At 41.3% G+C, this 72,089-nt stretch overlaps 3 protein-coding genes across 4 annotated transcripts; all 3 read left to right on the top strand.

Moving 5' to 3' along the window:
• The first annotated feature begins 14,170 nt into the window (after positions 1-14,170).
• On the top strand, positions 14,171-22,302 carry LOC105043831 (two-component response regulator-like APRR2). 2 transcript variants are annotated; one of them, XM_010921549.4, is made up of 12 exons: positions 14,171-14,302; positions 14,626-14,922; positions 16,693-16,772; positions 16,848-16,914; positions 17,543-17,589; positions 17,793-17,870; positions 17,967-18,578; positions 18,744-18,884; positions 19,449-19,718; positions 20,045-20,107; positions 20,217-20,294; positions 21,874-22,302. In XM_010921549.4, exons 2-12 carry the CDS (start codon positions 14,793-14,795, stop codon positions 22,033-22,035), a joined length of 1,728 nt encoding a protein of 575 aa, XP_010919851.1. In that variant the 5' UTR covers positions 14,171-14,302; positions 14,626-14,792; the 3' UTR covers positions 22,036-22,302. The 2 variants fall into 2 exon arrangements, with proteins under 2 accessions (XP_010919851.1, XP_010919850.1); XM_010921548.4 differs by having other exon boundaries at positions 14,219-14,922.
• Positions 22,303-32,397: 10,095 nt separating this feature from the next.
• Positions 32,398-44,479, top strand: LOC105043832 (putative ABC transporter C family member 15). Its single transcript, XM_010921550.4, is given in 12 exon segments — positions 32,398-32,864; positions 35,746-36,239; positions 36,242-38,109; positions 38,525-38,611; positions 38,876-39,547; positions 39,641-39,805; positions 40,093-40,387; positions 40,486-40,700; positions 41,925-42,230; positions 43,414-43,477; positions 43,596-43,835; positions 43,933-44,479. Coding segments are annotated over 11 exon segments (4,515 nt in total). The 5' UTR covers positions 32,398-32,864; positions 35,746-35,773; the 3' UTR covers positions 44,070-44,479.
• Positions 44,480-46,555: 2,076 nt separating this feature from the next.
• Positions 46,556-54,654, top strand: LOC140857139 (tobamovirus multiplication protein 2A-like). The gene is made up of 7 exons (XM_073255574.1): positions 46,556-46,652; positions 46,820-47,184; positions 48,690-48,789; positions 50,702-50,782; positions 50,860-50,964; positions 53,971-54,180; positions 54,290-54,654. Exons 2-7 carry the CDS (start codon positions 46,940-46,942, stop codon positions 54,395-54,397), a joined length of 849 nt encoding a protein of 282 aa, XP_073111675.1. The 5' UTR covers positions 46,556-46,652; positions 46,820-46,939; the 3' UTR covers positions 54,398-54,654.
• Positions 54,655-72,089: the final 17,435 nt, after the last annotated feature.

The following is a 72,089-nucleotide window of genomic DNA, read 5'->3' as shown; positions in this document are numbered from 1 at the left end:
GCCCTTCGCCCAGTGGGGAGTCGACATTCTCGGTCCGTTCCCACCAGCGTCAGGCCAAAGAAAGTTCATCGTTGTCGTCATCGACTACTTCACGAAGTGGGTCGAGGCCGAACCCTTGGCGCGGATCACTGAGCGGAAGATGGAGGACTTCATCCAAAAGTCCATCATCTTCAGGTTCGGATTGCCGCACACCATCATCACCGACAACGGATGGCAATTCGACAACCAAGACTTCAGAGACTTCTGTGCCAGGTTCCACATCCGGCATCGATTAACTTCAGTCGGGCACCCACAGTCCAATGGTGAGGTTGAGGTGACCAACCGAACCTTGCTCCATGGACTCAAGACCCGACTCAATGAAGCCAAAGGTCTCTGGGTCGACGAGCTGGGCTCCGTTCTGTGGGCTTACCGAACGACCCCCCGCGTCCCGACCGGGGAGTCGCCGTTCAGTTTGGCCTACGGGACAGAGGCTATGATCTCGCTCGAGATTGGCCTGCCATCTTCAAGGGTCGAGCAGTACCAAGAGCCAGACAACTTCGAGAGTCGGAGGGCCGACCTAGACCTCCTCCCCGAGCTACGAGATGAGGCTCAAATCGAATGGCTTCATACCGACAGAGGGTTGTCCGGTACTACAACGCCAAGGTCAGACCGAAGCTTTTCAGGCCTGGCGACCTGGTCTTGAGGAAGGCAGAAGTGTCGAAGCCCTTGGACCAAGGGAAGCTGGCTCCCAACTGGGAAGGACCCTACAAGGTTGCAGACACCTTCGGGCCGAGGGCCTATCGGCTGGAGACCCTTGCGGGGAAGCCCATTCCCCGGACTTGGAACGCCGACAACTTGAAACTGTATTACCAGTGAATTTTATAATTCAAAAGTCGGAATACAAGTTCAGCTTGAAAGTTTGGAGTTTTAACTCTTCAACTAATGATCGGTGCTCAGCCCCGACGTATCGACGTGGACCTAGCATCCACCTAAAACCGACGACCTCATCGTCGGTAACGTATTGGACCCTTACCAGGACTGATGCATCTACAATGACGGGAGTTAACACTCCTTCGACGATGCGTCGGACCCTCACAAGGGCCGACGGACTCTTATGAACGGGAGTTCCACTCCTTCGACTTTCGGCAACACATCCGCCCCTGACAAAGGCCGATGCATCTGTTGCGACGGGGGTTCATACTCCTTCTACGGTCGAATTTTCGGGCCGAACCATCGGCCGACAAGCTGATCGGGCCCCGACCGAAGAAAGGCTAAAAGCCCACGCGACTGTCGTCGCGACTTCCGACCAGACTACGGCCGGTCGAGGGATATTCGGCTTGCCACCGTCTATCACACGACGCGACCTTAGTCGCATCTACGACTTGCCGACCAACCTACGACCGGCTGAACGACATTCGGCTTGCTACCGTATGTCGGAAGACACAGAACCCGGTGCAAGAGTATGGGGACCCGACTTGCTATCGTTCCCCCGACACTGCGGCGGACGACGACCGACTAAGCGCATCTACGGAAGCCCGACTACCGAACCTTTACCAGGTTCGGTCGGCTCTCGACTCAACAGGTGCACCCGACTGACGACTTCGACTATCGGAAGCCGACCTAAAGTCAGGACACATTCTACTTTCAGGGCTGCGCAAGTTATCGAAGTTCTACCGACTTACGAGAGTCGGCAACTTACTTAAGTTAGCGACTAAAGTTCGACATCGCAGCAATGATCGGCATTACAAACAAGAAGAAAAAGAAAAAGTTTCATTCATTGATGAAAAGAAATTACAAAGTCGGGTCGAAGCCCGGTTACATGTATTTTCGAAAAACAAAAAAGGCGAAGATAGTCGGCAGGGCCGATCATCCGTCCTAGTCGATCTCTTCGACCGACGGAGGATCGGGGATGATCGGCGTCTCGGCCATGAGCGGCGCTGGGTCGGCGGCCGGAGGATGGGCTTCAGTCGGCAAGGAAACTTCGGTCGGCACCTGCTCCGGGATGGCTTCCTCCGCCACGACGACGCCTCCCGACGGCTGGTCGGCCACCTCCTCGGTCCCTTCTCCTTTGGCCCCTTCCTCCTCGGCTAGCGACGGGATGACGCGGCTGACGTCCAACTCCGGGTACAAGGCATGGACGATGTCCCGACCGTCCTCGAACCCGACCCGGTATGAGGCGAAGCCCGATTCGAGCATCTCCTCCCGATATTGGTCGGAGGACCGAAAGTCCTCCACCGCCCGATCGGCCGACTCCCTCGCCGACCTTGCCTCATCCTCAGCACGGGCGAGCTCCTGCCTCGCCGACTCCGCCTCGACCCTCGCCATTTCGGCGTCGATCTGGGCGATGGACAGCTCCTCTTCGGCTTCCGCGAGCTTCTTCAGGCTGCCCTGAAGTTGCTCGCGTTCCCCTTGGAGTTCGGCAATGGCACCATCTCGTTCACGTCGAAGGCGACGCACGGCCCGACCTTTGTGCTTGGCCTCCTTCTTGGCCGACCGGAGTTCGGACCCAAGCCGGGAGACCTCGTCGACTAACTTAGCCTCCCGGTCGGCCGACTGCTGCAGTTGGTCGGCCAACATTGCCCTCTCAGCCTCGGCCGCTGCCGACTTCTCCTTGAAGGCTGCCCGAACGTTGCCGAACCTCCGGTACCCGACCTCCAGTTCGGACATTATGAAGATCAACTGCCGATGGAAAAAAGCTTCGTCAGAATCGCATAACACGAAAAATTTCTAAGGTAAAGGAAAAAGTGATGCAAAGCTTACCTCAACCATCGTCGGGTAGAACTGCGACAGCATCTCGGCCACCTGCCGAGACCGCAGCGACTCTACGTCGGCTGGGAGGAGGATCCCTTGGCACAACCTCCTCGCAAGGTTGTGGTCGGCCAACGCCGACGCACCCTCGGGGTAGTATGCGTTGGGAGGCATCGAGCGGCTCCCCACCTATCCTCCTCCGCGGGCTCCATCGGGGCTTTCCCCCGATCAGCCGCCCCGACCGACGGGACTGGCAGCGACGGGACACTGGAGTTTGACCCGGCGCCCCCCGTTGCTCCAACGGACGCCGCCGGACGATGTTCGGTTTCCCGAACACCATCCGGCTCCACCCGCACCGGCGAAGCCGCCGATATTCCTTCGGCCGCCTCCTCAGTCGGCCTCTCCTCAGCTTGGACCGTCGGAGCCGCGAGGGCAATGACCAGCTCCGACTGGTCGGTTGCCGACGCCTCGACGGTCGGCGGGGCTGGGGCTGGTTTCTTTGCAGGGAGTGAAGGGCCGGCCCCCGACGCTGGCCTCTTCCTCGTGGCAAACCGCCGAATCTCGACGTCCGTCGGCCTCATCCTCGGTGGTGTCCCTGCAATACCGACAAGAACGTTAAAGGCTGGACCAAAAGCCGACCAAAAGATGAACAAAAAGAAAGGCCGGAGGATCGGGCGATACCTATTCGGGGGACCAGACTCAAGCCGGCATCATAGAGAGCTTGTTCGGTAACAAGCTCCCTCTGCCTCGGTACCGACATATCCTTCAGTCGGTGGAAGTCCTCCCAGTCGTCCGCTTTCACCCGACTGTTGTCATTGGCCTCGGTTCGGGGTACACCCCAACGAGAAGGAAAGCCCCAAGGAGAAAAGGAGGAAACAAAGAAAAATTGGTTCTTCCACCCATGAATGGACGATGGAAGACCGGTGATGAAAGCAAGACCCTTCCGGGGGTTGAAGAGCCACCACCCTCGGGCTTTAGGGTGGGGTCGGAGCACAAAAAATGCCCGGAAGAGTGAGACGCGGGGGTTGGTCGGCAAGAGCTGACACAACAGCACGAAAGAAATGATTAAACGAACAGAGTTCGGCGCCAGTTGCGCCGGACGGAGTCCGTAGTAATCAAGTAGATTCCGGACGAACTCCGGAATTGGAAGTCGAAGACCCGCGCGAAGGTCTTCAACGTACAGCGCCAGATCGCCAGGCGGAGGGTTGTTGACCCGACCGCCGGCCCCTGGAGCAGAGAGCCGAAACTGCTCCGGGATGCGATAGTGCTCCCGAAGCCGATCGACGTTCGGCCCCGAAAGCGAGGAGGCCTCATCTTCCGGAGCCGATCGGGAGTCGTCGGTCGGGTTCCCCGACCGAGCTCCCTGGGTCGGATTCCTGGTCATTATGCCGGAACCGAAAGAAAAGAAAGAGAAGAAAGGGAAGAAGAAGGAGAAGAGGGGACCACGAACCAGATGGACCCTCCGCAAGCGAAGAAGAGCTCTGCCTGCGACGACTGAGAAATCGCCCGGACAGAGTTTCCCCAGCGAAATGTTGCAAGTGTGGGTCAGGGGTCCGGTAGGTCCTATATATATAGGGCCGACCGACGGCCGAGATGCTTCCGCGCCGACCAAAGACCTGTAGATGCGCGACGCGTGGCGCCCGCCGGTTGACGGACGAGTCGACGCGCCCCATCCCGGGACGGCCGCACCGCCCACATTAAATGCCGGAGGGGGCGCCGGCCAACCACCTTGACACGCGGCACACGGGGAGCGGCTCCGCATTCACGCGCCCGCGCCGATTCGCATTCCCGATGGGACGTCCGACAGCGGCCCACTCTCCCGCGATCGGCGCCGAATATCCGGTCGTCTGACGCCGTATCGTCCGGCGTCCGATCTTCTGACACCGACGTAACGTCTGACGACGACAAGATATGGCGTCTGACACCTGACGCCGACGTGACTTCTGACACCGACTAGACGTCCGGATCGCTTGGCATTCATGAGGCGTCTGACACCGGATCATCCGGCGGTACGGTCGGATCTACACATGCGACAAATCCACTCCCAGTCGTCCGGGTTTGCTGCCCGAATGAAAGCATCGGCCAGCTCACCACCCGACTTAGGAGCGGAGGGGGGCAACTGTTGGGGGATACCCACCGACCGACCGACTGGCGGTCCGACCGATCGACCGATGGCCCGACCGACCGACTGGCGGACCGACCGACGCACGGCCCGACCGACCGACTGGCGGACCGACCGACGGCCCGACCGACTGACGGATCGACCGACTCCGACTGGGCGAGAATCCGACCGATCGTCGGTCGGGGCGACCAACTGACGGATGCCATCACCGGCCATTCAACAACCCATCGCCGACTGGGGATATGTCGGGCGTATCCATCCCGACCGACTGAACCCAGTGGACTGATGACCGACTCACATGATGCTCGCCGACCAATGGAGGGGCCCGACACCACTCAGCTAGCTACCGACTTTGGGTCGGTCGGCTCCTCCAACCACCGTACAGCCGCCAGACGTTGTCAGTTCTGACACGGACATGCGGCACGGCTACCTAGGGGCATTATCCCGCACAGGGCATAGTCAACCCTGGTGATTGGACAGCCACACGGCAACATGACGTTTTCACGGCGACTCTGACAGTCCACAGTGAGTTGACAGTTCCTCACTTGTCCGTGCCATTAATGACGGCGCCATACTGTGCTCCACTATATATGCCGGGGGAGGCAACAGTGCAAGGGATCGATCCGCCCGTCTCTTCCACATACGCAGGCTCGCTCCTCTTTCCCTCTCCCTCTCTCAGAGCTTTCTGTCTATATTTCACTGTTGCCCAGTCACCTCTCTGACTTGATCGTCGGAGGGTCCCCGCCGGAGCCACCTCCGGTCAGTGCGGACTTCCTTTTGCAGGTGCACGCTTCCCGGCGATCGGACGACGAGGCGATTGGCCGCAACAAAATCTATAATTAAGTAAGGGAGATTTTTTTGCAACTTGAGTTCCAGGGAATCTTTCTTGGGCATTTGGTAATTAAGCCTACTAGCTCAACCTGCGGTTTTGTTGACTCGGTGACCAAGTTATTGTTGTACGCAAGCACCCACAGTCATTGACAAATTTTATGGAGAGGATCAGTGGGCTGCATCTATGCATGTTGCCAACAAATTAACTCTCTAGATTGGTCGCTCAAAGAATTCATGCTTATATTGCCCACTTCATCTTAGAGATGTCTGAAAATTCTCTAGATTCGTCGGACAGGGAATTGAATACATGAAAGCCACTTCAGGAGGATGAAACAAGTCTTGGAGTGGTTGAAAGGAGATCTTTCGTAAGTCTGTCCAACCCAATCCTATGACAGGACGATTAGATGTTATTCCTTTTATTTTCCAGGAGACGTGGGATAAGATTGACAGTCGTACCAATTCCGACATCTTGAGAGGGAATACCAAAGCCACGTTGTGAGGCTTGGACATTGTTTTTGACTAATCGCTAGCTCACGTCACAAGATAGGGATGTTACATTTGTTGGCTGAATGCTCCTCAGACACTAACAATCTACGGAATGAATAGGTCAGTTATGTATTGCAAAGGCAACATCTATTAGGTCTGTGCAATGAGATTTATGTCAAAGTATGAAATACAGTGGCCCGTTTCCACCGTTTTGCTCCAAAAAAAATAAAAAAAAATAAAAATCAGGCTATCTTTTGTATAAATTTATGTAAGATTATACCAAAATTTTAATTTAAACTTTTTTTGCATACTTTTTCAACTTAGAAGGGAGAAATTTTTCTTCTAAGTAACTCAATGCTTACTAAGTTTTCTAGTTTAACTATCTACATTTCCGTCCATGTTATCTATAAGTAGTGATCACAATTTCTACGTGCTTCCTTCTTTTTCAATCAATATTTTACAAAGAAGCAATAGGATATGATGCTATATTTATTAGTTTGCCCACCAAGCTAATTGGAACGATTTAATCGCACCATACCTTTTTAGTTGGCCAGTTATTATTTACATCCAAAAATTAATTAATCTTTAATCAATTTTAATAAAATGATTGATAATATTACATTGACAAGATTTAATTAATCGATTATGTCCTAACACTTGAAGGTAGAGCTGAGTAAATAATCGAAAGCCGAAGAAATCCATCCAATCCGACCCAATAAATATCGATTTCAGTCAGTTGAAAGATATAAATCGGATGGAATCGGATTGGAGTTTGTGAAAAATCGATTATTTACGGTCAGATTCAGTTCCTACACTTTTAATTTGTATGAAACTAAATCCAACCGATGTAGTATTTCATTAACTTACTTTCATTTTGGGATGGCGTCGTTTAGACTTCAATACTTCATTTTAAAAAATACCGTATCACTAGTTTGGATTCATAAGAATATTAATGTTGAATCGTTGATGGGCACACCAATTTGAGATAATTTTAAAATAAAAGTTTTTAGATGAGTATTTTTTTTTTCATTTTATTTTGTACAGATTCAAAAATAAACTCAAAATTTGTAATTTATAAAGTTTAAGTTTTTTTTGTATTAAATTGATAAAAAAAGATAAATAAGCTTAAATGGGCTAACATTGGACTTAAAATCAATATTGGATCAATATTGGGTCTAAACCGATACAAACCATCCGAACCCACTACAAATAGTTCATTTCGATTTCAATCGATTTATACATAATAAATGGTCGATAGCGTGTTAAATTTTCTTCAATCTAAATGATGATTGGATTTGATCGGATGAAATTTTTCTCTCAACCCGATTGAATCCGACCCGTGCTTAGCCCTACTTGAAGGGATCATGGTTGGTTACTTATCATTTAAATAAGAGATTATACATGGGCAAATTTTTTGCTGGAGTTAACCATGTGGAAGGAATTATTTGGACAAGAAAAGTAATTTTCATAGAAGAAATGCTGGCAACCATCCAAGAGAAGTTAATAGTGTCTAAAATTATCGCTTGAAATAACTACAAATCAGCATCATAAGAGAGTGTTGGAGAATACCCACCGACCGACCGACCGACGGTCGGAGGGACCGACCGACCGATGACCGACAGCCGGAGCGACCGACCAACGGGCGCCCTCACCGGCCAATTAACGGCCCATAACCGACTGAGGATGTGTCGGTCGGGCATACTTTTTCCGACCGACTGAACCTGGAAGTCTGATGGCCGACTCACGTAAGACTCGCTGACCAACAGAGGGGCCCAAATCTCCACTCGACGCCACTCAGCTGGCCACCGACCTAGGGTCGGTCGACTCCTCCGATCGCCGTACAGCCGCCAAAGCTTGTCAGTTCTGACAGCAACATGCGGCACTACCACCTAGGGGCATTGTCCTGCCTAGGGCATTGTCAACCCTAGTGATTTGACAGCTCCATGGCGATATGACACTTTTACGGCGACTCTGACAGTCTACAGTGAGTTGACAATTTCTCAATTGTCTGCGCCATTAATGACGGCGCCATACCACGCTCCACTGTATATATCGGGGAAGGCAATAGTGCAGGGCACCTCCACTTCTCAACTTCGAAACCACAGGCTCGCTCCTCTCCCTCTCTCTCTCTCTCTCGATTGAGCTCTCTGTCTTCATTTCACTGTTGCCCAGTCACTTCTCTGACTTGACCGTCGGAGGGTCCCCGCCGGAGCCGCCTCCGATCAGTGTGGACTTTCTTTTTTGCAGGCACTCGTTCCCCGGTGATCAGACGACCAGGCGATTAGCCGCAACAGAGAGGAAAGATGTTTCATTCAGGGATCTGTCTCACTTTCTATAACAATAATCGTATTAGATTTGGCCATGTAACTCTATTGTCGTAGATACGTATACTGGTTTGAGTTTAAAGCTTTAGAGCAGAAGGTTTACCAACTGTAGAACATGGTACCCTAATCATTTGTCTACTCTAAATCATTTGTCTACTTTAAATCATTTATTTTAATATCTCAATTAGGTTGCATTCCTTCCTTTACAGTGGATGGCTTGCACCGCATATTTCCTTTTTATCAATATCAATCATTATCTTGATAAATATGACGATTATTATCATGATAATTATATTTCTAATCTAGATGATGACTATTTTTATTTCTTATTTGAGTGATAATTGCAGGTAATCAACGACAACTGCGGCAAAATATTGGATAATTTGCTAAAGTTAATTAGCAAAAGAACTATACCAACACATCTTTAATACTTGGCAGTAAATTTATTTTCAAGTTTGTATGGTGGCTATAAATCCTCATTATTGAAGCATGAAAAATAACCCACCACTCTTTTTATCGATCAGAGCATGCTCCATATCGACCAAGCCAAATTATTTTTCCAGTAAAATCAGTTACTGCTGAAAAAATAGTAATAATAAAAAAGAAGAAGGAAGACTTTACAACTTGTTAACCAAAAAAAAAAAAGAAGGAGGAGCAACAAATCAGATTTGAATCAAACCACTCTGTGTAACTGTGCCCATGGCCTAATACCCTCTTTTTTTTTTTTGGTAGAGACCCATGGCCTGATACTTTGCAATAGCTATAACATCAACTTGGCCTTGGCTGCTTCTAGCTGGCAAAAGCAGCTGGTTTCCATCCCACATGCCACCGAAGTACTTCCTAAAATCTTGCCACATCCTTGATTGATGATGCTGTTACAATTAATCTCAAAAAACTTAAAAAGTGGTGGTGGTGGTGGCGACGGCGGTGGTCAATGGTGAGAGCCAGGCAATGATATCATTTTCCGATCTTGACTGATATCTTGCCGGCATTGTTGTTATATCTACCAGATGGATTGCATTAATGTCCATCCTGGGCAAAAGAGTAGATAGCGAAATGGCACCAAAGGGCATCCAAAGACCCGGAACTACGTATTTATGGCCACCAGATAGGCTTGAAGAAAGTTCGAGGGTTGGTTATAGGGCTGAAACAGACCCAAAAGTGGGGGCATTTAAAACATTGAGCTGCCTACAGTGGTAGCCGGATAGCGTCACCGTCGCCATCCCAACTTCCCAAGTGCGGAGGTATCTAATCTCAAGTCTCTGGATCAGAGATCTCCGCGGTGCCCAATTTGGATTCAGGACCAACCTTTTTGCTGTCTTCTTTTGGTGTTTAGCATGATTTATAATATGTGGTTGGTGGGAATAAGATGGGCAGAGTGATGCACTCACTGACTAGTCTGGGAATCTGGACTCTTGGGTTGGTGATGTATGGGATCGAGATCCACCGGATACGTCAAAGAAATGGGTATGTAGTGAAATTGTGCAAATCCAACCAAATTAGACCTCATCCAATTGAAAATATTAAATCTTGTTGAGGTATTTATTAAGTTCATTTCTGACTTATATCAGCACTCTTTGGATTTCTATGATATATCTCCTTGCATTTCCCCATATTTTACAAAAAAAAATTATTGGAAACTAATGAAAAGACATACATGATCTTACCGATATATATATATATAACTTTTATAGTGCTCGTATCTCCTTTTTTTTTTTTTTCAATAAAATATTTTTATGGAGAATAATGAAAAAAATACGGCTATCATATTGATATTTTTATTGTCACCGGGATATGATATGAAATTTTTGACAATAAAAATTATATATGAAAATTGATGTATTGATCCGATGCTGATTCAGCACAATTAAATATGATGATTTTGAGTTCTCTAATTTGTGATTGAATAGAAGGTGTTCAATTCTCAATCATAACCTATACATATGTCGCATGCTGGATCGTGATTGAATAGGCCCAAAACATGTCTTGGTTTGTTCTAATCTACTCTATCACGAGCCATTACATGATATATGATTAAGCTGGCGACTCATAAAGGATCAAAAAAAAAAAAAAAAAATCTCATTCAATTTTTTTTAAATGGTGCCATCGGTTTTTCTAAATTCCATCGTGTCATGACACATGGCAATTGCTCGCGGATCTGGCAGATGCTCCATAACAGTTCTTTCATTCATAATTATGACTAAGATTTATTTATTATTATATTAGATTATCTTTCATAAGTTTTTTCTATTGGTTGGGCGGGCCGGAGGCGGGGAGTGGAGGAGAAAGTGATATCCTTGAAGCTTGAAGGAGACTCTATCCATTTTTCCTTTTCTTTTTCCTGAAAAATGAAACTGCAATAATGGGGGGGGGGGGTGGGGGGGACGGGTCAAAGAAAAAGACAAGTCGGAAATCCTGGTCCCTAACACGGAGCTAAAACTAGTTGAAGCGGTTAAACCATCACTTGCGAGGGGGGGTAACTTGACCTGCGTCCCACGGCAAATGAGCTAAATAGACTGAGGTGATCGCTCGTGAGTCAAGTCCCCTTAACCCACCCCCCTTCTCGTGACTTGAACCCGAGTGGCACGTGAGCTTCGTGGGCCCCATCTTTCAGCCTTATCGACGTGGCATTCCGCACACCCAGTATTGGGATAGGTGCTATCCTTGCCCTGAATTGCTTGCAAGAGCCGCAGGGCAGGTACTTTGCCTCGCCTCACTAATGATGCAGTATTGTCGCCCAACGTGTCGAACACAGATTGGCTTACTAGCTGGATTTTCTCTTCTTTCTCTTTTTTTTTTTAGCCGGATTTTTTGGGGATTTGATTCCATATGAGAGAATAGGAATGTGGAAGAAAAGTTCAAACGATGACTGGTAAAAGTTTCAGGTAAGATAAGTGTCATTCAAGTGAAGGATAATGATGTGATAACAATCTCTATGACAAAACAAACCAATCAGTACCATCCTCTTTTTTTTTTGGTAAAGAGTACCATCCTCTTTGAATAGGGAACGTCAAGTGTGGAGGGAAGGTTTTCTATCTGTTGGAATTTGACAGCAACAATTAATTTCTTGTCACAGAATTGCCTATGCATTTCATCAAAAAAATAATAAAAAAAAAAAATTACTTATGCTTGAGTATCACTAGAATTTAATTGTTACATAAAAAATTTATTTGGATGATAAAATATATTATATTATTAATACAAAATATCTAAAATATAGTGCATATATTTATAAAAAAATTGATAGCTTCTGTATCTTTTTATTAGGAGAAAAATAATCAGGATATATGCAGAACCCAATATCTTATTTTTAACTCGTATGCTTTTCTTTTGAGCGAAACAACTACGAGCCATCTTAATTTTATTAATAGATGATACGAGATTTTTATCCACTTTGTTCAATTAACTTGTATATATTTTTTAAAATTTTATATAATTATATAATAATCAAACTAGTCTTATTTTTTTGTAGTCATCAATTGTTGCATTCAAGCTTATCAGTATCTTGACTGCTGGGATATATTAGAGACAGATATGCTACATGTGCCCTGCTGACTAAAATTATGTTTTGGAGAAAAAAATTTTGCGATGTAATATTTTTCATACAACTTTGATCAATAACAATGTGTTGTGATGTATGTTATATTTTTATAATTTTTTTTATATTTATTATATACACGTTCTACTTTTACATGCATCTATGTACAAACAACTTTTTGGATGTATGCAGGTGTGATAAGTGACACGAACTAATTTTCATCTTGATTTAAATTTTATCTACATTAAAACAGTTATTAATGTGTCCAACATATTCAATCATGATCATTTAATGTTGATTTTATATTTTTAATGTTATTATAATATTATTATGATATTTTTATCATCACATAAAAAATAAAAATTAGAATAAAAATATTTCTCCGACAAAATTTATAAAATAAGTTAGTTATAAAAATAATTGGATTTTTCAAAATTCAATATTTACCTTGAATATATATTTAATTATATAAAAATATTATAAGCTTTTTCAGATTTTACAACCATATTTTTTTTTAACAAGCAAACATGTCATAACAAGATTTAAATCTAAAAATTTTGAAATTTCAAATTTCAAAAAAAAAAAACAAAATTATAATTCGAAATAATCATAAGCTTGCAACCGATCATCTTCTGCATATCCACAGTTCTACATATATAATCAGCAAGATGGGTTATCCACTATTATTCCCACGGCAGAATGATGGGTACAATGCAAAGTTTAGCTGCCAAGGTAATTATTAATCAGCAAGTTGGAGCTAATATTAATTGTACGTATTTTTCATTTCTTGTGTTAGAAGTCTGACATACGGAACCAGGGTTTCCCCGAGAGAGCACTGCCGCTTTCGGGGTGGTCCTCTTTTAACAAAGAGACCAGTGCTTTTCAGCAGCAGGAGTGAGTACAGCTGCTATAGTGGTCCTGCAAACCTGGTGGCTGGTGTTAACCCCATCTTAATTCACAACAGTGCATAAGGACGGCTTGGAGTACCTGAGGGCCAATCCAGCGGGACCTTTTATCCCATTAGAAGAAGCCAAGGAAATAGCCCATTCTAATACCATGTGTCTGGGTGGATTTGTCATGATCCAGTGTTTAGGAAATGTTGAGAGAGTGATTCTATTTTTATGGTTTGAGTAGGGTCATGAGGGACTACATAATTCATAGCACGACAGGGTAAATATCCAAAGTAAATATATTGAACTCCATCAGCATTTCCTTTTTTTTTAAAAAAAAACACAAAGGGAAAGGATTATGAGGTTCTCCGTACAGTACATTTATGCAAAATTTTCAAGTTTCAAAGAAGTTTTGTACGGTAGAAAATTTGTCAAGTGCGTGATTAATTGTAGTTGAGTTTTTTTTTTCTTTCCTGGTCATCAATAAATTCTCTACATGTAGCTTGTCATGTGCATCACCTCATATGAAATTTAACCTTCGATGAGATATCCTGTCTTTCTTAATCTGTTTAGCGTAAAAATTTCTAGGGTTTGCTTTGAGTTGAGTTGGAAGAGATTATACGACAATGATCTGCTCTGAGCTTTGTTCATAGAACATAATATCCATAAGCAAATGTGAATATTTCTGGATAATATTTATCTATCTCGTTAGGAGAAGGTGTAATTAAGTTGATGGCAACTTCTTGTGAAACAAAGAATCATGCTCGAAATAGTTGGGAGTCGTTTTAGGCTACAGTGAAGGGTTTCAATCTTCTTTGGTGCTGCATTGGTCACACAAAATATTTTCCTTGCGTGTAAGATGGTGGAAGTTTGAAGGATACGGTGGCAATGCCACCTTCTCAATAGGAATTAGGAATTTGAAACCTCTCATTAGCTCATGCATGAGAAGAAGTTAAACCTTTTGGTAGTAAGATTATTAGGAAGAAAGCTGGGCACTACCTACTACTTTGGTCACACATGAGCCAAAGAAATCAGTTGACATTTTATATGGGGTCACTCTTTGGAGTTTAATTTTGGGCTCCTAAAGCATCTACATTATCAATAATTTGAGAAGCCAAGATGAGATTTTTTGAGTTCTGATGCATGACTCCTTCACATACAGCAAGCATATTCTGTGGTCCGAAGCAACCGACAGCAATGCAGTCATAGACCAACAGCCTGCAACCGCACTATAACACTTCATATAACTCTCTCTCTCTCTCTCTCTCTCTCTCTGTCTCTCTCTCTCTCCCTCCCCACCCACCAATAGGCAAGCAGAAAGCAAGAGAGGAAAAGTCTGCAGGAGAGAGCATTTTACTCTTTCCATTGATCCCTTCACCAAAAGGTAGAATGAAGCCTGCTCTCCTTTCTCTCCCCCTATTCTAGCTTGGCCTTTTGGTATATCCGCAGATCCTAGTGGTACCATATATCTCTTCATGCACAGGAGATCTCTTGATGGCTTTTGCATCCTCCACTCTTCCTGTGTACTTTGCTGTACTCCACCATGCATAGAATTCTCTGTCCTTGTTGCTGTTTTAGTCTGTCTTCAGAGAAGTTTCTAGTGCCTTTTCCAGTTGATGCGCTCCTTGTGATCTTCTCGGTTCTCTGAGCTCACAGCTTTGATGTGATTGCTTTGGCGTTTTGCTTGTTTCTTGGTATTTTTGGCAGATCTGGACTTGGTTTTGTTTCCGAGGATTCTGTTTAGATTGTAAATAGCATAAAGAAGGTTCATTTGGGAGTCTGTTTCGATGCTTGGATGGATTTGTGAGGAGGATGGTGGGATGTGTTAGTTCTCGGCAATCTGCTAAGCCCTGAGGAATGATGCGAAACCAGCTATGATTTGCTCTGCTGATGATTTGGTTGCGTGGAAAGATTTTCCTAAAGGCCTCAGGGTTCTTCTTCTCGATGAACACGGGCCCTCGGCGCATGAAACAAAACTGAAACTAGAAGCAATGGACTATATTGGTATGCTTATATGCATGGTTTATTTCTTAAAAAATATGTGTAGTCTGTTTCTCTGCTTTTTCTTCTTTATCTGATCTCATGTGTAGTATTTATGTTGCTCTGTCTTCCACAGTAATTTTTTATTTTGGTGGTTGCAACTTGTAATGTGACATATTTATTAATTTTTCTAAGGCCGATCAGTTTGTTGCATTGAATATGATGGGAGTTATTGTTTCTTAGTTTGCTTCTGATAAAGGAAAGTGATCTTATCATTCTGATCAAGGAAAAAAAAAAAGAAAAGAAAAGAAACAAAGAAACAAAGAAATATTTGCTTATTCATCTCTCGGTGTGAAAACATCTCAATATATGCATGGTAAAGTAAATTTTGAAGTTTGTTTAAATTATTCATAAATTGTTTTCTGGCACATGGAAAGCCTGCAGGGTGATCTATAAACGTAGACTTCGGCCATATTGTCTGAAAATTCTTCTCTTGGATTTTTTTTTTTCCTATTAACACATGTAAATAATCGGAACATGAACCGTCAAGGTTAAATGGAGCATAGATCAAGAAATTTTGATCATGGATGATGGTTGTATTAAGAATCATCAGTTACTTCTGTACAAAGAACAATCCGATGACTAGTTTATATAAATTGATAACCTCTAGGTTAAAATCTGTTTTTGAGATACCAATACTTCTTATACCATGATTAATAATCCTTGTGGGAATTTCAAGTAGAATATTGGATATAGAAATATACAACTTTCATTTAAAAAAATAACTAAAAAAGAAATAAAGAAATGTACAAGTTTCACGAACGATATCTTTTGCAGGTTCTTGTAGTGGTAGGCTCTCCTTTATGTTAATATGAGCAGCACACGACTGTATCTTTTGTTAACTCCATCTAATGTTTATCACAGTATAACATAATTTTTATATGATCTATTACTCAAAAAATTTTACATCATATTAATCCTGATGAGTTGTGCAACAAGGCACTTCATTCAGGAGGAAATTGTTTGTGTTGAATTATTTTATCAAAAACAGGGACCACTAGATTTTTTTTGGTGCAAGTTAGGTCAAAATAACGGCTATTGTATTAGAAATTTTCTTTAATGTGCAAATTTCCCTCCAGACAGGCTTTTTCTCCCTTTCTCTCCAGAAAAAAGGAGGGGGGAAAAAGCTGACATTCTAAGTTTCTGTAGAACGTATTGCGAAAAGTATTTTTGAATAATGTTTTGAATAAAATCTAAAATCTCTAATATGAATTATTGTTTTTTTGAACAACATGTCTAGTACTGCTTAGTGTTGGTTGTCTACTTATATTTAAGATTAACTTTTTTGCTTTTGTTTTTCTTTTTTTCGAGTAATACTGTAATATAACATGGAAAACCATCCAGTTCCAACTTATATTTGGGATTATCTTTTTGGCTTTTTAGGAATCTTTCTTTTGCATTTAAGTCATTTGCTGTGGAACAGCACCTCGGATGTTAAAATTTGATTCATTTTCTTCGATTCCAATTTTTTTTATTGTCTTCCTTCATTCTTTTCTGTTAACACGAGATGTAAATTATGAGCACTGCATTATTAGTATAAATATTTCTTTCCCCTTTCTAGTTTCAAAGCAAAACATCCCCACCTTCCCTTATATAATGAAGAATTAGGGAAGTCAAAGAAATGTGCAATATAATCATAAGAAACGTGTTCTTTTTTTGGTTTATCTATTCATTTTTTTATACTGTCTACAATCCATGCATGTTGAGTTCCTGAAAATTTTTGCGGATTTCCAGTTTCTTTATATTTCAATGAACAAGATGCATTAGAAGCAATCTCTAAGAAGGATGAGAGCTTTCATGTTGCTATTGTAGAGGTAATGACTTCAAAGAATTAAACCATGTTAAATTATTATTCGCTATATTCTCGAAAATTTTTCAATATTTTACAGGTTGCAACTGGCAATTGTGAGGGAAGCTTCAGATTTCTTGAAACGGCTAGGGACCTTCCAACAATTGGTAAGATTAAACTGCAGATAATTCTTAGCTGCTTATCAAATTACTCTTTGCCAGCTCTCGCGGCCCTCCCCCCCCCCCCCCCACTGGTTGGATCTTTGCCCGTATGTTTGAGTAAATTACTTGAGAATAATGTTGGAGTTAAGTTTTGGAGGGGTTGTTTTGTAGGATTTAACAAGGTTCTTATCGAGTTTTTTTTTTTTTTCAGTGGGAAAAAACTGAATCCAATTTATTGACTTATGTATTAATCAATATACATTATCTAGACATCTTTATCATATCAGATAATCTTTAATTATTTTTTTCATTACATATCTGGAGCTCTGCTACTTTTTGGTTTGCTCAGCTTTTGTTTTAATCATTTGTTTGGGTCTGATCAGATGGTTGTCCAGGTAAGTTGCCCGGACAGACAGTTGTCCAACCGTAACTTCCACGACCGATTTAAGTTAGATCTTTAACACTTCTGTATGAGGCATGTCATTTTAATATTCACAATCTCACATTCATAGTCTTGGCTTGCAATTGCAATTTTTGCACCAAGTTATCCTACTTCAGTACATGGCACATAGATAAAGAAGGCAAAATGATGTTTAAGTGCAAATGCTTTAACAAATGAATTTTTTGGTTGCAGTTATTTCAAATGTCCGTTGCATGAGCACCATGATGAAGTGTATAGCAGTAAGCGCTTTGACTTGATGGATGATACAATTATGTTCATAGGGTCATGTGATTTTGTTATCCTATGTCTGTCCACATCTTTCATACATCAATATACATAATTGTGGATGCTTATTATTCTCCCTTTGTTATGCCTGCATGGTTAGACAGGACTTATGAGTATTTTTACATGTTTAATTTATCTATTTCTGTCAATTTCTCAGCTTGGTGCTGCGGAGTTCCTCGAAAAACCACTGTCTGAAGACAAACTCAGAAACATATGGCAGCATGTGGTTCACAAGGTGCCTTTGCATCCAATATAAGACTTAGACATAAACAAGACTATTACAATGAATTGGAAATTTTAAAAAGTTGCTGAGTTCGTGAGCCCTGAACAGGCCTTCAATGCAGGGGGAGATGTACTCTCCAAATCATTGAAGCCGATCAAAGAGACCGTTGTTTCGATGCTTCAACTTCAGACAGAAACAGCAGAACTCAAAATTGAAGCCCAATCTGAAGCAGAAAACACAGAGAAGGAACATGAAAATAGCCATGAGAATACTGTTGCAAATGACAGGTTCCCAGGTCCTTCAACTCCACAGCAGGAACATGGAGGAAGATTGCAAAGTGAGGGAGACTGCCAAGAGAAAACTAACAGCTCAATAGAGAGAGGGTGTACAGAGAATATCAAAGACTCATTAGAAGTGAGAAATTGTAGCAGTTTGGAATCGAAATCTGTTGAACATACCTGCACCGATTCAATTGCTGCAGCCGAAACTGAGGAGATTCTGCCTTCTAGACCTGAAGAGGCTGCAGCTGAGGAGGAGGTGAACTCGGCTGATGGTTCTAAAACTGCTGAATGCAGCGGTGTTAAAGAAGGCTCCCTAGCCTCTTCACGTTTGCATAATGGAGACAATGTAGAATCTACTGCAGATGATCCAAAGAAGAAGTTAGTTGCTAACAGTGATTCACATTCTAATGGTAGCAGAAGCAATAAAAAGAAAATGAAGGTGAGCCGTGATTTGGTACAATGATCGTAGTTCTTTTTAACCAACCATGCCTTTCTTCGACACCAATTAGCTCACATAGGAAGTTTTTTAATTTTTTTCTCCCCCGGATGGAATACTTTTTGGGTTTCAGACATGATTGTGGTGCTGGTTTTGTTGGCATTTCAGGTGGACTGGACTCCAGATCTCCATAGACGATTTGTTCAGGCTGTAGAGCAACTGGGGGTAGACCAAGCCATTCCTTCCAAGATTCTAGAGCTGATGAAAGTAGAAGGCTTGACGAGGCATAATGTAGCTAGCCATTTGCAGGTTAATTAGATAACACCATTTTGTTCTATGTTCCTTCCATTAGGCCAAATAGGATGGACTCCTAACGAACCAATGGAATAATTTTCTAATATGAGATATATTTCATGAGATGATTAATGTTACCCATGAATTTACCAAACTTGGTCTCTGTGTAATGCTAGTGCAATTGAGGGACTTTAGCACAAGATCAATCATCTCAATAATTCTTCAGGCACTTGCAGCAGTAGCTTATGCATCCTTGGCCATTATGATGTATGAGGAACAAAAGGACTTCATCTAGAACTCCAAAAACATCTGGAAACACTAACGAAAAGGACATATAGTTATGACACAAGAATAAGAGCATCACCAGAATAATTAGTTAATTTCTGAATGCACACACAAGTCAAATGTATTTCAGTGATTATGCTCTTCTTTTTTCTTTTCTTTTCTTTGCAAACAGAGACTTTTTAAATCATCATTGCTTGTGTTTATATTTGTTAACATAACATAAGTGGGGCTCCCTACTCTTCCCCTTTGTACTCTCTGCAAAACTAATGGAAGCTACTGCTTTTTATTTTGCAGAAATATCGGAAGCACAGGAGACACATTTTGCCAAAAGAAGATGACAGAAGATGGCAACAATATAGAGATCTCTCACCAATGGGTTACATGCGCAAACCACTTGTGGCCTACCATCCATATCATCCCCATTGTGGAGTTCCCCTTGGTCACGTCTACCCTGCTTGGGCTCATCCAAGTTACCCTACCCCTGCTGTCCAAATGTGGGGCCATCCTGGATTCCCAACGTGGCATCAACCTCCAGAAGGTTGGCCTTGGAAGACCCACCCTGCGGTAATAACTTTTACTACAAAAATTTCCCCAGTTACAAAAAAAAAAAAAAAAAAATGGAAGAAGAAGAAGGAGAAGATATGTCCATTTATTGGCGGATGCAATTAAAACATATTAGTGACGCAAGGGAATACTATGTCAGTAACTTTCTTTGTACAGATTGCCAATGGCTATTCCACTTTGCTAATTTGTAGGCACAAGACGTGTTATATATGTAAAAAACTTTTTTTTTTTTTTTTTCTGTTGGTATAATACTTAATGTCATTTATCACATTCCTTAATAATTGTATATGGCATTGTATTTGACATTGCATGATACCATGATGCAGATTAATGCTGATGCATGGGGCTGCCCTGTTTTGCCACCTTATAGCCATTATACCGTCCCTACGGTGAGTGCATGTTATGCCTAACTTTGCATGCATGAATGCATCTCCTTCAGCAGGTATCTAAAAAAAAAGAATCTTTTTTTTCCAAAAAAAAAAAAAATCTGAATTGCAGAGGTCTCTGATGAGTAACGGTATGAATGCAAATGGAGATGGAAATAGGCAGTTTAAAGATCCGTATGACTTGCAGCAGGTATGGTTTTTTTACCATCTCAAAATCTTGAATCCGTCGTATTTCTTATTCTAATATGTAGATCAATTTCATGCAGTTTAACAATAACTACATAGATCCCCTAGGAAATTGGAAAAGATCTCATTAAAGAATAGTTATATGATTAATTATTATTAGGAAGTAGAAAAAATAAAAAGAAGCAGATATCCCATAAATAGCAGCATTATGGGCTGAATAGCTTGCTGAAATGCAAGTATCTAGCTAAATTGCCTTAGCATCTGATGGGAGGACAGGGCTGTTTCACCATAGTTGGATTTGTGAGGCTGGGAACTCTAGCATCACTTGTTTGATTGATCAATTTCTGGTCTAACATTAGACACAACTACCAAATTGTATACATCTGTTGTTCATTCTTGTCCAGTTCTGATATTGTTATCAAACGATATCGCACATTGGCTAGCATTAGCTATGCAAGAAATAACATGTTATCTTAACAAAAAAAAAAGGAAATAACATGTTAAGATAAATAATTTTAAATTTGATGAACTCAGTAGAAGAAGCTGTTGGGATCCATTATTTCTTTGCAAATTAAGGAAATAATTCAGCATTCAGCTAACTCTTTTAACTTTACTGATGTCGAGCTACCATGCTGCTCGATCTACCCTGATATGGTATGCATCCAAAAAGAGCAATAGAGAAGTGCCATGATGGTTGACTCACTTTCAATTGGGAGATGTCCGAGTTATTTGTGAGTTTGCTATACTTGTTGAGTCTGCTTCATTAGTCTCCATTTCAATCAACAAAAAGGGGTCCATTGCACTAGTGGATACTCTATGGATCACTGTAGCCTGTCTTCCTCAGCTGGGGCAACACATAGCTCAAGCACTCTTCCATGGTTAGTCTAATGCATTATCCAGTACCAAGGAAAATAGCTCAACTCTTCCCACCACCAGTCCACCGGTGGGCTGGTATACGGAGCCCGCTTGTTACTCGTGGGATCGACCTCACCCCCAACTGCCATCAAAGGCTGGTAGTGCAAGTAGGGACTGGAGCGGTGCTTGTACCTTGTCGTAATTATTCTATCTTACTATTTAAGTCTTCTCTTCACTAAGCTCCTGGTGGGCCCCAACCTTTCTTCATATTTAAAAAATAATAATAATAAAAGTTTAGCTTTTCTTTTGTTGAGGCAATAAATGTGGCCCAAACACGTAAGAGTCGTAAATGGCATCATGGTACTGTCAGCACTTTTGGGATCAAAGATTTTCCTCGTGACCAATTTAATGAGGTCCTCTTTATGTCTTTTTCATGTCAATTGGAGTACCCAATTCACATGGTTGGGTCCCATCAAAAAAAAAAAAAAAAAATCACATAATTGGGTTAAGGACCACAGAAATGTGACCTTGTGCAGAGTTGGAAGGATACGATAACTTCTACTTGCTTAGCTTCAGCTTTTCCTTGGATGGATCGAAAGTATGTATGCATACATGCATATGTGTATGTATGCATGTTACTCTCTGATCAGTTCCCATTGAAAAGCATGCATGGTTCAAAAATGTTAGGTAACGTAAAAGAAGGGGTAAAAGAATAGTTTGTGACGCAGGCGGAGGAGATGATCGACGCGGTGGTGAAGGAGGCGATGAGCAAGCCGTGGCTTCCCCTCCCTCTCGGCCTCAAACCACCCTCCACCGACAGCGTCCTCGCCGAGCTCCATCGCCGAGGCCTCCGCATCGTCCCGCCGGCTATCCACCCTCCTCTCCGGTGATTGGTGTGCCCACGCCAGCTTCTTTGTGCGGTTCAGACTCGTGCGACGTGGCTCGTGCTTCGATCTCACTGGACTTCGTGGCTGTAAATGAAAGTTGGTGAGGGACCGCCAGCAGGCCCTTTCAGTGGTGTACCACTTCGGGCTTGGCTTTTGTCCCTTCTTCTTTTATGTTTTTCTGTGATTAAAGTACTTATCCGAGAATAATGCAGTTCGGTCGGCTGCTTGTCGGAAATTTGGACCAAGTCAATGCAATTGATTTCCAAGGCCTTTCATCCTTCCACAATAAAAGGAGGAGGGAGGAGGGCAGTGCATCGTACCTTGATCCTCTCTCCCGATGCATTATTTGCATGGAGAGTAATTTTTTATGCATCACGTTTGGCGAAGCAAAAATATATTATATTTTATTAAATTATTTTATATAATATAATTATTAAAAATAAATTTTTAAAATAATTCATTTTTTTTCTCAAATTTTTTTTAGCCAATTATCTTTTTTTTATTCAATGTTATAATATTACAGAAAATATTATGATATTTATTATTTTTTTATGAGATGTAACAGGATATCATAATATTATTATTACATCTTATTAATTTTTATGATATTTTGATAATTATTTATAAAATATAATATAATATTATAATATTATTATGATATTCTGTTAATTTTTACATCTTGACAATTATTTATAGGATGCAATGAAAGTTATAGGAGCAAAATAAAATAAAAGATGAAAAAAATATTTTGATACAAAAATTAAATTGCATTTAATATCTACCTCCTTTGATGAAGTAGTGCATTTTTTCTCCATCGAAACTGGTGATAAAGAATTTCTCTTTGCCAGGAGAGCTCATTTCATATGTTATCATTTTCTTTTTGAGATTTAAATCAGCCCATTTCAAAGCTATTAATGGTATTTATGAATATGGATCTAGTGATCTTGCTAGTTGTATTAGTCTAATCTATAATTCTAATAAAATTTTTGATCTAATCATTCAAACAAATCCTAAAAATGATTTTTATTGATAATAATAAAAAATATTTAAAAAAAAAATCTGATGAGCAAGTTGACCATCAACCGATACAATACCTTATTCTGAATGTCCCTCTACCTTGGTTATCATAAAAATTGGTATCTAAGTGAAGGCAATAATATAAAAATCTTGATCCATATTCAACTTGGCCAGCATATTGAGTCAAGATCTCCTACACATGCCACTAATGTTATTTTGGATCATCTAATTGACCCTAATCATTCAATCTTCGATGATTTATCTGGCCTATCAAATCTAATATTTAATATTTATAATTTTTTTGATTAATTTTAAAATATTTTAAAATTTTAAATAAAAAATTATTCAAAAAATTCTTATCTAAAATCATGACTCAATAAAACATAAACTATTCAACATCCGGCTGTCAAAGCTTTGACCCCACACTTAATCCTAACTAAGAAACTCTCCATCCAAATTTGATCCAAATAGGTTTAAATCAAATCTCTCTCTCTCTCCCTCCCTCGTTTGGATCGCATCAATTTTTGCCACCCTTACAAGAAAGTGGTAGCCAACTGCATAGTAAAATTAACCAAACAGAGATAAGGAGAAGACAAATAGGCCTACTGAGAAGGTAACTCATAATTATGATACAAGCACAGAACAACATAAGATACAAAAGGCAACGAACCTATGCATGTGGCAGGACAGTTGTACGTAGTTTAGGGAAACCCATGAAAAAGCCATGCAAATAGGACATCGCCGGGCGGCACAGAAGACCATAAAATGATCTTCCCAAATCCCAGGTGATCTTTTGTTTGTTTCATTATAAAAGCATACACTGATGGTTTTTGTTATGGTGTTCTAATGCAATTACATTTTTAGGAGCGATTTTGTCGCAAGCCAAAACTCCCTAAAAAAGCGACGGTATCGTGACTTCTGCTACCAGGAAAAATCCCAAATGGCACGCGTCCAAGATGATTCGGATAATAGATTCCACAACACTAATGATCCTCCTCTCTCTCTCTCTCTCTCTCTCTCTCACTCTCTAAACGCCTCGTATTTTCTCATGTTAGCCCTGCAAAGGAAGTCTAGTGGAGAAGAGGTGCGAGCATCCAAGTAGCTCCTTACTTTTGCTTAGAGAAGACCAAACCAGTTCTTGGTCTGATGGTCTGAAACCATTATAGTTAGAGGTTATTTGGTGGGCCTTCATATCCTGACCCTAAGTTGATTTAGGATCTGTTTGGATGACCGTATGTATTATGACGGGATTAATAATTCAGTAGACGAGAAAGGAAGATATTGAGAGAAACCACATCACCATCAGGTTCAGGTTGTATCTTTCGTGGATTACTCTCTCTATCTCTTTTTTCTGACATTAATTATTGGATTGCATCTTGCATAGATTTCAAAACATTCTAATCTTTTTTTTCTTTTCCGTCCAGTTGTTTGCACAGAATTGAAGCAGATATTGCACAATGGATTAGGGTTGTATCTTTCTCACGAAAGAAGAATTCAGCTCGCATGAATCTATCATTGGATTGCACAATGATCTCTTGAAGATCTATACAAATAGATGAATAAAATAGTTCGGAGGTGTTTAAAATCTGTACAAAAATATTTAGGGCTCAGTCCAAAATTCGATATCATGTAACAACATGCAAGTGCATTGATTGTTCTAGATTGCTTGATACTATTCATTAAATCATACCGATCTATATTTTACACTAATCTTTAGTTGTAGTATAAATAAAAAATAATTATGAATCATCAGATGAGAGCCGCTTCTCCTTTAAGTGGTTGAGGCTAGGATGGCCCTTGCAAATTATAAATTGATGATCCAGTAAATAGTGTTGTCGCTTATTGACAGCATGAAGGACTGCTATCATCTTCTTTTCATAGATAGAGAGCCCAAAATATTTTTCAGATAAAGCCTTGCTAGTGGAAGCAAAAGGATGACTGTCTTGCATAAGAACTGCACCCTAAATAATATTCAAATTTGGATCAAAAAAAAATTCTTGATTTGAGCGTACCCATCCACAGCCCGAGGGTTGTAGAAATATCTAGTTGCTAAATATTTTTGTGAGGTATGTAAAGAAATTAAATTAAATTCCAACAAAGAATTTTCAAGATTTTAACAGAAACAGAACAAAACGGTCAAAGATCGTGCTCTCAATATAATTGAAATCTATTGGACAAGCCATACCATCAGAATAATAAGGAAAATAATACATCTTACAGACACATCTGAGAACAAGAATCCGACAGTTACGTCAAGGGAAACCTTTCTTTCGCGGGAAAGATATTACCGGAACCCAACCATATCACGATGATTAGAGGCTCTCCTATGGCCCAGAGTCCCTAAAATGTGGGCTTTATCGGTAAACAGCCATCTTTGTTCCCTTCTAACATCAAAATTCTGATGTGGGCTTCATCCAATGGATAGTATGTGCTGCCGTCTTTAGGTCTCATTCTAACCCATTTATTTGGAGTATGAAAATTGTCTAGTCAACATTATTAACTATATCGAGCATCTGCAATTTGATCCAGGTCTAAAGTTCAAAATGTAGCTGCAAACTGCTTTGGGCTTCACAGGGAAATAAATAAAATTATCCTGACTAAAGATGGAATTCACTTTTCAAAGTATAAGTTTTAATTGTTTTGGACTGCCGTCAAGTTGGTTTTGGTTAGGTAGGCTGCGTTGAGCTAAAAATCTGTGGTTTGCCAAATTTCTGAATTATTGAATCACAATACCCAAACCCGACGTAAAATCCATATAAGCAGTGGCATTAAAGTAGTTATGACTTTGTGTCTTGCTGGAACACAACATGCATTGAATCAAGATCGATCAATTCAGGTCAACTTAGGTTACAATGTACTCTATAAAAGAACATAGTAAGTTATTTTGAGCAGTTTAGAATTTGACTTCTAAAATGTGCTATATATAAAATTTGCTTTATACGTTGTAGAAAGTGCAGACCATTTCTTGGATTATGTTCAATTGGAAAAATAATAGTCGGATTCAAATTTAGTTACCCCGTGAGAAAGGTGCATTAGAATTGGTTCACACTCATTGCCTACACCTTCAAATTGAGCTTGTCTTGGCTGCATGTCGACAAAGTGCCTTGATATAGTATATTTGACAAATATGCATGTGCATGATAAATTGCTGATAGATATGATTATATTTGTTATTATCCCATGGAATATTGTATTCTTTTACCAAAAAAGGAATCCACATAATTAAAGTTTTCACTCTTATATGAAGTCAATTCTCGACATAATGGAATGTTTTTGAGAATGATGGTGAGGATAGGAACGGAAGGCGAAGAAAACAGTTCAATGAAAAAAGTTAAAAAAAAAATGAAGAGAGAGAAAAAAAATAATAAAAATAAGAAATAAAGAATGACAAACAGATGTGATGAACAGAGTGAGAAATTTCTATGTTATTTGTATGTACAAGGAACTCATACAATATCACCTCTCACCTTGCATTACACTTTAAAATCTTGTTTATCATGACCAATATGCCTGGTTATTTCTATTTAATAGCCTTATTTTGATTTTTTTTTTTTTTTTTGCCCCTTGAATTTTATTGTCACCCGAGCAGAGCATAAGGAAGATCAAGACAAAAAGGAGAAATCATCATGTTTTATTTAACTTAATTGTATGTTTCTTTTAAATAACATGTATATCCGATAAGTATTCAATAAATTAAATAGCCTCTCATGGATAAGGAACTAATTTTTTTTAAAAAAAAAAAAATACATAGAGAACTAAATTACAAAAAAATTTAAGCCATGGCATGTAGCTAAAATGATAAGTCAAACTTATGACTTCATCCACATCATAAAAGGGATTGCATTGAAGCCAAACTTCCTCTTGACGTAAGAAAATCTGTGTACGTGGGAAGTGGCCACCATGGGATGATTGAGTTTGCCGGATTTTGCGACTTCGACAAGAATAAAACTGTGGCAGATGCGAATCCACGTGGAAGCCTTTGAAAATTCGTGTTCAATGCCAAAGAGACAAAGGTTGCTATTAATTTCACAAACAGACTATTATTTCATGACTATAAATGATTCTGAAAAATCTAACATTTCAATTTATATTTATGCATAAAATTTGCGGTTAGATAATTACTCTCCGATGCCAACGTGGGTGCATATTTTTAACAGCTGATTGTTTTGACTTCGGAGAAATCTGACATGCCGAGCTTGGTGATGCAATGAGGTAAAAAGTACAGAACATTGGTCTGCCGTACGTTCTCGATTGGTGATCAACCACCAAACTAAATGGCCCTACAATCTTACTGTTGATTACTTAAGTACTGCATTGCATTAATTAGGATGCATCAGCCAGCATTTTTTTTTTTGTGTGTGTTTTTTTTGGTTTCTAATACGTCATTTTATGAATAACATTCATGATAGGCCCTGTCATGACATCACTCGGGTTGTCATGCTGATGAAGAAACATGCAACTGGTGAAGGGTCCCACACTGATTCCATCCATGGGTATGGCCAGCAGCACCTTCCAGCGTAGTTGCCAAACGTGACTCCCAAAGGTCTCGAGTCAAGTCAATTTTGTCCTTCTCATCCTACCTGGCTACATAACCCGTTGTCCTTCATTCCACTTTTGTTTACGATAATGTAGTGATATTAAATTCTTTCTTATTATTTCATTCTATGCAATTTTAAATCCATCTCTACCTGTTTTTTTTTTTTAATAGGTATATCAAATCATTTTTTTTTTGTATCAATATATCTCTCAGCTTATCTAATACAAGTACAAATATCTAGATAATTATCCTCAACTTATTGATGTTATCTTTATAATTTTATAAAATAATTTTATTTTTTATTTATTTTTTTTTATTACCATACATCTATTTCAATATTTTTATTTCAATGACAATCATTTTGTGCATTTATTATTTTCTAGCTATCCAATATTTTATACTATAAGTATAGCTGCTCATATAACTGCTAAAACACAATACTATAAAGCTCACATACGTTAAATTCATCTTTTTAATAAAAAATGCTTGGTTGGCTGGTGCAACTACTATTTTTTTTTTTAATAATTATGTAGGCTAATCCTTATAATTTTCTACCCTTCTTATTTTATCCAAGGAATCGACTCCAATCAATTTGAACCTTTGTCCTTTGTTTGACTAGCAGAGATGATATCATTTGAGCAAGTAATTGGTGGTTTTTCAACATCAAGCATCTTTCCTCTAGATACTTTTGGCCTTCTAAATCCCAATGAAGATAGAAATTGATCCTAGATCATTTGATATAATCATCGAATGCTTTCTAGGTTGATTAATTAGCACCTTCAATAATTTATGTAAAAGCTTGGACCACCACCATGAAGTTTGTTTCTAGCCAGCACCTACTTTTGGGCTTAAAGATAGGGAGCCTATAGCATTATTCTCTTTGTATATGGAGTAGGAGTTCCATCAAATTTGGTATAGAATATTTCTTCATCTAGGGCTAGCTGTGACATCAATTGAGGAATGCTTACAATACTATCATCTCTTTCCAAGAGCATAGAGTGGCCCAACCAATTCCAATCTTGTTGCCTGTTGTCCCCCACTACCATCAAGCATGCAACCCAAATCATGATCCCTTCCACCTTTTACTTTATATGGCGGGTCTCCATCCATGCCATGCTGTAGCATATGATAAGCAATTTGCTTGCTCTTTGGCAGGTGGTGTTCTGGATCCATGCGTCAGTGAGAATCTTGAGATGCATCGTTTGGGTAGCTACTTTAATTTATTGGTCATTTAATTTAAGGCAATTTTCTTTTCTCAATATGGGGAGGAAAGCCTCATCCAGTAAGAGAAAGGGATGAACATTTTTATTCGCAAGTCCATGATTTTTACTTGGGACATTTTCAGTGGGATCAAAATCCCGATGGATAAAATCATTCAAGACCCAAACCTCATGAAAATTTTGGAAAGTTTGATGCAACATGTCATTAAATTAAAGCTTTGGCAAGTATGCACATAAAACTTATTTATAACTAGCTCAAAGCCTTCCAATCCTTGGAGCATTTGCAATTGACAAGAACTAAAAGGCTAGACCATCTATTCTAACTTTTTGGATCTAACTTTATTTTTGTTAATACGTCTTAGGGAAGAGTGATGTTTTTGTCTTTCACTTGGCTACTAGAGGAATAGAGCAATACTATGGTGACTCAAAAACGTCACTCTAGCAAGTCCCTCAGCTGTCTTGGACCATTCACTTTGCTTCATCATGTGGCACAATTTACTAAGGTTTGAAGGATTAAAGGGATATATGTTATGTACTAAACGAATCTTTTCTCAGATAGGCACATGCTAAAAAAACATACTTGATGGTTGCTTCCAGTCAATTAAACTATAAATCTCATTAAACTACTTTCAAAAACAGGTCCCATTAAACATCATGCAACAGCTGGCTGTGAAAAAAGAAAACCATCTACTTTGAGAACCATCGAAATGATGGCCATGTGATGACTAGATGGATAAGTAGGTAATCAGCCATAAATATGACAAGCTGCCATTAATCATGGAAAAAATGCGGAACTGTCTAAAGGATTTCGACAAGCCAAACGTGATACCACAGCGCATATGCATCCAACTAGAGCATGAAAAGCATATACCACCAATATCGAATCCATCATGCAGTCAATCAAAGCAAAAAAAGTAGCCTTCAAATAAAATAACAACAAAGAAAGAAACAAAGACTGAAAGGAACAGGCATAGCAATTATACAAACAGATTTGGCATTCAGTCACTTGGTACCCATGACTCATCCAACTAGTAAGCACTTTCTGTCCTCATGTATATTTTTTCTAGTGATTGTTTGACACGAGGACTGGCTTTTAGAGAAAGCAGAGCAGCAAAAAATGATCTAAGGACTTGATTTTCAGTTCAATTTCTACAAGTTGACTGTAGAAAATTCAGCAAAGCAGTCTAAGATCATCACTACGATATTACTGTTACTACCATCAAACACGAACAAAAATATGGAAGATTACAAGCTATATATTAACTCCTGCTTCATTGTCTAATTTTGCCTTTCAGTTTGAGACCATCCAACAAAACAACCTCTAACAACCAAATAAAAGAACTAGACCGAAGAGATAAGGGGCACTTTACAGAGTAACAAAAGAATAAGTTCTCCTCATATTGTGCAGGTTTTTCCTTGACACATTTTTGCCTCTCCACCCAATCCAATCACCTTTTTTTTTTTTTTTTTTTTTTTTAGCAATTTGTAATCTCTTACACCAGATCAATCCATGGCTGCAAATCCTGATGGCTGCTCATAGGGACTGCAAATATTGTGGTCACCACATAGCCTTTCGTGAGCTCCAAGGTGGCACCCCAAGCTCGGAATGATCAACCTGTTACGCACTTCAGAAAGCGACCATCTCCCTTTTTTCTTTCTTGGCAAGTAAAGCGACCATCTCTTTGGCCAAACTTTGACTCCATGTGCGTGGAGGAAAGTACGGGAATATGGCTTCTGGTTTCACCTCACCTGCCTCCGTGTTTCTCAGCTCCTTCCAAGAATCAAAATTTGGTGGTAATAATAATAATAATTAAACAAATGTATTAGTGTTTGTTTGCACGACTCACTAGTTTGCAGTGCTGCGTAGCCTGCGTATGGAACACACCGACAGGAAAATTTTTAATGAAGAACAGACCATCTCCCTTTAGATCTTAGATTGAAATCTAAAATCTAATTAATATTATCTCTATCGCCTACTCCATCAACAAATACAGTGACAGGCATAATGTCGGATCTTGGTCGGCAAGTTAACCCTCGGTCCATGAAAACTCGATATGGATGAACCATGCGAACAAGATGGCTATGGTTGATATGATAGGGTTTGTATCATTTGCTCGAAAAAAGAATTCAACTTCCTTCACATGAATCCACTACTGGATCACTTTGAGATCCACACTGATGGTGCTTTGAGGGCTGTGCATTGGGTGATCCAATGGTGGATTCGGGCAAAGGAAGATAAGTCCTTCTTCCGCACCAAAGATACAACCCTTAACCTTGATTAAAATGGGTCGTGTAATCCAACTTCCAAGTCAGGTTTCATCAGGTTCAATCCTTCATCTCCTCCTTTTTCTTTTAGGTCCATGGTTCTTGCTACAGTATTGAAAAGGTTTTTGACCTATTTCGGTCCGATTTATCGTTGATACCTTTTTTGATGGTTTTGATTTATCCATCGGCAATCGGTTGCAGCTGGTAGCGGGCGATCGAACAAATATGTGGAACATCAGGGGCGTTTGGGAATAAAGTTAGCGACTCCTTCTGTGGTTACGCCGACCGTCAAGGGCGTTTCGAAATATGTTGCCGCCGATCCAGGGATGGTCGCGGTGGAGGAGGGGAGGAGGCGATTGAGGGTGGTGCACGATGAGTGGAGCGAGGCCGATGGAACTTGTGATGATTGATGGCGAGAAGAAGGGGAAGGAAGGAGCCTCGGTCTTGGACAAAGGGAGAAGAGCTCAGCTCCACTCCACTGCCCCATCGCTTACCTTCTCCTTCCTCCTCGTCTAGTTCCTCTTCACCGTCCACTGTAGTGAGCTCAGCGCCGACTTCGGCCCATTCCTCTCCGCACCTCCGCCGCCGCCCCCGCCCTCTCCATCCGTCGCACTCGAACATTAGCGGCGGCCCCATCCCCGCTGAAACCCAAAACCCTCCATCATCTCCACCAAGAAACACTGAATTACCTCAAGAATCCAGATTTGCACCAAAATAAGTCCAAATCCGTATTTAGTGTATAGCACACGGTGGAAGAGTCTTTGGGGAGAAGACTGGGGCAAGACAGGAGAAGACGAAAAAATAATAAAAATAAATAATTTTCTTTCCAAATAAAATAATAAAAAAAGAGAAGTTGATGACTAACTTGAAAAATAATACAATAAGGAAACCCGTTCATAACCTGCGGGACCATAAGCTAAAATACTTTAATTTGTTGGACGACCAAGATATCTTTTAACATTTTATAACATAATGTACCATAATGTACATACCTTAATAAAAAGGGTGGTTTAGCCTCCCGGTTCATCAAAAAACAATTTATAACATAATATAAGAGTGTATCATAGCAAAATCCTTCAGTTCACAATCATACTACAACAAAAGATCTACGCCTTCAGCTCAAATCTGATCCCTTTCAAAGTTTAGATCAGATCAGCATGAGTTAGTTTTGGTCTACTTTTGATTTTCTAGCCCTGTTCGGAACTTAAAATAGAAGGCCAAGAAAGCTCTCTCTTTCTCTCTCTGTTTTTTTTTTTTTGGGGTTAGAGGGGGGGGGTGTTGGGGCGGGGTGCAGAATGCCCTCTTTCTCTATTTTGGACACCACACGGCATGCAAGCACCTCTCGGAGGCGGGCGAAAGTCGGCCCCCTTTGTCTCTATTCGTAAACGCCAATACCACTACCAGACAAAATCCACCCATTAAATTATTATATCGGCTGCTCGGAACCTAAAGCCTTCATGGCTCGCCTGGTGTCCCAAAGCACCAAAGCCATGAAACGGCCATGCACTAATATATTGCCTCGCCTCTGATTTCTCTCTCCCTCCCTCTCTCTCTCGCTCTGACTCTCTCTCTCTTTCTCTGCGTCCTCTTGTTCTATAAGGTGGGAGAGTTTTATCATCGATCGGGATGAAAGGATTCATAGGTTTCTGCATCTGATCATCCATCGTTGCACCCACGCCACCATTTCAGTGGCGGATATAAAGAGCTCATTTCTCAGGCTTGTCGAAAAGACCCTACACAGTGGTTCGAGGAAACCGAAGAGAATGTTTTTGAAGATATGTTGAATATATCAAGTAAGATCTTGTTCAAATGATTTGTTGTGGTTTGCATAGGCATCAGATGATCTTTCTTCTGGATCCATGTATTATAAAAGAGAAATAACATAAACACGAAGGGAAGGGGAAAATATGAATTTATACAAATCGCTTAACCCTGCCAGGTGTTTGTTTCGAAGACTTTATAGTATGATGTTTATAATATTACGAAATATTTTATCATTCAATATTGTGTTTAAGAGTGGAAATAGTTCTTTCCTAGTTGGTTTTCTTATGTCCTTTGTTGGAGGAAAAAATCGGGATTCATGTGATATTAAGAACCAATTTTGGAAAATGTTCTCAAACAAGGATGGAGATATACGGTGCTATACACTATAATGAATATATAGAAATGATTTTCAAGTTTATCTTGTGTAGATTTGAAGAAGAAACTGCATATAAATTGCAACTGCGCATTGTTGATCGTGTATTGTTCTGTATAAGTTTTCATTCCAGGTTTTCCAACAGTGGTTCAAAGTGTTGATAAGGGAAGCATCATGTTGCAAGGGTTGTAGCTATGTAGGAACTTTACCTTTAAACTTTAGTTAAGTATGTAAAAGTTCTTTTACAGAGGCTGGAAAGGAAAATTACATGCAGGGGGCATTTTTTGCTCTTATTTTGTTTAAAAGTCCTACAAAACTAATGAATATTGTGATCTATGTGAAAAAATGTGAATGTTCCGATCTCTATAAAGCTTAAGCTTGAACTGGGCATAGATATGGTAAGTTCAACGGTGCGATTGTTAAATGCCTTGGGATTTAATTTTTCTTAATTAGTCTACCGATGAAGTAGGAAGAAAAGCAGAAACGGTGATCTAATAAGATAAGATGACATAATTTACCGGTTGAGGAAAAAAATGTATATTATTAACAAATAAGTGATGTAGATACCTGTGTTATAGTGGATGCCGTCAAAGCTCCGAATCTCTGCATCTCAATTGTATGACCGTTGGAAAAGCAGAACTTGATACTGCCTGGTTGAAATGTTCACTGGGCTTCAGAAAATAAATATCACATCTACCAGTAGGTCACTTGTGGCTGAACTATACTATTTTTGCTATGTGTTCTAACCAGCATTTTATTTGGACATGTTCTTTCAAGGTAAACGAGAAAAAAATCTCCAGCACTAAAAGTGATCTATTTGTCGTGCTATTTTTGAATTTTCTTGTTAGGTTCTTTTCTTTGTTGTCTTTGTGGGATGTATTATTTCTTTAAAAAAACTATTTAGGATGTAAAAATTAATGATGATATCATGTTGAAGTTTGGTGCTAAGAAATCTTGATCTGAACACTCCATTCTCTGTCTCAAACTAGATTAATTTTCATTCTGAAGCATCTTGTGAAGCCAGGTTGGCATAAAAGAATTATTTATGGATGATTCACTTTATTAGAATAACTAAAACAGTTATTTCTGTGAGAGTCAGAAAAAAGGAGACTAGAAAGTTGGGAAAACTTGATTGAAGTAGTGAGAAGAGTTTTATCAGCCTTCCACAATCAATGGAGGAAGTAACATTTCAAAGGCATGATTCAAGGTTTCAGACAGGAGATAGATGGTCAAAGCTTGCTACTTATCATAAATGATCAATCTATAAAAATCTGTCTGAGATTTCTCATGGAGCCAGAGAACAATCAAAATTATGCTGTTGGTGTTGCGCTAAGATCATTTCCATGGAGTCCAAATTGTTTGAATGTTGAGGAGCATAAGAGATTAGAATTTCTATCTTTCAGAAGGTTTAGAAAATATTTGACAAGAAGAATAAATAACATGATAAGTTGCACTTTACAGCACCCATATCATCCTACTGTTACTTTGTTAAAAGATCTATGAAGCTTTACTAGATTCTGCATGACTTAAGATGCAGAAAAGATTGAAATGCTAGTCCATGCCAACTGTGACATGCCATGCCAGGTTAGTCCTGGCACTGGGGACGCATATGTTCTGCAATACCCTGCATATCACAGTTCATAGCATGTTGATATGTCTCAATGGTGAGCCACCTCCCTCCATCCCCCCACCCACCTCTTCTATTTGGCACGGCATGCTGTGCGAAGTCCTAGCCATGGGCTAGCATGCCCCCCCAGCATCAGTACTTAAATTGTTGGATGAAAGGTAAGTGCCACTATCATGTTTGGAGAAAACTAGAGATGAAGAATTTTGCTCATTGAAGTTAATGCAAGGAACTACCTAAAATAGACCCTACTGAACTGTTGAGGTAATTTTTTGGTTGTTTTAGAGGACTCAAAGGATTTACAGGTGGTCACAATGGATCCAAGATAAACCAATGACCGTAGGAACTGAACTCTTAATCTTCCATCAGAATGGGTACAGACTTACCATCATGCATTTCCCCATTGAAGATGTTGAATCATGACTTCCTCAATAAACTCAATAAAAAGACCATGCTAGGTGTAAAGCAGGCCAAGACCTTTTTAATTGTTTGTAATCAAGAAAGAATACTACTTTGCAGATACACAAACGCCTAATTCTTAGATGCCAGTGGTGGGAACAACTTCTACAGAATATATATCATGGATTGGTTATCTGTAGGTGTATATGGATCATTGAAATCCAAGGGAAATAAAAAGGAAGATGATTTTATCAGTAAAAGATAATGAAGAAAAATATTATGATTGGCATAATGCTGTCTTTCTTCATAATTTACTACAATCAAAATATCCTGTTGGGATTCACTCCCACTCGAACTGTTATCTGCAACTTACACCAACAGAAGTATTTGAACAACTTGTGAAGCATTTTCATATCCTATGCTATCAGAATGGTTGCTCGCTACTCGTAGGCTGCAATTACTGTTGATCTTGATTTCTGAGTTATATACATGGTATAATGTAATGTTCTTGCAGATTTTCATTTGCTTCGGCATTGGAAAGGATGGCCACAGATAAGCTCATCTTGTTTTGGAAGGGTCTATTCATGTTTCTCCATCTCTTCTTTATCAGCAGCTTCTCCTTCCAGCTTCTACTAAATAAAATCTACAAATCATACAGAAGGAAATACAGGACCAACGAGGAAGGGATACAAAATTGCGCTGCTGCAAAACATACACTTGATGACATAAACTTGGGTATCTCATACCAAGCCAGCAAAGTGTGTTGCTCTTTAATATTAGCCAGCCACTTGGTGTCATTTTTTTCATTGCTGCTAAAAGGAAATGAGAGGTATTGCAAGTTCATATTCTCAGTTTCAGCAGAAATAACACAGTTGATATCATGGATAGTTTTGTTGGTGACCATTTATAGTTTCCGGCAGACAAGATCAGTAAAACTTCCATTGATTATAAGAGCATGGTTGACATGCAGCTTCATCCTGTCAGCAATCTGCATAGCTTTTGATATACACTCATCGTTTTACACAATGCATTTCTAGGGTTGGAAGAATGTATAGATCTATTAAATCTTCTTTTCTGCGCATATCTGTTTGCCATTTCAGTCAGAGGAGCAACAGGGATCACTTTTGACTATAGTAACATCAGAGAACCACTACTGCACACACCAACAGAAAAGCATGGGGAGACTAAGAGGCAATCACCATATGGGAACGCAAGCCTTCCACAACTTGTCACTTTCTCTTGGCTTAACCCCCTTTTTGCTACAGGAGTCAAGAAGCCTCTGGATCAGGATGAAATACCTGATGTCGATATAAAAGACTCTGCTGAGTTCCTTTCACACTCATTTGACAGCTACTTGACTAGTGTAAAAGAAAAGCATGGCTTGCAGTCTTCATCTGTTTACAGAGCAATACTCCTGTTTATCAGGAAAAAAGCTGCAATCAATGCAAGCTTTGCAGTTGTTGCTGCAAGTGCCTCTTACGTAGGACCTTCATTGATTAATTCCCTTGTTAGTTTCCTAGGTGGAAAGAGGGAGAATGGATTGAAAAGTGGATACATACTCGCACTTGCATTCCTAAGTGCCAAAATTGTGGAGACAGTGGCTCAGAGGCAGTGGATTTTTGGAGCTCGACAGCTTGGAATGCGCGTAAGAGCAGCATTAATATCTCACATATACCAAAAGGGCCTTCGTTTATCATGCCAGGCTCGGCAGAACCATACCAGTGGAGAAATAATCAACTATATGAGTGTCGATATTCAAAGAATTACAGATCTTATGTGGTATGCAAACATAATATGGATGCTACCCATACAGGTTTCTCTTGCAATCTATGTTCTTCACAACAGTCTGGGCCTTGGAGCTTTTGCTGGATTAGCAGCAACAGTCATGCTAATGGCATGCAACATTCCTCTCACTAGAACACAGAAACGTTTCCAGTCCAAGATTATGGAAGCAAAAGATGATCGAATGAAAGCGACCTCAGAAGTTCTCCGAAACATGAAGATTTTGAAACTTCAAGCTTGGGATGTCCAGTACCTTCACAAATTAGAAGCTTTGCGAAACATTGAGTATAAGTGGTTGTGGAAGTCTCTAAGACTGCTAGCAATGACAGCATTTATATTCTGGGGAGCACCCGCATTTATATCGGGAGTAACATTTGGATCATGTATACTCATGGGAATACCTCTAACAGCAGGGAGAGTTTTATCTGCATTGGCAACTTTTAGGATGCTCCAAGAACCCATATTCAGTCTTCCAGATTTGCTTTCAGTACTTGCACAGGGAAAAGTTTCGGCTGACAGGATAGCCTCATACCTCCAAGAAGATGAAATAAAATCTGATGCAGTTGAGCTGATACCTAGAAATGAAGCAGAATTTGACATTGAAATTGATCATGGGATGTTCAGTTGGGACCTAGAATCCAAATTTCTAACGCTTGAAGAAATAGAATTGAAGGTGAGCAGGGGCATGAAAGTGGCCATTTGTGGGACCGTTGGCTCAGGAAAGTCTAGCTTACTCTCATGCATATTAGGAGAAATACCAAAACTGGGAGGGACAGTAAGAATAAGTGGCACTAAAGCATATGTTCCTCAGTCCCCATGGATACTTTCTGGCAACATTAGAGAAAACATTCTCTTTGGCAAACCATTTGACAGTGAGAAATATGAAAAGACAATTCAGGCTTGTGCACTAAAGAAGGATTTTGAGCTCTTTGCCTGTGGGGACCTGACAGAGATTGGAGAGAGAGGAATTAATATGAGCGGAGGACAGAAGCAACGGATCCAGATTGCAAGAGCAGTATACCAGGATGCTGATATATACCTTCTTGATGACCCTTTCAGTGCTGTGGATGCTCATACAGGCACACAACTTTTTAAGGTCTGCTTTTATTCCACCTGCCTGCATGATTGCCATATCAATCACCATACTGAGTGTGCCGTATTGTACTAGTACCCAACCAGTATGCAATCTCTCTCTCGCCGTTTCATACAATACCGCATACGGACAATGTAATAGAATGATAATGGTGTATAGTCTAGTACCGAGACGGCAAATTTTGGCCCACCCTTTATGAAAAGTACTCTTAATATGGCAAAAAAAAATATTACAGTAATTCTAAAAAAATACATGTAGTATGTGTTACATCTTAATTTCATAGTCTTCATCTCAAATTTCCCCATAAGTGAATATTTTCTCTGAGAAAGCTTCAATTTTCAAGTTCTTGGAGATCGGTAATTTTCTCCAAGCACCAGATGAGATGATTTTTTTTTTCTTCTTTTTCTTTTTCATGCAGGATTGCCTAATGGGGGTTCTTAGAGACAAGACCATACTTTATGTTACGCACCAAGTCGAGTTTCTTCCAGCAGCAGACCTTATCCTGGTAAACAAAAAGCAGAAAATCTTCCAGTTCCATGATCCATATTCTAAAATAATAAAATGGCTTTTGTTGTTCCATTTTCTTCTAGATGGAAATCATTTGTGTATTGTCTATTAGAATTAATTCGTGGATAGAAGGTTGCATTGTCACTCTACAAATTTTATGATGGTCATGCACCGCTACCATGATACCACTCCACAAAGAACATGTAACCTTGACCACTAGAAAGCACTTGATAATAACAATTAATATGATGTGTCATAACAGCTGATGCAGCATGGAAGAATTGCACAAGCTGGAAGATTTCATGAGCTTCTACAACAAAATATAGGATTTCAGGTGTTGGTTGGAGCTCACAGCCAAGCTCTTGAATCAATACTTAATGCCGAAAATTCAAGCAGATTGTTGCTGACAGATGAAAGTGAAACTCCGAAAACATCAAGCAGCAATGAGTCTGATGGAGAAAATACAGCAAATACTCAGTTCCAAAATATTGAGAGGCAAGAGTCTGAACAGGATCTCTGCCAAGATATTGCTGACAGAGGGAAGCTAATGCAAGATGAGGAAAGGGAAAGAGGAAGCATTGGCAAAGAGGTTTATTGGTCATACCTGACTGCAGTGCGAGGAGGTGCATTAGTCCCAATAATAGTCACAGCACAATCACTATTCCAAATACTGCAAGTAGCGAGCAACTACTGGATGGCTTGGGCTTCTCCTCCAACAACAGCTACGGATCCAGTTGTGGGAATTAGTCTTCTGTTCTTGGTATATATACTTCTTTCAATCGGAAGTGCATTGTGTGTGTTGGTCCGAGCAATGCTTGTAGCAATAACCGGCCTTTTGACATCACAAAAGTTCTTTGAAAACATGCTAAATTGCATCCTTCGTGCTCCAATGTCTTTCTTTGATTCCACTCCAACAGGGAGGATCCTAAACAGGGTTAGTACTTGGTTGAATGTTTCATCCATGATCACATGCCCTGTACATATAGCCTTTCCTAGACTAATTATAAGACTTTTGACTTTGAAACAGGCTTCTACCGACCAAAGTGTGCTAGACTTGGAAATATCAGGAAAATTAGGCTGGTGTGCATTCTCGATTATACAAATTCTAGGGACCATTGCAGTGATGTCGCAGGTTGCATGGCCAGTTTTTGCCATATTCATTCCAGTGACAGCAATTTGCATCTGGTATCAAGTAAGATCTCTCTTGCAAACTAAGTTGTGCATATTTAGTATACTTTGATAAGATCATAAAATAAGTAAGATAATTTGGCTTTCTAGAAGAAAATGTTCTCTGAACAAGTTTTTCAGACCATACCAAAGATTTTGATTTTGCAAGTAAGAAAGTACGAGATCCACAATCGCAATATTTATACCGAAAGGATTCATGTGTAGGAATAGAATTTCTAGCAATTCTAAAGATGAATGGTTTAATTTGTCTAAAAAAGATGGACATTGAGTTCTTGACAATGGTTGCTGCAGCAATACTATATACCAACTGCAAGAGAGTTGGCTCGTTTGTCAGGAATTCAAAGAGCTCCAATCCTTCATCATTTTGCAGAGTCACTTGCCGGAGCTGCAGCTATTAGAGCATTTCGACAAGAAATTCGTTTCAGCAATGCAAACCTTAGTCTTGTTGACAACCACTCAAGGCCATGGTTCCATAATGTTTCTGCAATGGAATGGCTTTCCTTCAGACTGAACCTACTGTCAAATTTTGTGTTTGCATTCTCATTGATTTTGCTCGTGAGCCTTCCTGAAGGATTTATTAATCCAAGTGAGAATTTGATTATCAATTTCTAAGATCATAAAATAAATTTTCGTAATTTTTTCTTAATGATGCATGCCATCTTACTATTTGTTGTATTTTTACAGGCATTGCAGGATTGGCAGTGACCTATGGCTTAAATCTCAATTCACAACTAGCAACTATCATCTGGAATGCATGCAATGCAGAAAATAAAATGATCTCAGTTGAAAGAATACTGCAGTACTCAAGGATCCGCAGTGAAGCTCCTTTATTGATTGAAGAGTGTCGACCACCAATCAGTTGGCCAGAAATTGGAACTATAAACTTTAGGAACTTGGAGGTATGCCCAAACTTTAGTCCTAGAGATATATGCAAATATGCATTTGTTTGCATGTGTACCCACATGTTTCTACATATGTACAGACAGCAATACCGAACCTTAGAGCAGGTGATATGCGACTATAAAGGACAGATCCACAAAAGGAATGATCAAAATTTTACACTGGATTGTCATCCTAAGATCAAGCCTTCCCATGAGCTATACCAACTATCCTAGCATGGCCACTAGACAATTAGTATAAGTTATGCTATAAAGGATAATAAGAAAGAGATAAGGAGCATTATGGAATGAAAGAATAAACAATATAAAACAAAACGGTTCCTTTATAACATTAAAAAAAATATTTTACGATTATCTCAATATTATACCCTCTCTACATTATTAGCAGTATAATCCGCAAACCTAACTAATCTTTTCCTCAGATGCTCATGTTTCTCTCTCTCTCTCTCTCTCTCGCTCGCTCGCTTGTTCGCTCCCACCTTTATGAGATGCGCCATCCATTTAGTTGAAAAAGAAAGAATTCAAGCCTGAGCAGTTGGCAGTGATTTGAGAAGAAACTTTCTGACAACAGGGACTAGGAAGCCAAGCATGCATGTGTCAAATAAGTCTATTGTCGAATAAGTCTCTTAAAATCCTTTCATACTAAATTTATCCACATGTTCTCATAAGTCAGAACTACTTCTCCCTTGGACCCCATCTACCTGGCTCCATTCTCCTTCCCTCCTCAGGTCTGTACAACATGGCTAAATCCTCATGATCTGTATATCAAAGCTTTATTTGGTACTGGAATAATTTTTGAGGTTCCCGTGATCTATCTGTTACTAACCTCACCTGTCGTTTGCAGGTGCACCTTAGTGTCCTTGTCAGTGCTAAACATGTTCAATTTTCTGGGCCGGATTGTTCTTGCCAGAATTCTTTATTTAACAAACCCAACTCTACTTTTCAAGTTCACCAACCATTAGCCAGTACAATATGAGGCACCTCCATCATACCTGCACATATTCTTTTTATCAATGATTGCCCACTGTTTAGCAGACAAACCAATGCCACTACGAGTAACTGGGGCAATTCTGGCCCTTTCAGTGCTTTCCATCTATATCAGCAAAGTTCATTAATTTGAAACATCAAAAAGCCTGCATTTTTGTGCTTGGATTGCATTACTGTGAGGCTCAAAAGTTGTTTGTCTTGCCACATCATACTTTTCCTTTTCTTTTGTTTCTACAGGTTAGGTATGCTGAACACCTGCCATCAGTTTTGAAGAACATAACTTGCGCAATTCCAGGAAGAAAAAAAGTCGGTGTCGTAGGACGAACTGGGAGTGGAAAATCAACTCTAATACAAGCTCTTTTCCGCATCGTCGAACCAAGAGAAGGAACCATTGAAATTGATGATGTGGACATCTGCAAGATAGGCCTTCATGACTTGCGATCCAGACTTAGCATTATTCCACAAGATCCAACGATGTTCGAGGGAACAATAAGAGGAAATCTTGATCCACTGAATGAATTCCCAGATAACAGGATATGGGAGGCAAGTCAATAAGCTGAGCTCAATTATTTTCATGACAGGCTCATGCCTTGCAATGCAAGAATTCCTACTTATATAACTGTTAATATGGTCTAGAAACTGACGGTTCAGGATTTACTCATTTATCTAGCAACAATAGACATGCTTGTGATTGATGAGAAATACAAAGAACTAGATGCAAAAGCAGAGAAGCAAAAGATCATTTGAATTGTTCGCATCACAAGCAAAATGCTGATAGAAAAATAGACCCAAGCAAAATGTTGGAAAATAGTCCTTTTTTTAAAAAAAAAAGAATTTTTTCCTGAAGGTCTTTTTCTCAACCTACTACTTGCTAGTTCTCTTTGAAGCCCAAATGTGAATGGTGGAATGCCGATATTAGTTTGATAACTGGTCATGAAAAGCATTTTATCATACTATAGGATGGAAACAAATTTGATATTCGTTCTAGCTTGGGTTGCCCTTGCTTTATGCAGCACATTACAATCTGATATGGCAATGGCTTATAGATTGTCTTCTGGAAGAACAATGAGGCCTGCAACACAATATTGTTTGGCTCAGATTGTCAAGTAACAAACACAATCCAAGAAAAGGAGTTGGATGTAACATGAATGAGAATGCTGAGATGGATGTTTGGTAAAATTAGAAATGATAGAGTGAGATATTTGAGTACACTAGAAAATGTAGGATCTGCACAAAATAAGGACAGAGGGATGAAGAAATAACTTATATGGTATGGGCATATAGAACAGAGATTTGAGAAGGCTCTATAAGGAGGGGCACTTAAATTTTTGTTGACGGATTTTGGGAGAAGAAAGGAAGATCTTAGGTAACATGAACATAAATTAGGAGAAAATATATGGAAAAGCTTGAGTTAATGGTAGAGGTAGTCCTAAATTGGAATTCTCAGCAGAGAAAAAAGGATTCATATAACAGACTGCAAATAGTTGGGTCAAGGCTTGTTGATTGAAATCATGATATTAACTTCTTTGTTCTAGTTCAAATTGATTAAGGCTCCTTAGTTGTAAGCTGTTTGGTGTCCCATAAAAAGTTTTTGTTTTTTTTTTGTATGTAACTAAGATAAAATCCAGATGTTCATTAAAGTGCCCTTTGAAAGGACTACAAGCTCACTCACTCTCTTAGCAGCTCTTCAATTGGATGATCTAACAACCTTGTCTTTATGATTCAGGTACTAGACAAGTGTCAACTTGGTGATCTGATACACCAGACTGAAAAGAAGCTGGATTCAACAGGTAAGGCATGTTTACAAGATAATAGAAACACAAAAAACATGGATTTAGTCAACAACTTAAACAATAGGATGATTTAAGAACTAGTCTTGGCAACTGACATATAGCTAGCTTCTCGCAGTTGTTGAAAATGGAGAGAATTGGAGCGTTGGTCAGAGACAGCTATTTTGTCTTGGAAGAGCTCTGCTGAAGAGGAGCAGCATCCTTGTGCTTGATGAAGCAACAGCCTCTGTTGACTCTGCTACTGATGGAATCATACAAGTAACAATTCGTCAAGAATTCAACAACTGCACGGTTCTCACCATAGCTCACAGAATTCATACAGTCATAGATAGTGATCTCATTCTGGTCCTCAGTGAAGGTAAAATGCCGTCATACTTAAGTCGGATAAATGAACTAAGATTTCTTGACATGCGCTGCATAATTAAACTTGTAAAATTGCTTCTTTTGTGGAGCAGGAAGAATTCTTGAATATGACACCCCAGCCAAATTACTGGAAAGAGAGGATTCATCATTCTCTAAGCTCATAAAGGAGTACTCTTTGAGATCACAGAGTGTGAACCATGTAACAAACAGTGCAAGTAACATTTTTTAAAGCTATCAACATTTAAACTCTGTTTTCCATACCAATGGTGGCACATGAAGGTGATCCAAGTTCCTGAAGCAAAAGCATCTGGTATAAACTTAATGCCAGGTTTATATGAGTTCCAATAACAAGATGTCGATTCAACTCTTCAGAAGGGTTTCTAACTTGCAACCCTTATCCTGGTAAGCAATGCCGGGTCCACCTCTGGAATCTACATCATAGAAAAAGCAGCAGTAATTATTGTTTCTCCAAGAAGCTGCTATTGGACAAAATTCAATTTGGAAGCATTTCTTGCCATTGGAACTGTATTTATTAGCACTAATTGCTCCCAGAATCATGGCATCAAAGTTGCTTGGTCTTGCCAGACCACATGACAATGATGTAGTTATCTCATCAAATAAATAAGATTATTTTTGATAGATCAAGCATTTTTCTCTATTTATAATATTTGTTCTTCCCAGATTTTAAGCCAAAAGAAGAAAATTCAGCATTCTATGAATGTATTTTATGAAACAACAAGTGCAAACCTCTTTCAATAATCTTGATTGAGGTCACATGAGATTATTGAGGCCACATGATATGAATATAGTTGTGATGCATGAAACAGGGTTATGATGATGAGCAACCCTTGTACTCCAAAAAAAAAAAAAGAAAAAGGGGTGAACTTTACTCCCTGAAAAATTGAAGTTATGATGATAACCAAATTGACAGAGAGATTTTTCTTCAAATCGGGTTTACTTCACAATTTCCTTGCTTTAAAATAAGTCGCATTGATAACCATTTATTCAATATTGAATCAAAAAATGGATGCAAGCTTTTCAGGATATGTGAGAGAACAAATGTAATGGAAAGGAAAAGAAAACAAAATGGCTCACGAGTAACGTCTTTACCGTCTTTATTCACATCAATGTTTCTTAACAAAGATTATTTTCTTTAGTATAAGTTTTAAAGCAAAACTTGGAAAGTTGATTTTAAAATTATGTTATTAAGAAAACAGTAAAAATACCAGATAATGATGGTTGGAACAGTATGCAACCCATCACATCAGCCTTCGTTTTCTTCCCATTTTTAAGAAATATATAACTTAACGGAAGGGGCCAAAGCCGGTTGTTGCACCGTACCAGCTGTCATTTTAAACCATGCTTCGTGATCCTTGAGCAATACTCTGGTGCTAAAATAGTAGCGGCTAAGGGAGCATTAATAAATAGGATGTGACATTAATGTCATCCTATAACCTAAAATATGTTTTTTAATAAAAGTTTGTGGAACTAATCCAGAAGATATCCTACCGAATCGCGGAGCTCAAATTCTTATTTTGATGATTCATACTGTACGTATATTTATGCAATTATTTTCAGAAAAAAATTGAAATCAAAGATTTTGTGCACGCTTATCGGAATTCCCAGCAGATCAGACGAGCAATTTGAATTCGGCGGCGTCCGGATGCCAAGTACTGTCACCAACACACTCTTCATCTGCTGGCCCGCGTCTTAGTTTTGACGGTTAGCTTCGGGCGGCAAGCCCGTGACTGCATCCACCAACGTTGCCTGCGTCGAGGGACCACACTTTTTTCCAGCGAAGCAACGGATCCCACTCCCTCTCGTGGGCATCCGGAATATTACCGAAACTATCCTTTTTATCTTGATCAAAGTCCGGCAATGGTTGAACAATCTTCGGTCCGGCAGCTATTATTGCTTTACAGATATCCATCCAGCGTATCAAACGATTCGTGAAAGACTGAACGTTTTCGTGCGGCAGAAACTGACGTATCTGCTTGCTAGACACTTTGTTTTTTTAAGATTTATACTGATATAATAAAAGATATGAGATGCTAATTATATTAGTTTGAAATTTTCTACCTTTCTCAAATAAACGATCCATTTAAAAATTATTCATTTTTAAAGTGATAATTAATTATAAATAATTTTATTGTGGTTTATGAATGAATTTTATCAAGCATCCACTAAGCAAAAACAACATAGAAATATATAATAAATGTTTTCTAATTATTTTTTATTTAATTATCAATTATTGATAAAGTATAGTTTAAGTTTTCTTTAAAAAAAAATTAAATCTTCACTTTGAGCATATATGCTATCTAGGATAGATATTGAGATCGAAATTTGCTGTTTATGGCTAGCAGGTGAACCCAATTTCAGGGCCTAAACTGCACCTCTACCGCTACTATTTCTCGGTTACGAGGCTAAATCCTGATTTGCATCACGGTGGCCACGTGTGAGGCGATAGCCGGAGGAAAACGCTGTGTCTTCCTCCGGAGGAGCGGCACAGCAGAGACATCAGGGGCGTTTTCGTAGATAAAGGTCGGAATGTGGTAAGATTCCAGGCCGAGGGGATGGGGACAGCACTCGGAATGAGGTGGCATCCACCGCCTCCTGTTGTTCCCCAGGCTACCGTCCCCTCCTGATCCCGCCACGTGGTGGGACGACATTCGTTCGGCCGGTGCGGCGCATGCAGATTAAAAAAAAAAAAAAAGGCAAGAGGGTAAAAAGAATAAAAAAAAAGAAAGTTGAAAAGAGAAAAAAAGAAAGCCCATTGGTCTTTCCTCGACGAATTCGCCATCGCCCTTTGAAGGTAACCGTGAAAACCTCGGAATTTCTTCATGTGATTCTTCATTAGTTCTCATTAAATCCGTCGTTTGTTTGTGGGATTCGCCAGTTTCACCGTTTTTATCTGAAAATTCTGATATAAATTCTTTTCTCCATTCATAGCACTAATGGCTTCGATTTCTTGGGAATCAGTTTTGTGGAATTAGGGTTTCTGTTGATGAGATCGCGGTTTAAAGAGTGATATCTGATTTGAATTGGGTAATTGGAAGAGTACGAGGAGGAGGGGCTTTGATCGGAGGCTTTCGGGGGATCATGGCGTGTCGAGGGTTTTGGGAATGCCTACTGAAGCTTCTCAATTTCTTGCTGATGCTCACCGGATTGGCGATGGTGGGGTATGGTGCGTACTTGCTGGTGGAGTGGATGAAGATTTCTTCCAGTGAAGATGATGGTCCGATATCGCCTGTTGGTGATAATTACGAATTATTGAAGCTTGGCCGACCCATGCTTGCAGTTGCTACTCTGTCCGACAGTATTCTTGATAAACTCCCCAAAGCTTGGTATGGTTCTTTTGACTTCTATTGACGCTGGGGTTGTTAAATTGGATGCAGTTTTAATTTTATGTTGGTTGGTGTGATAAATTCTGCTCTAAGCTTTGTGCCGTCAAAACAAAAATATGTACTGATACGACGTAAGAGAAACTGGACTTTCTCTATATGATCTTTTTAATTTGGATGAAGTGAGGAGAGTTTATCACAATAGTAGTACTTGATCAGATCGTGAATGCATGATCGATGGGGATACAAACATTAGATTTATTATTTAGTAGACAAGTTCATTGTTCCCTTATTTATTTACCCATCAGCATTAAATAGGCCTTTTATGTGATATGCTTCTATGTGCTAAACTAAAATAACTTGTATGTAGTTTATATTTGTATAATTAAATGGATCATATCTCACGGGGGCTTATAGTTTTTAAAACTGAAATCTATTTATAATTAACATGGAATATATTCTCATGTAATATCTTTGAATATAAAGTATAAATAAATGTTGAACTAGATTTTCATGAAGGCATCTCCAAATGTATGAGAAAAGCCTTGCTTATGTTTATAACTGGAGCAAACTTTGGGGAAGTTTTTCTACTTTGCTTTTGGTAGTTTATTTCAAAGAAAACCACTGTTTCTTATATCATCGCTGATTATGAATTTATATTTGTAGGAAAAAAATCTTGAATATATATAATGCAACCCTTATCTTTGTGGGCTTAACCCTCAGATTTTTATTGCACATTTTCCCCAGTTCAATGTGTTGTACAGGCATTGTCTTATATGCTAACCATCATTCAAACTAGTGTACATTCCTTTGTAAGCATTCCAGAAGTTAGCAAAGAGTAAAAGTTCATCCATGATGGTTTAACGTGTTTATCATGAAATAAATTTTGAGCTCTAAAATATCCTTCAAAGATTACTGTGTGCATGCCCCATCCTTTAAACAAGAGGTTATCTAATATTGGCTATATCATACCTGAGGGCTTATTATGGAAGCACATTCGAAAAATATGTTATCATGGATGATTCAGTCCTCTCATCATCATCAGCTAGATAGCTATCATTCAGTGACCCATTTGAGGAAGGAAAATATCTGGCACTACCTATTAAACAAATGGGTTATCCTTTGCTTTGATATCCTTATCTGCAAGCCCCTTAGTGGACCTTATCTTAAAGGTCCTTAGTGGATCTGAGACTTAGATTCCTTAAACAGAGTGCCAAAATGGTGCTATGTTCTCTTCTAGTGGAGATTCCAGATTCTTTGTTCCAATACTCTGGGAGGCTAGAAGTTGAATCAGAGAAAGGATAATTCTACCATAGTTTTTGTTATGTTTGTTGGGTAGTTTTGGAGGGTTTGGCAACATTTGAATGTGTATATCATTTCTAACTACGATACCAGGAATATAACCTGTAGAAAATACAGCTTCAAGGGAATTTTTATTTATACATTCTGTCACTGCCAGTTGTTAACAAGATTCTTTTAGTTTTACTAACAATATGATGCTTTTGCAGGTTCATTTACTTGTTCATCGGTATTGGAGTTATTCTCTTCATCATATCTTGCTTTGGTTGTATTGGAGTAGTAATGAGGAATGGATGCTGCATATCTTGCGTATCCTTAGTTCTTGTTGATTGTATCTTTTATTTTCTAGTGGTTTTTTATCATTATAATCATTTCCTTGTTTCTCTTGTGGGCCCTCCATTCCTTCCATTCATAAGTTTCTTATATTACTTGATGTCAATGATTGGTGTGCCAGTACCACGGCCTATACTGATTGGCCGGTGGCACAATTCAATATGCCCTCGTGTTGTTCCATGCCGGGCCTATTCCAACACAAATAAAGAGGGTGGGGGAGAGGGAGAATAGGAGAGAGGAAAAGAGAGAGAGAGGGGGGGCGAGGGAGGAAGGGAGGGAGTGAGGGGAGAAGGTCGGTAGAGTGCGGCCTAACATAGCAAAGAGGGCAGGGTAGAGAAAGAGGAGGGAGGAAGAGAGAGAGAGGGCGAGAGATGGAGGTTGGTGGATGGCGGGGAGGGGGGGCAGTGCCCCTCTCCAGCTCTTTGTGGCCCTCTATCGGCCTCCGTTGGCTGTTCGCCACCTCCCTCTCTTTCCCTCCTTCTATTCCTCTCGCTTTTTCTCTTTCCTTCTCCCTCTCCTCCATCAATTTCTCATTTTGATTGCCAGAACCGTCTCGGTCCATTGTTGGTATAACTTAGTATGCCTCGAACCAGATGGTTCCGCATTCCTTGCTTGAAGTGCTTTTGTTTTGTTTCTTATTTTTGTATTTTTTTGGGGGTGGGTGGGTTGTGGTATTTGCAAGACTCTTCTTGTTCAAAGTGCAAGTTATTTGTAGAACAAAATGATGACCTCATGTATTTGCTTTTCTTCTTGTTAAAGAAAATCTTGGTGCCTAGTAATTTATAAGTCTACCTGTTCTCATGATTAAAAACGTCACTAGTGTTTTGCAATCTTTTTAAGAAGTTACATGAAAGGACAAAATGCACTTTAGTTCAGAATCTTTTGTAATCAGCAGCATACTGGAAAACCTAATCTTACAAATCAGTTGAGCAGGTACAGTATGGGGATATTGGGCTGAAGTTACTTTAGACCGCAGGCCTGGAGATGGACATGGTTGCGTAAATCTGGATGAGTTAGTTTAGGATGGACTATTTGAAAGTTGCATTTACTTCAAACTGGATGTAGTATAGTTTTATGAACTTTTCATGATCAACCACTAAAATTTGTCAACCTGTCTGTTCCTGTCAAGCACGCTTCATGTCTTTAGCCATCCAAGTGTTCAATCTACATAGATCAGTGCTTACACAATCTACATTGACAAGTGTTATGGCACCATTTTTCAGTTTTAATCTTTGGTTTATTATTTATTCCTTTAAGCGTAGTTCCCCATATCGGACCTTGTTATTTTCTTCTGGATTGATATAGATCTCTCTGCCTTCCTCTTTTTAGGATTATGAGTCATGGCAGGCCCTCTTGTACCTAAATTTTCCTTGGTTAAAGGGTCAACATCATTTTTAGAGATTTAGATGTAGTGTCATGTGTTATTTATTTATTTATTTGTTTGTTTGTTTATACAGATTTGTATTGTGTCCTGGCCATATGGAACAAAGACAAGAGCCCCCCAACACCACCTATAAAGGTGGTGGACCAAACAAAGCATGGAAAAATTTCAGATTCAACATAATAAGAAAGGAGAAATGGCATTTTAGTATGATATAGGGTATGGTCCTTGACAATGAAAAAGGTGAAGATTGGTTCATCAAGCTAACATCATGTAGCTAGGACAAGGTTTGTGATTGGGTGATCCTGATCTGAATTAATGCCAACTCATTCACACCTCCATCCACTATTATGCTCTATGCTTTATGTAATTTTGTTTCCTCACATTTTTTTAAGTGGAATATTTGATGTTGTTTACACATTCCATATATTTGTTTTACTTCAACCATAACATATGCTGCACCCTGATTTGGTCACGCTGATTATAGTGATTCTTTAACCCAAATAGTATTCTTTCTTGGTGATCTTGTTGATCCTTGTTGAGCTGGGAGCTGCAGCTTTCATATTCTTTGATCATAGATGGAAAGATGTGAGTATTTCCATTTCAAAATAGTTTGCTTTGTAACTTTTCTTGTTACATGATACTGACGGTAACTTCCCGTACAGGTAATTCCAGCTGATAAAACAGGGGATTTTGACATGATATACGATTTTTTAAAGAAGAACTGGAAGATAGCAAAATGGGTTGCTCTTGGAGCTGTTATTCTGGAGGTAAGCGTGGAATGATTCAATTTTCTAATTTATATTTCCTTAACATTTTAATTTTAAAAGTGGAAAAAGAACACAAGAAAACTGAAATGACATATGTTGTAGGTTATGTCTCAATTTCTTGTCTTAGATCGCATTTCATCATCCATTTGTATATATTCTATTAATATGCATCCCCCCCCTCCCCCGCCAACCAAAAAAAAAAAAAGATGATTATGGACTTTTTGCAACTTTCAACTTTGTCGAATGGAAGTGTCCTGGTTGCAATTGCATTAAAGTAGAGATGAATGTCCATTGTTGCTCCCAAACCTATATCTTATGTTTTTTAATTTATTATAGAGACAGCCTAAAACGACCATACTTAACCTATGCTTATTTGTGGACAAATCTTAGGCAATAGTTAATTCCAAAGCAATTGAAGTAAACTCAAATAGGTGACCATGTGCTGCAGTTTTTATTGGAGTTCGTGTTCTGATGCATATTCATATGTGCTGGGTTATTTGGCTGAAATAGGGTAAAAAAAAAAAGAGATCATAATCAGCAAAAGAGCCTTACGATCCAAGTTTTCTATTCTGCCAATTTTTATAAAAAAAATAATTTCTATTTTAAATGTGACCTACCTCTTCTATATAGGTTCACTGTGAATTTGGGTTTTAAACACTTCCTACTACAAAAACATTAAAAATCAATGTCTGATCCATTTAGGTAACAGTTTGGCCACTTCATGATATGCAGGAAGTGTAATTCAGGTTGGAGATTTTGCAAAAATGGTCAAGTTTTGTTTTTCTCTCTGGATTCAGGCCACTTATATCTTTTATAGGAGTGATCCAGTTTCGAAAGTTTCAGAACTAGTTGTCCTGAATGAAGCAAATATGCTCCGATATATGTTTGAGTGGAGTTCAACGCACATATTTTTTTAAATATAAATGCACATATTTTTAATATTGGTACATATCTATTGACTGCTGGATGGATTTCATCTTTGAGGGCAGAGGCTGGGGTACTGGAAAATTTCTGAGCTGGGCCATTGATGAAAAAAATGAAAAAAACAAAGTATCCAAATCTACAAAAGTTAAAACAGGCCGTTTCTGCAGTACTCCCGTTTAGGTGTATTTTGGATCTCCACTAGTCTACTTTATAGTGAATCCAAATCAAGCTAATTATGGGGTTTATGCTAATGTATTATTGTCATCAGTGAGTAGTATTCTTAGTGGAGGGTTAAACTAAATGATGTAACATGAGGTTTTTATTAGTCATGAATGTATGGGATACTAAAAGTTTAATTTAGCTATATAGTTAATGTACTTGAAAGGATGTAAAATTTTCAATCTTTTGACATCACACATGTTTATAGAGAGGCAAACAATGCTGTCAATTGGATGGTGATATATGTGGCTAATTACACGGGATCTACACTATGGACGACTTTGTTCCTACTGAATTTTCCAATATTTCATTTGCCGATTCCCATGAATGCTTTTATTCTAGATTGGTTTAATAAATCCGGTTTACCCAAAAAAAGAATGTAAAATTTTGAATCCGAGTCAAGTTATTTTATGTTAGCCAAGATTGAAAGTTTTCCTAGTTGCCCGTCTTTCTTTCAGCTAAAAGTGTTTTGGAAGTTAAAAAAAAACATTCTTTCCCTTATTCAAATTGTTATAATGATAATGGCCTTTTGGAAGGTGGCAAGACCGTTATTTATCGTATTCTCTCCCTTGAGGAACTATTTTCTTTCAGGTTACCATGACGATGAAATCTTGGCTGTGGACAGCTTTGCTGTTGTTGCATCTTGGTATGATAGTGATCAATCCTGTAATTTATCACTTGAGTACTGACTATAGCTTGAGTAATTCGGGGATTAACTTGGCTCAGCTGTCTTCTGTCTCCCAATCAAGCAAGTGAAGTGAAACCATCTGTCCTTCAAAGAATGGATTAACTAAATCTGGAAGTGTCATTTGGGTTTAAGATCATCTTAGATTTCTATCTTAATTTTACTATCCCTTGCTTGCATTGTGATTTGCATGGATATGATGCTTCTGACAACATCATAATGCAATTTTCCTTTAACTTATCTGTTCCTATTTTGGACAGAATGAATCTGTAATTTTTGATATTTTTGAGTCTGCAGCTGTTCCAGCTAACAATTCTTTTTTGTTGTCTTAAACAGTTTAATCCTTAATCATCAATGAGGCCAAATTCATGCATTTTTTCTCATTATAGCCTGGTTATATGATACCTGTGCAGGAGAAGCTTCTGGAAGTTCAATGACTAAGAAAAAGCTAAAATGCTTGCAAAATCTGTTTAAATTTGGCATACTTCAACTCTTTGAAGTCATTGATTGCCAGTTCTAGGGAATCATAAAATGACATCACTTGTTCAACAGCTGATGGAAAATCTGGAGAGAATTGTTACCATGAATTTTATTTTCACTCTGTAATGGTATGACCGTCTTGGTTCCAGTTGATGATATTGCTAACTATCAATGTCTTCTAGGTGATTACACTTCTTTAAGAGTGGATTACTGGATTTAATCTGGTCAGAACTTGAACAATTCTAGGTGATTACACATCTTTATGCTTTGGTTCGTGTTTGGTCTGGTACCAGGCAATTTTAACAGTTCTCCATATGACCTATGTGGGTTTGGTTGGGTTTTTCATGTTTGGTCCAATTTTGCTGGATCCTTACCAAATCCATTTGGATGCTCCATTCTTGTTCTGCAGTCATACCCAATCTGTGGTTAAGATTTTACTATGATGGTTTCAAATCAGTTGCTCCATGTGTCCACTTTGAGTCCAATGCATCTTATTTTTTATGTTAAATTTTATCTCTTGATTTCTTCTTTGCTCCGATCTAATTTGCTGCAGCATGGTGGTTTCTGTAATTTAATTATTCATACACTTCATTGAATGTTCAATCCAAATCTCCCACCATGAACCTTGCCCCAAGAGTCAAGCTCATGGGAAGGGAAATAAATTACATTAGCAAAATGACACAAGTATTAATTTGCAGGCATTGTTGTTCTTGTTAGCTCTTATGGTGAGAGCAGCAAACACACCTGCTGACTACGACAGTGATGATGAGTATATCACCCCAGCATCTGGCATCCGGCAACCATTGATGCATCGACAAGGAGTTCCAGCAACTGGGGTGCCTGTACATGGTACACTGGATCAACGTCCAAGCAGGAATGATGCGTGGAGCCAGAGGATGAGAGAAAAGGTAATTTCTGTACACAGTACTTTCTTTTTCTTTAAATTATTGTTCGTAGTTGCTGGGCCTCTGCATCTTTAGTTGCGACTTATTTCTTGCTGCCTTTGCCTGTGGACAGTATGGTCTTGATACCTCCGAGTTCACCTACAACCCATTAGACCCGAGCAGGCATCAACAAGCCTCAGCACCTCCTCCAGATGAAAGGGGCCGTTGTACCATACTGTGAAACTTACTGTGGCTAGCGGAATTCCATGGTCATATTTTGCTAGTCATTGGTTGCAAAAGTGTGAAGCTTTTGAGAGTAGTCTGCTTCAGTCGGCTGTGCAGAATAGACCAATTGTGTAAAATTGGCATAAAACCTGGCATGTCAGACAAACCCTTCTTCGCTTCATTGTGTGGCAACTTGGATCGGATTTTGATAATAATCGTTGATCCTGATGAGTGACCGTCCCATAACCTTATAATCTGTGCTATTTTTCGTCATATCTTTGTTTATATATAATTCAAAAACTAGCAGTTACCTTTTATTGATAAAAACAACCCAAAATTACTGATTCATAGTAATGGAGGGTAGCATCTAATTTGAGCAACTACTAAAATTACATTGATTTATACTTTGATGGACTGTGAACTGGAATTGGATAGTGCATCTACAGTGTCTACTGTGAAGGTTTGCAGATTTTATTATTATTTTTCTTTGCTAAAGAGTTCAATAAGGCTGGATCTTGTTTCCTAGTTAGCTTTTGCATCGGAAGTATCTTTATATTTGTTTAGGTCATGGTCTTCATGATGCTCTAGGGGATGACGTTGAATTGTCTAGCATCAATTAGGGCTGTTTACTCAGTTTTAATCAATCTATACCGATTCGATCTGAAAATTAAATAATAAAAAAAATAAAAATTGAAAATCAATCTAAATAAAAAAAGGAACCTTACGAAAATCGAATCCAAAATTTTGATTCGATTTTTTGATTTTTTTTTATAGTTTTTTGATTTTTAATTATTTATTTTTGATATAATATATTTAAATAATTATTATCGATTTATTGTTAGTTTGTTATATTAGGATTATAATTTTTTATATTAAAAATCGATAATTGATAAGTAATGATATGTTGATATTTGATAAATAATATGTTGATAATAAATAAAATATAATATATCAAAAATTTATTATTTATGATGCAAATAAACATTCAAGCATCATAGCAAATTATAATAATAGGTTAAATCTAAATATTCAATCATTCATCCATATAATCAACAAATTTTTAACATTGTAAACAACATAAATTTAAATTATGATTTAAATTTTTGATTTGATTTTTAAATTTTTCGATCTTTAATCAAATTGAAAATTAAAATTTTTGAAAATAAAAATTAAAAATCAAATCGAATTATATCAGATTCGATTTTTCGGTTTGATTTGGATTGATTTTTGATAGATCGAATTATGAACAGCCTTAGCCCTTAGCATCAACCGTTGCGTATTTCCTATTCTTGTGGTTGTATTACTACACCTTGCCCTCAACCTTAAGTTTTCCCTGTTCCTCCCTTTCTCCCCTGGCTATCGTATGCTGATGAAATTGGTGTGACGTATCAGAGGTCTTGATCCGAGCATGCGTACCCGCCCCAAAAAACCTGTGGAGATCTTGATCCACTTCAACACGCGCCCACAAAGACGCACAAAAGCGAACGGAAAACATCTCAGAATCTACATAAAGCTGGCTATTTCTGCTCGTAAGTTTTGCGAAATGGAGGGGAAAAAGGAAAAAGTTCTAAACTGTAGCCTGTCTGTAATCAATAATCACCTAGATTGTCTGGATATTCCGAAATTCGAAGCTTGTGAAGCTCTGCTAATTGATTAGCTAATTCAACTGCAGTGCAGTTGCCTTGCACGCAGAGACAATCACACATTCCCCATTTGACGTTAGATGGTAGATCTCTTCAAATGCTTCTGCTGCTACTTTCGGTGGTGGAAAGGTGCCATTAGCCCACCCTATGATGCCAAGAGCATCTGCTACAATCATCAATTTGGTCTGGTAGATCTCTTCAAATGCTTCCGCTGCCACCTTTGGTGGTGGGAAGGTGTCATTAGCCCAACCTGTGATGCCAAGAGCATCTGTGTGTGTGTGTGTGTATGTTAAGACCTTCTGCCTGCTCTTACCAAAAAAAAAAAACACCTTCTGCCTGCATGTTGTAGAATTTGTGAAGATAGATTTTTCCGATCATCAAATTGAATTACTGCCGCATTTTTCTTAAAAGGAACACATCGCGGTGTTATGCAAGATCCTTCATACCTTCAAGCTAGGGGGAACTTTTGTATTGACAAATTCTTAGAAGGCCACAAAAAACCCAATGTCCACCCTCTCTCCATTGATGGTCACCCCGGACCTTGTACCACCCTCCCATCTGTAAATAATTATATTTATCAATAAATCAGGGGGAAGGGCCTTATTTCCTCCGTTTTCACTCGAAAAAATAGAAAAAAAAAAGAATTACTGCAGCATATTGTCAATGTGTGGTTTTGTACAGTGGCAGCTGCATCACAAGGACCGTAAATCAGTTCACTGGCTGGAATATTTTTGAAAGACTACTGGTATTCATCAGTTTCTCCCTAAAGGCTCATTTGATTTGCAGAAAAAAAAAAAAAAAAAAATTCATATATTTGATTGATCATGAAAAAATAACTTATTGTAAGATAGTTTATGATTGATTGGACATCCATTTTTTTGTAAAAAAGAATTATGTAAAGTACTTATTATACTCTCAGTAGATATAAGACTGCATCTTTTTGCTTTTAAATTTTATATAAATATAAATATTATATTTATATTAATATAAATATATTTAATATATTATAATATAATATTAAATTATAATAATTTATTATATTAATATACTACTATATATATTAAATTATATATTAATATAATATTAATATTTTTAATATAACAAATTTATTAATATAGATATAATATAGTATCAAATATAATATTATATTCATATAAATATGAAGATAATATTAATATTATATTATATCATTAATCAGTATTTCATTCTAATCATCCCTCGTAGGTTTTCTACTTCTCATGAAATATAAAAAATATTTTCTTATGAAATTTTTTTTTTTATTTTTTTTTAATTTTAATTAAATAAGAGATCTTCTCTTTATTTTTGAAGAATTGTCTCTTTTCCGTCCACTGTTTGTAAATCAAATAAATCCTAAATTTATTTTAACAACCCAAAAAAATAAAAATAAAAATAAAAAAGCTAACAACAATTCTTACTCCAGGACACCGTGCATTTGAAGTAACTATCTGTAATTCTTCTCGATTTTTATGCTGGCCTGAGGCCGCTGGATTAAAACATCCACCAAGTTATTTACCTATAGAAAGCTCCCGCCAACTTGAGCTTGTAAGTCGGGGACTTGTAACTAAACCTTTGCTGGAGTAGCGATTGTTAACAAATTTATAGGTATGTTCTACCCCCCCAAACAAAAAAAAAAAAAAAAAAAAGGCATGGTCCGTATGAACTAACCTTGAAATTTAGAAAGTTATAAAAGCCTGTTTCCGAACTTCCCTTATAATCCGGTGCGATAGCCTAGGATGGAAAACAGAGGGCAAGGAGAGGAAGAGCTCGTGGCCACGTGGCCCGCTCCCAGCGAGATTACACACAGAAAAAAAAAAAAAAGTAGTCCTTCCTTTTGGGTAATCCTAGTGAGAGCGGGGCGCTGATCTCTACTGTTGGGGGATACCCACCGACCGACCGACCGACGGTCCGACCGACCAACTGGCGGACCGACCGACCGACGGCCCGACCGACTGGCAGACCGACCGACTAACGGCCCGATCGACCGACTCCGACCGGGCGAGAACCCGACCGATCGTCGGTCGGGGCGACCAACTGACGGGTGCCGTCACCGGCCATTCAACAGTCCATCGCCGACTGGGGATATGTCGGGCGTATCCATCCCGACCGACTGAACCCAGTGGACCGATGGCCGACTCACATGATGCTCGCCGACCAATGGAGGGGCCCGACACCACTCAGCTGGCTACCGACTTTGGGTCGGTCGGCTCCTCCAACCACCGTACAGCCGCCATACGTTGTCAGCTCTGACACGGGCATGCGGCACGGCTACCTAGGGGCATTGTCCCGCACAGGGCATAGTCAACCCTGGTGATTGGACAGCCACGCGGCGACATGACATTTTCACGGCGACTCTGACAGTCTACAGTGAGTTGACAGTTCCTCACTTGTCCGCGTCATTAATGACGGCGCCATACCATGCTCCACTATATATATACCGGGGAAGGCAACAGTGCGGGGGATCGATCCGCCCGTCTCTCCCACTTACGCAGGCTCGCTCCTCTCTCTCTCTCTCTCTCTTTCTCAGAGCTCTCCGTCTACATTTCACTGTTGCCCAGTCACCTCTCTGACTTGACCGTCGGAGGGTCCCCGACCGGAGCCGCCTCCGGTCAGTGCGGACTTCCTTTTGCAGGTGCACGCTTCCCGGCGATCGGGCGACGAGGCGATTGGCCGCAACAGATTGGCGCGCCAGGTAGGGGACAGCATGACTAAGACAAGAGCTCAACGATCGAGAGTCACTGGGTCGGCCAGGCGCTCTTCCCGCCGGGAAGAGGCCTCTCCACCACCACCGGCGGCGGAGCCTAGCTCTCCGCGCCCTGCAGTGACCACGGAGGCCCAGATTGTGGCCATCGTACGGCAGATGACCGTACTGACCGACGCAGTCAAAAGCCTCCAGCAGCAACCGGCGGCCCGACCTATGCCTTCCAGGAGCAGCCGCCGACGGCCGCGCCGATCCCTGTCGCCTCCATGCGAGCGCTCCCAACAGCGCTCCCACGGAGAGGAGGAGGGACGACCACGGCGCGACGACCGACGGTCCCAGCGGCCCTCTCCCTCCCCGTTGGAACGGGCAAGGAAGGAGAAGCGGCCGCGCACACCGTTGGCCTCCCTTTCAGAATCTTTCGGAGACTCCACCCCTGGGGTCTCCCAGCATCGACGAGCGGACGACTACGAGCGGACGACTACGAGCGACGGTTCGAGGAAATCGACCGCCGACTCGCCCAACTGCAGACGGACGGCCAGAAGCTTCCAACGACGTCAACTTCCAGACCGCCCAACCTCTCTCCCGACTAGTTCTCGACGAGCCGATTCCCAGTCGGTTCAAGATGCCGCACGTGGAGCCATACGACGGCTCCACCGACCCAGTCGACCACCTCGAGAGCTATAAAGCTCTCATGACAATTCAAGGGGCAACCGACGCTCTTTTCTGCATCGGCTTCCCCGCCACGCTCCGCAAGGCTGCCAGGGCCTGGTACTTCGATCTCCGATCGGGAAGTATCCATTCCTTCGGGCAGCTCGAGCACTCGTTCGTGGCCCATTTCAGCACCAGCCGAAAGCCGCCGCGAACGTCGGAAAGCCTTTTCTCCCTCAAGCAGGGGGAAAACGAGATGCTCCGATACTTCGTGGCGCGATTCAACGCGGCCACGCTCGAGGTCCGGGATCTCAACGAAGACATGGCTGTCTCAGCCATGAAGCGGGGCTTGAGGGCATCCCGATTCACTTATTCTCTGGACAAGACCCTCCCCCGGACTTATGCCGAACTACTGGAGCGCGCATACAAGTATATGCGCGCGGACGAAGGAGCGTCCGACCGACGCTTGGCCGAGCCCAGAGGCCCGAAGGAGAAGCGGAGGAAAGGTCGGGAGCCCGCCGAACCAAGCAGGCCCCCGACCGATAGTCGGCTCTCTCCACCCCAACAGATCCGAAAATCACCCCGGCGGCAGACTCCGAGGCCGGTGCATCCCAGGTACGACTCCTACACTCCTCTCTCCGCTCCCCATGCGCAGATCCTGATGGAGATCGAGGGAGAGGAATACCTGCGACGGTCTCCGCCTCTGAAGGCAAAGGGCCTCGACCGTCGGAAGTACTGTCGGTTCCATCGGAGCCACGGCCACGACATCGAGCGGTGCATCCAGTTGAAGGATGAGATCGAAAATCTCATCCGTTGGGGGTACCTCGGCAAATTTCGGAAGGGTCCGCAGACCCGATCGATTGCCGATCGACGCCCCCAGCCGACTGAAGAGGCGCTGACTAACCAGCCGACGGCCGGAGTCATCAACATGATTTCCAAGCGGCTGGGCCCGGGGACGTCTGCAGGAGGGGAGCCGACGAAAAGGCCACGCCCGGACGACGTAATCACCTTCACAGAAGACGACGTTCGGGGCATCCAGACTCCCCATGACGACGCTGTTGTCGTGTCGGCGACAATAGCCAATTATGATGTAAAACGAATTTTTGTTGATAATGAAAGTTCGGCAAATGTTTTGTTTTACTCGACCTTCTCCCGAATGCGACTGTCGACTGACCGACTTAGGAGGGTCCCTGTGCCCCTGATCGGCTTTGCCGGAGACACCGTCACGACAGAAGGAGAAATCATCCTGCCCGTGACGGTCGGCACCGAACCACGGTAAAGCACGGTCTCCCTCACTTTCACGGTCGTCCAAGTTCCTTCGGCCTACAATGCCATACTCGGACGGCCCGGATTGAACGCCCTCAAGGCGATCGTCTCGACGTACCATCTTCTTGTTCGATTCCAGACCAAAAATGGAGTCGGGGAGATGCGCGGAGATCAACAGCTCGCCCGGCGATGCTTTCAAATCTCCGCTCAAAGCGACGAGACGAAGGATTCTTTGACAATCGACAAGCTGGACCAACGGGAGGAGGAAGAACGAGGTTTGCCCGCCGAGCAGCTCGAGGTGATCCCGATAGGAGAAAATCCCGACAGAAAAGTTTGGGTCGGGTCTCAATTGCCCGATGACGAACGACGCCGACTGGCAGAGCTGCTGACGGCCAATGCCGACATATTTGCTTGGTCGGCAGTGGATATGTCGGGCATCCCTCCAGAAACAATAACTCACCGACTCAACATCGACCCGACGATGAAGCCGGTGAGGCAGAAGAAAAGGTCCTTTGCCCCAGAGAGGCAGAGGGCCATCGACGAAGAAGTGGACAAGCTGCTCGAAGCAGACTTCATTCGGGAATCCACGTATCCCGATTGGCTCGCCAATATTGTCATGGTCAAGAAAGCCAACGGAAAGTGGAGGATCTGCATCGACTATACCGCCTCAACCGAGCCTGCCCAAAAGATAGCTTTCCGCTTCCGAAGATCGACCAGCTGGTGGACGCGACGTCCGGATTTCGACTGCTCAGCTTCATGGATGCCTTCGCCGGGTACAATCAGATCCGGATGACGCCTGAAGACGAGGAGCATACCGCGTTCGTGACTCCCAAGGGCCTCTACTGTTATCGGGTGATGCCCTTCGGATTGAAGAACGCCGGCGCCACCTACCAGCGACTCGTCAATAAGGTCTTCAAAGACCAGATCGGGCGCAACATGGAGGTGTACGTGGACGACATGCTGGTGAAAAGCACGCAGATTCCGGACCACGTTCAGGATCTCGAGGAGACCTTTTGCACCCTTCGACGACACTGAATGAAGCTCAACCCGACCAAGTGTGCTTTCAGGGTGACCTCAGGGAAGTTCCTCGGATTCCTCGTTTCTCAGAGAGGGATTGAGGCCAACCCTGAGAAAATAAAGGCGATCCTCGACATGCGTCATCCGAACACCAAGAAGGAGGTCCAACAGTTGAACGGAAGAATCGTCGCTCTTAGCCGCTTCATTTCTCGGTCGACTGAAAGGTGCCTCCCGTTCTTCAAGATTCTGCGTCAGGCAAACGGTTTCTCTTGGTCGGATGAGTGCGAACAGGCCTTCGAAGACCTGAAAAGGTACTTGGCTTCCCCACCACTGCTCGTAAAGCCGCAGGTCGGGGAGACCTTGTATCTCTACTTGGCCACATCTTCCGAGGCGATCAGCTCGGTGCTTGTTCGGGAAAATGAGTACCGAACTCATCAGCCCATCTACTACGCCAGCAAAGTGTTCCACGACGCCGAAGCCAGATATTCGGAGACGGAAAAGATGATTTTCGCCCTGACCGTCTCCGCGCAACGGCTTCGACCATACTTCCAGGCCCACTCCATCGTGGTACTCACCAACCAGCCCCTGAGGGTCATACTGCGCCGACCCGATACATCCGGACGACTCGCTAAGTGGGCGATGAAGCTTAGCGAGTTCGACATTCAGTACCGACCAAGGCCTGCCCTAAAGGCCCAGGTCTTGGCCGACTTCATCGTCGAATGCCCGACGACCGACCAAGGGTCGGGAGCTGAAGACCCAGGACGAGATGCGGTCTCTGAGCCAGACTCGATCTCCACCTGGGTACTCCACATCGATGGAGCCTCCAACGCTCAGGGAAGCGGGGCCGGGCTCCTGCTCACGAACTCGGATGGGGTGGTCACCGAGTATGCCCTCCGGTTCGACTTCAAGGCCTCCAACAATCAAGCCGAATACGAGGCACTCCTCGCTGGCTTGAGGATGGCGAAGGAGCTGGGCGTCGACAGCCTCCGGGCATTCTCCGACTCTCAGCTGATCGTGGGGCAGGTCAAGGAAGAATTCGAGGCGCGAGATCCGACTATGATCAAGTACCTTCAGAAAGTGAAGGACCTCGTGGCACGCCTCGAGCATTTTGAGATCTCCCACATCCCCAGGTCGGAGAACGCCCGTGCAGACGCTCTCTCCAGATTGGCAACATCGGCCTACGACTCTTTGGGTCGGACGTTCGTCGAAAACCTCCAGCAGCCGAGCATCGATCGGGTCGAAGAAGTGCAGCAACTAACGTCCGAGCCAAGTTGGATGGACCCGATCGTCCGGTACCTGACCGACGGGGTCAGTCCCGAAGATCCCGCGGAGGCCAAGCGACTCTGATGGTCGGCCTCGCAATATGTGATCATGGACGACCGACTCTACAAAAGGTCGTTTTCCCTCCCTTTGCTCAGGTGCTTGGGGCCGACCGACACCGACTATGCTCCCCGAGAGGTTCACGAAGGAATCTGTGGAAACCACTTGGGGGGCAAGTCCCTAGCCTTCAAGGTCCTGCGACAAGGCTACTACTGGCCGACCATGAAGAAGGATGCGGCGGAGTTGGTCCGGAGGTGCGAGCCATGCCAAAAGTATGCCAATATTCAGCACCAACCGGCCAGCCAAATCGCTTCCATTATCGCTCCGTGGCCCTTCGCCCAGTGGGGAGTCGACATTCTCGATCCATTCCCACCAGCGTCGGGCCAAAGAAAGTTCATCGTTGTCGCCATCGACTACTTCACGAAGTGGGTCGAGGCCGAGCCCTTGGCGCAGATCACCGAGCGGAAGATGGAGGACTTCATCCAAAAGTCCATCATCTTCAGGTTTGGATTGCCGCACACCATCATCACCGACAACGGACGGCAATTCGACAACCAAGACTTCAGAGACTTCTGCGCCAGGTTCCACATCCGGCATCGATTGACTTCAGTCGGGCACCCACAGTCCAACGGTGAGGTTGAGGTGACCAACCGGACCTTGCTCCATGGACTCAAGACCCGACTCAATGAAGCCAAAGGTCTCTGGGTCGACGAGCTGGGCTCCGTTCTGTGGGCTTACTGAACGACCCCCCGCATCTCGACCGGGGAGTCGCCGTTCAGTTTGGCCTACAGGACAGAAGCTATGATCCCGCTCGAGATTGGCCTGCCATCTTCAAGGGTCGAGCAGTACCAAGAGCCAGACAACTCCGAGAGTCGGAGGGCCGACCTGGACCTCCTCCCGAACTACGAGATGAGGCTCAAATCCGAATGGCTTCATATCGACAGAGGGTCGCCCAGTACTACAACGCCAAGGTCCGACCGAAGCTTTTCAGGCCTGGCGACCTGGTCTTGAGGAAGGCAGAAGTATCGAAGCCCTTGGACCAAGGGAAGCTAGCTCCCAATTGGGAAGGACCCTACAAGGTTGCAGACACCTTCGGACCGAGAGCCTATCGACTGGAAACCCTTGAGGGGAAGCCCATTCCCCGGACTTGGAACGCCGACAACTTGAAGCTGTATTACCAGTGAATTTTGTAATTCAATAGTCGGAATACAAGTTCAGTTTGAAATCTCGGGGTCTTAAAATCTTCAACTAGTGATCGGCGCTCAGCCCCAACGTATCGACGTGGACCTAGCACCGACGACACATCGGACCCTTACAAGGACCGATGCAACTACAACGACGGGAGTTGGCACTCCTTCGACGATGCGTCGGACCCTCACAAGGGCCGACGGACTCTTATGAACGGGAGTTACACTCCTTCGACTCTCGGCAACACATTCGCCCCTGACAAAGGCCGATGCATTGTTGCGACGGGAGTTCATACTCCTTCTACGGTCGAATTTTCGGGCTGAGCATCGGCCGACAGGCCGATCGGGCCCCGACCGAAGAAAGGCTAAAAGCCCACGCGACTGTCGTCGCGACTTCCGACCAGGCTACGGCCGGTCGAGAGATATTCGGCTTACCACCGTCTATCACACGACGCGACCTTAGTCGCATCCACGACTTGCCGGCCGACCTACGCCGGCTGAACGACATTCGGCTTGCTACCGTCTGTCGGAAGACACAGAACCCAACGCAAGAGTATGGGGACCCGACTTACCATCGTTCCCCCGACACTGCGCCGGATGACGACCGACTAAACGCATCTACGGAAGCCCGACTACCGAACCTTTACCAGGTTCGGTCGGCTCCCAACTCAACAGATGCACCCGACTGACGACTTCGACTATCGGAAGCCGACCTAAAGTCGGGACACATTCTACTTTCGGGGCCGCGCAAGTTTCGGAGTCCTACCGACTTACGTGAGTTAGCGACTTACTTGAGTTAGCGGCTAAATTCGACATCGCAGCAATGATCGCATTACAAACAGAAGAAAAAGAAAAAGTTTCATTCATTGATGAAAAGAAATTACAAAGTCGGGTCGAAGCCCGATTACATGTATTTTCAAAAACAAAAAGCGAAAATAGTCGGCAGGGCCGATCATCCGTCCTAGTCGATCTCTTCGACCGACGGAGGATCGGGGATGATCGGCGTCTCGCCATAGCGGCGCTGGGTCGGCCGCCGGAGGATGGGCTTCAGTCGGCAAGGAACTTCGGTCGGCACCTGCTCCGGATGGCCTCCTCCGCCACGACGACGCCTCCCGACGGCTGGTCGGCCATCTCCTCGGTCCTTCTCCTTCGCCCTTCCTCCTCGGCTAGCGGCGGGACGACGCGGCTGACGTCCACTCCGGGTACAAGGCGTGGACGGCATCCCGACCTCCTCGAACCCGACCCGGTATGAGGCGAAGCCCGATTCGAGCATCTCCTCCCGGTATTGGTCGGAGGACCGGAAGTCCTCCACCGCCCGATCGGCCGATCCCTCGCCGACCTTGCCTCGTCCTCAGCACGGGCGAGCTCCTGCCTCGCCGACTCCGCCTCGACCCTCGCCATTCGGCGTCGATCTGGGCGATGGACAGCTCCTCTTCGGCTTCCGCGAGCTTCTCCAGGCTGCCCGAAGTTGCTCGCGTTCCCCTTGGAGTTCGGCAGTGGCACCATCTCGTTCACGTCGAAGGCGACGCACGGCCCGCCTTTGTGCTTGGCCTCCTTCTTGGCCGACCGGAGTTCGGACCCAAGCCGGGAGACCTCGTCGACTAACTTGGCCTCCCGGTCGGCCGATGCTGGAGTTGGTCGGCCAACATTGCCCTCTCAGCCTCGGCCGCTGCCGACTTCTCCTTGAAGGCTGCCCGAACGTTGTCGAACCTCCGGTACCCGGCCTCCAGTTCGGACATTGTGAAGATCAGCTGCCGATGGAAAAAGCTTCGTCAGAATCGCATAACACGAAAATTTTTAAGTTAAAGAAAAAGTGATGCGAAGCTTACCTCAACCATCGTCGGGTAGAACCGCGACAGCATCTCGGCCACCTGCCGAGACCGCAGCGACTCTACGTCGGCTGGGAGGAGGATCCCTTGGCACAACCTCCTCGCAAGGTTGTGGTCGGCCAACGCCGACGCACCCTCGGGGTAGTATGCGCTGGGAGGCATTGAGCGGCTCCCCGACCTATCTTCCTCCGCGGGCTCCATCGGGGCTTTCCCCCGATTAGCTGCCCCACCGATGGGACTGGCAGCGACGGCACGCTGGAGTTCGACCCGGCGCCCCCCGTTGCGCCAACGGACGCCATCGGACGATGTTCGATTTCCTGAACATCATCCGGCTCCACCCGCACCGGCGAAACCGCCGATATTCCTTCGGCCGCCTCCTCAGTCAGCCTCTCCTCAGCTTGGACCGTCGGAGCCGCGAGGGCTATGACCGGCTCCGACTGGTCGGTCGCCGACGCCTCGACGGTTGGCGGAGCTGGGGTTGGTTTCTTTGAAGGGCGCGAAGGGCCGGCCCCCGACGCTGGCCTCTTCCTCGTGGCGAACTGCCGAATCTCGGCATCCGTCGGCCTCATCCTCGGTGGTGTCCCTGCAATACCGACAAGAATGTTAGAGGCTAGACCAAAAGCTGACCAAAAGCTAAATAAAAAGAAAAGCCGGAGGATCGGGCGATACCTATTCGGGGGACCAGACTCAGGCCGGCGTCATAGAGAGCTTGTTCGGTAACAAGCTCCCTCTGCTTCGGTACCGACATATCCTTCAGTCGGTGGAAGTCCTCCCGGTCGTCCGCATCCACCCGACTGTTGTCGTTGGCCTCGGTTCGGGTATACCCCAACGAGAAGGAAAGCCCCAAGAAGAAGAGGAGGAAACAAAGAAAAACTGGTTCTTCCATCCATGAATGGACGATGGAAGACCAGTTATGAAAGCAAGACCCTTCCGGGGGTTGAAGAGCCACCACCCTCGGGCTTTAGGGTGGGGTCGGAGCACAAAGAAGGCCCGGAAGAGTGAAACGCGGGGGTTGGTTGGCAAGAGCTGACACAACAGTGCGAAAGAAATGATTAAACGAACAGAGTTCGGCGCCAGTTGCGCCGGACAGAGTCCGTAGTAATCAAGTAGATTCTGGATGAACTCCGGAATCGAAAGTCGAAGACCCGCGCGAAGGTCTTCAACGTACAGCGCCAGATCGCCAGGCGGAGGGTTGTTGACCTGACCGCCGGCCCCTGGAGCGGAGAGCCGAAATGTCTTTTAAATTTTTTTAATTTAAATTTTTTTTTTATTTTGATATTTTACTTCACGATTATGAAATGTCTTTTGTTTTGTTTTATATATATATATATATATTTTTTGTGATTAAGTAAGTTCAAATGATTAGATCTAAAGGAAAAGTAATTAACTAAAAATAATAAAAGAGAAATTAGAAGCGTACCTGAGTTTTCCAGCAATCACCAACTAAATATAGAAACCTAAAGGAAAAAGAAAGAGAGTTATAAAGCACGAAGAACAAATATTTGAAAATAATTTAAAACGCTAAATCTCCGGCAACGGCGCCAAAAACTTGATGTTCAAATCTTAAAATTTGTAAATAAAACCGCAAGCGCACGGTGTGCAGAGTAGCACGACCAGCGAGTACGGGTCGATCCCACAGACACTTGGTTTTAAAAATGATTTTCAAATCTATGCTCAAGCGAGCTTTAACAAAAATCGAAAGTCGAAAGTTGTTTGCTAAAGACAATAAGACTAAGGATCTAGGGTTTTTGAATCCACTAGATCTAGATTAGGGAATTCTACCTAGAATTTTTCTTATTGATCCTAACGACTACTCCTCTTGTCTTTCCCAAGCATAGATTATGAAGGGACTAAGGCCCAACGATAACCCATCAAGATTCTTTACAGGGGAGTAGTAACTAGGATCCCTTAGGGTTTTCTCCTCCTATGCACTGAATCAAGCATGAACTATGAAGGGACTCTGACCCAACTGTAGTTCATCAAAAATTCTTGGCAAAAGAGGAAGAAAAAGAAACCCTAAGAAAAAGAAAGAACCCTATGTAAAATCCCTACTCATGATCTAGCTTCATCGCAAACCCTAGAAGGGATGCTTAGCTAGACATGATCTAAATCTACTTACAAAATTTAAATACAGAAAAATAAACTACCCTAATTTCATAAATTAAACTATCCTAATTGCATAAATTTAAACTGCATAATTTAAACTAACCTAATTGCATAAAATTAAATTGCATAAATTAAACTATCCTAATTGCAAGAAAAATAAATTGCATAATGTAAAGAGATGAAATTGCATAAAAAGAAGATTTTATATATAAAAAAAAATTTATTACAAAAACCTCAAAGCTCGAGGCTTGAAAAGAGAGCTAAAAACCCCACTATCTAGGGTTACAAGCTTGATCGGAAGGAAGAATACATAAAACAAGGGCCTTTGGGGGCTTTTTATAGGCATTTGGGGGTTATAAGGTTTTCAAAACTTTCGATGTGGGACTAAGAGGTTTTAGGGGGTTTATGGTGCGCCGATGGGTCCATGGTCCATGCGCCTGTTGCTGTGGACCAGGCGGCTAACCAGATCACCAAATCAGTTGATTTTTGACCAATTTTGATCTGATTTGACTCGGGTTTGACCCAATTGAGTCTTCTTTCTTCATTCTTCAATTTTTGGGTCAATTTAACTCCGTTTTGCATAAAATTTACGCCGTTGGAATCCTCTTTCCTTGTTCTTTCTATTGATGATCTCTTCTTCTGCAAAATATAATAACAAGTATCAATTTCTTAATAAAGTTAGATAATTTAGATATTAATTGATACTTTTTATGTCAATTTGTGATATAAATCACACCCCCCAACTTAATCATTGCTAGTCTCTTAGCAATGTACCAAAATAAGATCATATTCCAAAAAGATCCTTTCTTTGCAAATTAATTTAAGATCGAAATTCAAGAAGTTTTCTAGTATTACTAAGTAATGAGCTTCGAATTAGAATCGGTAGTCAGTCTACTTAGAAGCTTTCTTAGAGTACACTTAAAGTTTTATAGCACTTGTGTGAGTGATAACTAACTTAGTATTTCAGTATTAACTTGTACAGGCCAATTGTATCATTTTTCATAACTTAGTTCGATTAATTTTCTAAACACCCCAGATTAAACAAAGAACTAAGGTAGCTTTCACACTGTTTTTTTTTTTTTTTTTTTTTTTTTTTTTTACTGAGCATCCTGGCCTTCCCACCACCGTTTGACGCGAATCTCAACACTTGACTTAGGTGAAGAGACCCGGTTACTAGGCTTAGGGCAATCCACATTTACTCTGTGTTTTGCATTTTATTTCAGGCAGGTAGCTCTTTCCTTAAATTCAAATTTCTTCAATTGGGGTGTAGAGAAAATTATCTAATTTAAATAATACTCAAATTCTTAATTGGCCTTACAATTAACACCTACTTTACCTTGTTAGTGTGCATGTGCAATTGAAAGTGCTAATAGTCTTTAAATGACCTAAGCCACCAAGAGTCTAACCAGCTAATCTTCTCCGTGACTCACTACATTAGCAAATACTTTCTAACTTACTCTTATTTCTTTTATAGATTAATTTATTTCATATATATATATATATATATATATATATATATTTTTTAATTTTTTTTTTTTACATAATATATTAAATGCAAGAAATAACTCATAGTGGAAGGAAAAGGAAATGATAACACCTGATTTTGTTCAAGCTCTCCCCTCAACTTGACCGACATTGTCCCCAATGGAGTTTATCTAATTTATTTGTCCTAAGCAAACTGAAAACAAAGAAAGCATTAGAAATTAAATAAGCTGGGTTGCCTCCCAGAAGCGCTAAGTTTTATGTCTTCAGCCAGACCAAACCTCGAAGCAACTTAATCAGAATAAGTTGGTTCATAAAGAACCATGGCATCTTCAACAGTCTTGACAGGTAATTCCAAGAATGGTTTTAATCGTTGACCATTAACTTTAAAGATAACACCATTACTTGGGTTTTCAATCTCAACAGCTCCGTGTGAAAAAACTTCCTTTACTAAAAATGGTCCTGTCCATCTAGACCTAAGCTTTCCTGGAAACAGATGTAATCTAGAGTTATATAAGAGTACCTTTTGTCCGATATTGAAAGTTTTTCTCATAATTGATTGATCATGAAATGCTTTGGTTCGTTCCTTGTATATCTTTGCATTTTCATAGGCTTCATTTCTAAGTTCTTCTAATTCATTCAACTGAAGCTTTCTATGGTTTCCAGCGTCGTTCAAATTTGTATTTAGTTGTTTGATGGCCCACATGGCTTTGTGTTCTATCTCAATAGGCAAGTGACATGGTTTACCAAACACAATCCTATAAGGAGACATTCCTAGATTGGTCTTGAAAGCGGTTCGGTATGCCCAAAGTGCATCAATTAATTTCAAAGACCAATCCTTTCTATTGGCACTAACAGTTTTTTCCAGAATTTGTTTGATTTGTCGGTTTGACACTTCAACTTGTCCACTAGTTTGAGGATGATATGGTGTGGTCAATTTGTGGGTGACATTATACTTTTTCATCAATGTTGCAAAAGGTCGGTTACAAAAATGGGTTCCCCGATCACTAATGATTGCCCTAGGAATACCGAAATGGGAGAGAATATTTTCTTTAAGAAACTTAATGACCATTTTGCTATCGGGTGTTCTACATGCAATTGCTTCTACCTACTTTGAAACATAATCAACTGCTACTAGAATATATTTATTTTCAAAGGAATTTGGAAATGGTCCCATGAAATCGATTCTCCAAACATCAAAAACTTCAACTACCAAGATTGGGTTGAGTGGCATCATGTGTCGCTTGGTGATTCGACCCATTTTCTGACATTGAGCACAACTTTTACAATATTCATAAGCATCCTTAAACAAATTGGGCCAATAAAAACCACATTGGAGAACCTTAGCAGCAGTTTTCTTAGACGCGAAGTGACCCCCACATGCTTGATCATGACAAAAAGATAAAATATTCATGACTTCGTTATCTGGGATACACCTTCTAATAATTTGATCAGGACATTGTTTAAAAAGATAAGGATCATCCCAAATGAAATACTTCACTTGGGCAAAGAATTTATATTTATCCTGCTTAGTCCAATGAGAAGGTATCTTGCCTATGGCTAAATAATTTACAATATCAGCAAACCAAGGTTCAGTAGACACAGACATGAGTTGCTCATCTGGAAAAGATTCATTGATGGGTGGCTCACTAGATGGTGCAACTGGAATTCGGGACAAATGATCTGCTACAACGTTCTCAGTGCCTTTCTTGTCCCTAATTTCTAGGTCAAATTCTTGAAGGAGCAAAATCCATCTGATTAAACGTGCCTTGGCATCCTTCTTTGCTAGGAGATGTCTAATGGCTGAGTGATCGGTGTAAACAATGGTGTGGGTCCCAACCAAATAAGATCTAAATTTCTCTAAAGCAAAGACAATGGCAAGGAACTCCTTCTCAGTTGTGGTGTAGTTAAGCTGCGCATCATTTAAGGTTTTACTTGCATAATATATCACTCTAGGCAGCTTATTTATTCGTTGACCTAAGATTGCGCCCACAACATGATCGGACGCATCACACATTAATTCAAATGGTTCAGACCAGACAGGAGGATGAATGATTGGAGCTGATACAAGTACATTTTTTAGAAATTCAAAGGATTCCAAGCACTCATGAGTAAATTCAAATTTGGTATCCTTTGCCAAAAGATTAGTCAGTGGACGTGCTACTTTGCTAAAGTTGGCAATAAACCTTCTATAGAATCCAGCATGACCTAAAAATGAACGTATTTCTTTCACAGATTTAGGTGGTGGAAGACTTGCAATTAGATCTATTTTGGCCTTGTCCACTTCAATCCCCTTTTTAGAAATGACATGGCCAAGAACTATTCCCTGTTTGACCATAAACTGACATTTTTCCCAGTTGAGAACTAGGTGCTTCTCCTTACATCGTTCTAGAACTAATTGCAGGTGATTCAGACACTCGGAGAAGGTTAGACCAAAAACAGAAAAGTCATCCATAAAAATTTCTAGAAATTGTTCTATCATATCTGAAAA

Source organism: Elaeis guineensis, chromosome 4, assembly GCF_000442705.2.
Source record: "Elaeis guineensis isolate ETL-2024a chromosome 4, EG11, whole genome shotgun sequence".
NCBI lineage: Eukaryota > Viridiplantae > Streptophyta > Magnoliopsida > Arecales > Arecaceae > Elaeis > Elaeis guineensis.
The sequence above is the reverse complement of the archived record's forward strand: the minus strand, read 5'-3'. Positions and strand labels throughout refer to the sequence as shown.

Excerpts from the sequence above, each read along its gene's own strand:
- LOC105043831 (XM_010921549.4), top strand. The coding sequence starts at position 14,793 with ATGATTTGCTCTGCTGATGATTTGGTTGCGTGGAAAGATTTTCCTAAA. Across the intron at positions 14,923-16,692 it reads AGAAGCAATGGACTATATTG|TTTCTTTATATTTCAATGAA; the intron begins GTATGCTTATAT and ends GCGGATTTCCAG. Across the intron at positions 19,719-20,044 it reads CTTGGAAGACCCACCCTGCG|ATTAATGCTGATGCATGGGG; the intron begins GTAATAACTTTT and ends ACCATGATGCAG.
- LOC140857139 (XM_073255574.1), top strand. The coding sequence starts at position 46,940 with ATGGCGTGTCGAGGGTTTTGGGAATGCCTACTGAAGCTTCTCAATTTC. Across the intron at positions 47,185-48,689 it reads GATAAACTCCCCAAAGCTTG|GTTCATTTACTTGTTCATCG; the intron begins GTATGGTTCTTT and ends ATGCTTTTGCAG. Across the intron at positions 50,783-50,859 it reads TTGATCATAGATGGAAAGAT|GTAATTCCAGCTGATAAAAC; the intron begins GTGAGTATTTCC and ends CTTCCCGTACAG.